The sequence below is a fragment of the Caretta caretta genome, chromosome 8, assembly GCF_965140235.1.
Source record: "Caretta caretta isolate rCarCar2 chromosome 8, rCarCar1.hap1, whole genome shotgun sequence".
Lineage (NCBI taxonomy): Eukaryota > Metazoa > Chordata > Testudines > Cheloniidae > Caretta > Caretta caretta.
Window position 1 is genome coordinate 93918563 of NC_134213.1, and position 72089 is coordinate 93990651.

A 72089-nucleotide genomic window follows, 5' to 3' on the forward strand; every position below is an offset into this window, starting at 1 on the left:
TGCATGACTACTCTTGTAAACCATTATACAGTAAGGGCTTTAAAAGAAAAAAAAGGGGGGGAGGGGGAGAGAAGACTCAGGAGAGTGGAGACCCAAGAACAGATCTTCAGCTGGCGAAAGTCAGCATAGCTCTGCTGAAGACAATGTTGCTATGCTCATTTATCCTGCCTCCACCTTCTAAACAGGTTAATGTTAAGCCCGAAAAAAACAGGGGACATTTCTACATTTCAGCACTACAGATGCACTGCTGTAGCACTTCTGGTGAAGATGCTCTAAGCCCGGGGTTCTCAAACTTCATTGCACCGTGACTCCCTTCTGACAACAAAAATTACTACAGGACTCCAGGATTGGGGACTGAAGCCAGAGCCCACCCGAGCCCCACCACCCTCAGGCTTTGGCTTCAGACCTGGGCCCTAGCAAGTCTAAGCCTGGCCTCGCGACCCCATTAAAATGGGGTCACGACCCACAGTTTGACAACTGCTGCTCTAAGCTAATGGGAGAAAGCTCTCCTGTTGACTTAATTCCTGACTCTGCAAGAGACAGCAGCTATGCCAGTGCGAGAAGCTCTCCTGCCGACATAGTGCTGTCCACACTGGTTCTTTGGTCAGTATAATCTACATTGCTCAGGGGTGTGAATAATCCACACCCTTGTGTGACATAAGTTATACTGAAATAACGTGTAGTGCAGACATAGCCTCACGGATCCTGATCCAAAGTCCTATGATTAAGACCAAAGTCAGCACTGCAAATAGGGGGAAGGAGCAATGCTGTTCCCCACCACATATGCCTGCCAAGGGGCCCCCATTAGCACACACAGCTACTGCTGTGTCTTTCTATATTGCCTGCACAAGTTCAATTTGTTTTTAGAGCTCCTGTCCACCAGGATACCTGGAAGGAAAGACATGTCCCAACTATAAGAATTTAGTGTAATCCAATACATCAAACAGAGAAGCAAGGAGCTGTGAACTCAATCCCTAAATTAGGTACCTGTCTTTTATATCATATATAGACATTTGGGCATGCACACACACAAAATGTACTAGTTAATGCATTGTTCTATTTTAATTAGTCTCCGATTATTATTTTTTGGCTTCTTCTTCTGCTCTCCCTTTAAGTTCTGGTAATAATATTTAAGCATTTAAAAGGAAGAACCTTTCATTGCCAGGGATATTTAACCAATTTGGTTCAATCAACAACTGATTGCCGAAGAGGTTACAATATAAGTACTGAGCACTTACTCATAACGCCTTTTAAGTACAGACAATTTCAGAGAGGCCTTTACACATCTGGGCAGGATCTGCAAAGAGTGGAGTGGTTGAGATTTGTAAGTGATGCCTCTTTTCCACAGTAGGTGGATCCGTGTATGCTAGTGCGTTAATCTGCTGTCTTTTGGGAACGTTTCCAGTCAGTCATTCTACCCTCTTTTGCTCTGCTTGGTGTTGTTTCAGAAACTGAAACTAACTGGGCCCATCATTAAGTAACTGAACAGGAAGGAATCTGGGGCTTACCATATATGGGCTGTGAAGGGGTGGAGCAACATGTTAAACTAACAGTACATTAATAGGGATCTATGTTGGACCAATCTGAACACTATTTCTTCATTTGATTATGAGGAGACATGAAATATAAGGCCCCAGTGCTGATGATTAGCAAGAAAGTGGTCTTCCTTAAAAATAGATGCAAATGTTCAAGCACTGTGCGCTGAACAGCACAGGAATAGAATATAAAGAACTTCGAATGAAGCTCTGCTTCAAAATTTGCCCTTCCCTCCACTGGCCAACGATCTGTATTTTAATGTCTAGAATGCTGCAACCCCTGTTTTTTCCTCATGGGGCTATCTGCATTTCTTAATTACACACCCACAAAGTTTTAATATTATTAATCTGATGGGATGTTTAATCAGATGAGTAGATGGTGACTTGTTTACTAATTAAAAATCTAATGCTTCCAAACCTAATCATATCAATTTCACTGTACACACAAATTGACTAAAGAAAATAAAAATATTCCCTTGGACCATAGAAATTTACTGACAGGCAACATATGAAAAATGCTGCCTGAGAACATATTAGAGTTGGATTCAAGGCTAAAATTTTGACATAGGGTGTTGACAATTTGCATTTTAACAGTTATAACGCTTTAACTTTTGGAATCTCAAAGTCTACCATCATTGAATAACTATTGTCTGATCCCCGACAATTTCCCACAACTGAGAAAAACTTTAATTGGTAAAAATAAAAATAATTAAAAAAAAAAAAAAGCTTAAAAACAAAACCACCAATATTGCCATGAACATTTTTAAATGAATTCTGCCAGCTCTAGTTATCACTACTTTTCATAGTAATCAAATTAAAAAACTAAAACCCCAGATGAAAGCATATAAATAAAATACTAAGTTGCAAACAAAGGGCATAACTCAAGGGGTATTTTATGCATGGAGTAGCTGCAGAATCAGACCCAAAGAAATGGGATAGAATTCAATAGCAAATTTAATATCTGTGGGTCAAAACTTCAAGTCCTTACTCATTCATGACTGACGTCAGACTGATGAAAACTGAGTGCAAGGCTTAGGAAATGCTGTTGGGCTTCTCAATGTTTGACCTACATTCAATATACACCAGAGTAACTCCTTGGGGCGGGGGGGGGGGAGGGGGGGAGGAGGGGAAGGGAAAAAAAATCAGTGAACCAGCGTAAGACAAGCATAAGTGAAATCTGCTTCAAACCCCCAGGTAAGGTCCTCAGGATTTGGCCTCATTACTCTTCTAATAATAATGTTTTAATGTTCACTAATCAAATTAATAGGAACTGAAACGGGATTTCCAACTGCCCGGCAAAAAACATAAACTAGAAACGGTTCATGTATTGACATTATGAAATATCCAAACAAGACATTTTATTACCACCAAACAAAATACAACAGCTGGAAAAATAAACCTCAAGTTGTCCTTGAGAGTCAGGTTACAGCCCTGTTAAATGAAATGGTGGAAAACAAACTGAAACAGCAAGGTTTAGAATCCCCCTGAAAACTGGACATGCAGGCCCTAATGATTCAGATCAATACGTGCTGTTTGGTTTGGTGGATGAACAGATAAGGAGTCAGAAGGTGGGAAAGGGGCCTCACAAAAAGCAGAGCTGTGTTGTAAAACTTGTCAGTCCAACAAACTGTGGGGAAAAAAATATTGTTAGCAGAGCTTCAGGCCTCTTGTGCTTTGCCAAGCTGTGTTTGCTGAACTTCAGAGGAAAACAGGAGTACAGATGTTAATATTAACATAAGGGCTCCCCAGCTGGGGCGGGGGGGAGAATATAGCGGATGTCCAAAAAAAAGTTACTCCTATCATTATAAGCCTTTCCAGTTCTATTTAAAGATGGCAACAGAGCCAACAGGAGAAGCCGTGCTTTGCAGCTCTGCATAACCACCACAAGATAAGGGTAGTACCAGGTGTCAGCTAGCCCTGCAAAGTCACTGAAATGTCAAGGATTGTTTTTCCTCTACTCCCTCTCTCTTGCCTCTGACTGGGAACTGCCAGTGTTTATTTAAAAGATATCCCTCGTATTTGGCAAGAATGCCAACAGGGCAGACATTAATGGATTATTATTTGGAGCTGGAAGTCTGCCAAGGTGATAAGGATAGCCTGCCTACCCAAAGGCCCAAAGCCTTACCATTAACAGTGGGAGTCAGAGATGGAATTGTCATGCCAGACTGTTGCGATAGTTAGTTGGACGGGGACTTTAAAAAGAGCGCCCTCCAATCTATATTTGATCTGACCTATTTAAAAACAAACACATGCACACTTCAGGGGGTTAGAAAACAAAACACAGATTTAGGGATTCAAAGGAAGGCATCCCAGCTTTGCTTTTCAATTGGCCATAATGAAAGGCTAATCCATTTGCAAGACCAAGGCCCAATTCTCCTCTCTTACAGCTGAGAAAGGGAACAATCCAAAACCTAATGAAATCAGTGTGAGTGTTTCCAGTGGCTTTGGATTGAGCCCAAGTTGGGAATACCTTAATTGAAGTCAATAGAATTACACTAGGATAAAACCAGTGCAGGCTAGAGGCAAATGAGGCTCGCTGTGTATTATTAACTTGTGTTCCTTCAAATGCAACAGTGAAACAACAACGATAAAAATAATATATCCATTTTCCATCACTGACATCTAGGAAGGGCATTTCTTATCCTTTGTTTAGCTACACTCACAACTGAAATGGTTAACATTTGAATAACTTGAGGAGAGTAGGTAGAGGAATGTGATGTCTTCTGTCAGAGATCTAGTTAGATTAACATTGTTTACTATTAATCTTCTCTGCAAAGCCCGTCTTTCCCGACCAAAAAAAATACCCAACCAACCTTACCAGCCTCTCCCTGCCCTGGTTATCATGTGTTCTGGGACTCAACCTTTTCTGTGCTCATCAGACTGCATCCCCTGTAATTAAAGGCGCTTATAATACAATTTAGCAAAAGCAAGAGCTCTGCTGTGACTGAAAGCCTTAAAGGTTCGGGGGAATTTTCTAAGTAGTAATTTCATCTGTTTAGAGCTGGGGGGAAAAGAAATATTGTGATCATTTGAGAGGTTGGTTTGCCATTAATGAAACTGAAATAAATAGACCTGCTTCTGCTAGCTCTCATGAACAGATGTAAAGAAATATTACCCAGCCAGGCTGCCTGCAATACCTTCTTAAGGAACAAAAGGTAATTAAAAACTTGTCAGTCCAACAAACTGTGGGAAAAGAATATTGTTGGCAAAGCACAAGAGGCATGAAGCTCTGCTAAGCTGAATTAGTGAATACCTTTTCCTCTTCCAATTTTTTCCCCTCTTACCCGAGCTACGCCTGAAAACAAAGCTACCGGTTCACATATGCTTAAGTTTGGGGGAGTTCAGATCCAGTTCCAAACAGGGTAGGTGGCCTCGACCCCTCTTGTGGGCTGAATCAAAAACCTGGATCAGAACACTCTGAACTGGGGTGGGAGTTCAGAGCCAAATTCAAAAACTTTGTGACTCAAAGGCTCATGGCTACATTTTTCCTAAAGAAGTTCACCATCTAGCAAATGGTCCCATTTTCCTACCCATTCATGTTTCATGGTGCTTTTGCTCAACTGCTTCTCAAGTCTTTAAGCCTGGCTATTCTCTGAGAAGTAACAATGAAAACAAACATCTGGCGTTCCATAGGCATTCCCAGTATCTAGACATCTGTATGAAAAGTGTTGAGTTTACAAGTCAAGAGAGGTTTTTTCTAACTGAAAACATGGAATCTGGAAATCAGCCTGGATTGTCTCTCTGTCTTTGATATTCACCGGTATTACAAAGCCATAATACTGATTCCATAGCTAGGGTTGCAAGAGTTTCCATAGTGAAGTGGATTTGAACCATTCAGCCCCCAACTTTCTGAAAAATAAGCATTTCAGGAAAGAAGGAGCTAATGTGTAGTCTCTTGCAAAGGAAGATTTATTTTTAGACATTTGAGGTTAAGCACACAAGGTATTTGAGCTATGGATCAGGAATAAACAGTGGATTTGCTGCTTTTTACAAACTTTCTCCCAGCTTTAGGCCAATGCCTAACAGACTGCTTGCTTTACAAACTTCAGATTTGTTTGAGACACTGGCCCTCAATGAGAGCCTTTGCCTAAGACGTTTGGGATTACTGAGACCGAATGGGGCATTGTTGAGCTGTTAAGGGTCAAATTGCTAAATTCTTGGGTGTATTTTAACTTGGGTGTGAAGTCTCATGGCAATTAAGAGGAACACGGAGATCATTCAGCGCCTCCAAGTCCTAGGAGGCCATAGCTATGGATTACATTTACTAGGATTTATGTATATAGCCTGAGAAAGTAATAGCTATAAGGCATGGGGTTTATAATCTCTGGTGGAATAAGCAGAAGAGTTTTTAAGTCCCAAGAGAAAAACCAGCTATAGCTCAGCACAGTGAAAAACTGCAAGGAGGACAAATTAAGTCTTGTAACACCAATTTAGTATTGTTTCTTCATCCTTCATCTATCTAGTCGCTATTCAGTGTTTCTAGTCGCTAGTCAGGCAGTGTTTTGAGGCAGCAGTTTTGTCACTCTAAGTAGCCAGTTCAATTAAGTGACATCTTGCTTGTCACAGCTGACTCCTAGCACTTGAGTGGGTGCATGAAGGAAGGACTAATGCAGGCTGTGCCGCAATCAACATGCAGTAAGGTGCCTGTCCCTCACCCACTCCTGTACTCTCTCCTTTCTTTTACTGCATGATGACGTGTCTGATCCACTCTGCAAGATATTTCTCCCAGGATCTTTCCTCGGTTGTTTTTCCAAGAGGTGTCTTTCTGCCCACATGTGTATCCTCCTCCTCCTCCTCTCTGCTACATTTTCTTCCCAAGCAACAGATTGCTGTGCTGTTGTCCTTTTGATCTAATGAGAGAAAAACTCCCACAACAATGATGTGCATGTGTTTCGTTCCTTGCTGTCTGGCAACAGAGCCCGGGGGCAGGTCCCTCTCCCTGGTTCGGACTTCTCCTTTATTGCAGCTGGGCTTCTTGGTTTTTAAGCTTGGCTTTGCTCCAAGGCTGCACCATTTCCCTTGTGCTCATTTCGGCAACCTTTGTGGTCCCCATTGAGTATATTCTTCCCCTCCTTTCTGTTGGTTGCTCCTTGTCTCCAAGGGTAAGTTCATAGGGCAGAATGGATCACCGGCCTCATGTATAGAGCCCTAAACATGGTGCCCAGGATGTGGCAGTGACTGAGGAAGGGACACATTGCTGTGTTCAAGCAATGAGCCAAAGGGTTCTTTGAAGTCAGCAGCAAAACTCCATTTGCCTTCAGGAGAAGAATCAGGTCCATAGGCCTTGCCAAAGCAGAACAGGCTCATGTCCATCAATTCTGGTACCCTGTCTCTGACAGCAGCTGATGCTTAAGAGCAACACCCCTAATCTAATTCTGCAAGTGTAGGAGATTTCTTCCTTACCCTAGCTAGTAATCATGAAGCATGAGTAGCTCTGAAGCATGAGGACTTAAGGAATAGACCTTAAAATTGAGGTCCTAATCAATGTAAGTGCAGATGATAGTTTGATTGCAAGGCAATTGAAGATGAATTATACTTCTACTGCACCTTCTGTCTGAGGATCTCAAAGTACTGCAAATCCCAACCTTCCTAGGAGATATAGGAGCATTTTAATCACCATATTACAGATGGGGGACAAGAGGCACAGAAAAGGTTGGTGACTTGTCCAAGGAGATACACAGAATATTGGAGGGAGAGCTGGGGATAGAATCCAGATCTCGCAGCTCCCAATCCTGGGCTGCCTTCCCTCCCTAAATTCACTTGGGGCACTAGTTATTCCTCTGAGCCTTTGTGCTTTGGCTCAGTGCAGGTAAGTAGCACTATCCAGCACCACAACATCCTGTCACTGACTCACAGGAGGCAAAACGTGCCTCTCCTCACCAATGAGAGCTGTGCATATTGGGGAAGAGGCTACTGTAAATGCCAGGTCCACCCCTTGCTGCTTTTTCCTTTAAGGAAAGCCTTTTTGGAAACTTTGGTATGTATTTTCTACTTTTCTTCCCTCCAGCCCTTCCACACCGCATGGTCTTTTTCCCCCCTTCCTTATTGTTGCTTTTGCATCAATCCCACTTCTCTCTCCTATGGTCTAAATGCATCCTGCCACAAAAGGCTTTCTGGGTTCTGTGTCCAGCCCTGCCTGTGACTCACTGTGTAACCTTGCACAAGTCACTACTGCTCCCCGTACCTCAGTTTAAATATCAGCTGCCCAGCTCACAGGAGTCTTGAAAGGTTTGCTATTATTAGGGTTAGATTGGGCCTCGCTCCCCGAATACAAGGGCTGGCCAAGGCTAATGTCAGCTATGCTGCCTGTCCAGAAGGAGGGGAGAGGGTGAGGCTGTAACAGCTCCTCTGCTCCAGCCAGAAGAGTTGGCCGGGCACAGTGGGGTGTGTGTACTGTATTGTGTGTAACATGGGCCATTCTTACTCATGCTTCCTCTTCCCCTTAGATAGGCATAATGACTCTTGCAGCTCCCACCATGTGGGCTGTGGTGGTTGGGGAAGTGCCTCTGCTGGCAGGAGCTGGAGAATCATTCCTAAGACCTTCATTCTTGTCACACTCAGGGTTTATCTACACTGCAGCTGGGAAGTGTGATTCCCAGCACAAATAGACTCACATGAGCTCTGCTTGAGCTAGCATGCTAAAAAGAGCAGTGTGGACAAGGCAGGGTGGCTCAGGCTGTGTCACTGTCCATGCAGCAACGTCCATACTGCTATGAGCTTGTGCCCATCCGTCTACCGGCGCTGGGAATCATACCTCCCAACCAGTGTAAACAAGTCCTTCTGTAGCACTTGTGAGGGTAAGGTATCACAAAGAGAAGATCCTCTTTTCCATCCTCAGAGGTTTCTGAATCTCCGGGCCCATTCATAGCAAGCTGGACTACAAAAGTCTATTGAAAAAAAAAAATACACCATCACACGGAGACCCAACACATACTAAAGTTGCTCTCATGTACCTCATTAAATGGAAAAAACATGAAATAAAGTTCCTACAGCTCAGTTAGGTCAAATAAGGGATTTCATTCGTTCATCTATATAGTTTGCTTTCTCATGAAAGAAAATCTATTCCTGCCAATACAAAAAACAAAAACAAAAACAAAAAAACACGCATGGGGAGCAAGAGAGAGGGGCTTAATAAATCTCTCAATTTATTACCAGAAGGCTGGATTGGCAGGCCTTGCTGATGTAGCTACCTCAAGCGTCATCCAACCTGGTTATCCCCCAGCTGCAGGAATAACAGAGTACTTGAAAGGTAATATTTTTGCTATTAGTGAAGAAAGGAAAAAATGTGATCTTTGCTGCAGCTTTGGGAATAATTTTTCCAGAGCTACATAGAATGAGCCCGAGTGAATACTGCTATTTTTGGCAACTGCCCTCCTGCTTAGCTCACATCAATAATTTTAATGCTTTATTTGTGGTTTGGGTTATAAGCAATGGTGAAAGCTTAGAGAAGGGGAGGAAAAAAAGCCCACAAATTGGCTAAATAATCCAGAATACATGACATTCATAAAAACACACTAAAGTTTTCAGAAATCTTAGAGGCCATACATGCTCATAAAGCTGAGCTATGAAGCATTTTTTTTTTTTTACATATTAAAACATCACTGAACAATTTTTCATGAGGTTTTAATTGGACCTTTAAGGGTTCAATGGTTAAGACAGACACTCATATGCATTCTCTGAAGCCCAAGTGTTGCACCAGAGCGCAATGTCTTGTAATTTCATAAGTATAGAGGAGCTCAATTTTTGCTTCTGCAGTGTGTTGGTAGTGTTCTTCTACAGTTTATTATGTGTATTACGGTAGCACCTAGGAGCCCCAGTCATAGATCACGACCCCACTGTTCTAGGTGTGGTACAAGCACAGAGCAAGAGATACCCTTGCCCCAAAGAGCTTACCAGTTAATAAGGGCTATTCAGCTACAGTTAGCACAGCTAAAGTTCTCCCTCACTCCTCTGTACTTTTTAGGGTCATATTCTGTTCTTGTGACATGAAGGAAGACCTAGGGCTGGTCTGAAAATTACGTCTCCTGCCCCATTACAAGTATTTCATCCTCCTAGGACACTTTTTGCAAAAATTTTCCATTTGGTCAGAAACCCAGTTTTCCATTGGAAAAAAAAGTTTTAAGGGGAAGTTTGTGACCATCCCCAAGAAAAAACCTTTAAATGTATAACCAAGAAGAGAATCTGGCTCCTAATGGCCCCAGTCCAGCAAAACACTTAATATTAAGAACACACTTACGCATGAGTAGTCAATTGAAGTCAATGAGACTATTCGTATGCTTACAGTTAAGCACATGCTAAGTGTTTGGGCGGATGGGGGCCAATATTAGTAGGAATGGCAGTTGGGACCAGTCCCACCCTCATTGAAGTCAAATGACAGAGCGTCCATCCGTTTGCAGCGACAGAGAATCAGGCCTATGGCCATGAGGCAACAGGTAAATATCAGCAATGAAAACTGCATCGGTATCGCTCCAGGACCAGTGGAGACAAATTAGGAAAAGTGCTAAATGAGCAGGCTCAGCCCCAAGGGAAAATTGCATTTTTCGCTGCTCTGCAGCAAACCCCTCTGGCTTTTTCCGGAAGCTAAATAGGCAGGTTCTGGTGGGAGGGGGGAATTCTCTAGCCCTCTTCAGACACAAAAGTAAAGGGGAAGTATCCTAGTATTCTGCCCACTCAACACACACGCACACATTAGTTGCGTCAGTCTGAGGTTTAAACATCTTGGTTAAGTGACTTTAGTGATTTTTTTTTTAAAAAAAGCTTCTTTAGAAAGCGAGGGGGTCACAAAGCAAACTGCATGGTGTTTATAACCCAGTGTACTGGCTGCAGTTAGAAGATGGGGATTTGATTCCTGGGGCACTGGTTTAAATGCAAATGCATTGGCTGGAATACAGTCATGCTGGTTTCAGAGTCAGAGTCCATAATTTTAGTTAATGGTGGAACTATGAGACTGGGGAGCACTTGGCGGCCACACTTCCTTGTTTTAAAAGGCAGAAGTTGCGGCAAGTTGGCCAGTCAGGAGAGAGTCTAGCAAGGGCTTGGAGAAGCCAATGGAGAATGAAACCAGCAGGCAGCGAGAAAAGCAGGCTATGCGGCAGTAGTAATAATGAATTGTTTTAATTTGGCATGCGTGACTGTTTACTGCACAAGTTATGAGCCCATATCTTAAACTGGAGAGGGACTGGAGTTTTTAAAGGTGCCTGGCTCACAACGAGAGAGGGATCTTAAAGTGTACTGCTGCACTGCTGTATTTTTAAACGGTCAGGGATGCCTAGGCTGTTCAAAGAGGTTTAGACAGGCACCCTGTAGAAGGGTGGAATCACCACTGGCATACCCTCTCGTTGCTGGGGCTGGTGCATCTCTTATGTCTGGAGCTCTCTGCTGATGGCCACTCCAGCCCTCTGGTGAGCTCTCTGTTTTCAGGACTCAGCCCTTTGGCCGGGTCCAGCTTAGTGCTACCCCTTCCAAAGTAAGAGGAAGTCCAATGAATAATTCCAAGACTCTGTGTGAGGTCTCTGACCCCCAACTCTGGACCCAGCAGTCCTTATGTCCTTCTGTCTGGGTCCTAATTCCTCCTTCTCCCCTTACATTGGAGGGCTTTGTGCCACTTTCCCAGTGGCAGGTACAGGAAGCCAGGCCCTCCATCTACACCGGCTGTATACAGTGACCATAGGATGAGCTTCCATGGTCTGCTCCATCATACACCTTGCCCTTGCCCTCCTAGATTCCTTCCTACTGTTAGCCTTTCTTCAGGCCTTTTCCTCAGTCCCTTGCTGCAATCTTTGTAACAGTCAGCATCTCCTAGGGCTTCATCCCAGAGGTCCAGGTCCTGCTAGTGTCACAGTCAGCCACAGGAGCTTCCTCCAATCTTCCAGGAATCTCCATTTTCTAGTGCAAAGAGAGCAACTGCAGAGTTCTTCCCTCTCTCCCTGCAGCCTCCCTGTCTAAACACTGCTTAGACTTTACTGTCACTGCCTCAGGACTACCCACCTCTGGCCTCAGGCATCTCTCTGCCCTTAGCCAAAGAGAGGAAACTACCAACTACTATTTTCAGGGGTCTTTTGCCTGGCCTTTTCCCATTACGCGGTGCTCCCTCCTTTGTGAAGGCCCAGCTCCTTGCCACCTGGGTTTGATCACCAATTATTCCTAACTCCCCTTCAGGTGCCACCCAGTGGCCTAATTAGGCTCAAACTCCTGTTAAACCCTGGCTTCTGAATCCCACCACACTCCCTTCTTTTTAAGCATCTCTATAAAACAAACAGATAAAAAGGTAGCATATTTTAATTAATAAATCTAAAGTAAGCAAACCAGTGCCTAATCAGGTTTGCTGTATCATTACACTGAAAAATAATACCCTGTGTGGAATAGCAGATGTACTTTAGAGAGAATGTCATTTAACATCCAGACTGGATTTACCACAGAGTTACTCCAGTGTAACTCCACGAGTGGCTTTACAACAGCATGTGGAGTAACAAAGTACTTAATCCAGCCACAGGTGGAGAGGAATCTGCCTCAAGCTGATTAGGGACTGTGAGGTAAAATGCAGCCTCCATCATGGAAGGGCTGGGTTTTGAGAGAACAAAAGAGGTGTCTTCTATAAAAGGGGGCAGTAGCTTGATTATATGCTCCTTTAGGATAGGACACATGCTAGGATTTGACCCACAGACAACCTTTAGCTGGGAGAGAGATTTAATTCTGCCATGTCCTATTTTCAGTTACCTAAAACAGAACTTTACAGCTAAGCCAAGGATTGGGATAGCAAAGCTTTTAGGACTATTCCACCACTCAGGGATATCCCAACTTTTCTGGAATTTGAAAATGACTTTTAGAGCTGGTTGAAATTAAAAAGCTTAAGATTTGAACAATTCTTGACTATATCATAGTTGGTTTAAAACAATACTGGTGGGTGAGGAGGTGTTCATTGTGGAGAAATGAAGAAAAGTTCAACTGGAATTTTAAATAAAATAAAATACTCAGACAACCCTATGGGTTTTACCCCACCTCCTAGGTGCTTCATTAACTAACATTTCATTGCTTCAGGATCCTTATATGAAAGATGCTACCTAGAGTAATGCATTATTATAAAGTCCACCTCAGAAGAGCAACAGGATTTGATGCACAGTGGGTCTGATTCACCATGGCGTTCAACTAAGTCAGGGAAGTTACTCCTAGTTCTACTTAGTGCAACACTATGGTGAGACTCAGAAGATTTCTGAGGACCAGAATCACTGGTCTATTTGCGGTCTCCTCATCTGTTAGATCTTTCGGTGAACTATTCCAGTAGCTTCCTGGCATTTAAACAGTTCAACTGTTGTGACTTTGGTCTGCAGGTGAAAACAAGGGTGCAGACCAAGACGGACAATACCATCATTTGAAATTTTAGAAAGCTACTCCTGTCGTGTTTAGTCGCTTTTCCCCTCACCTACAACTGTATAGACAAATGAGACACCTCAGGTAAAAATTACCTGGCAGAGTTCAAAAATCCCTCCACACCGGTAATAAATAGATGGCTCATGTTATTGTAGTAAGATAAAAATAACTTTTGGCCAAGTTTTCAGTGTTTCCTTTTCATCTCTGAATTGACTGTGTTGGGTTCAAGGTGAAATCATTCGGCAAGTTGCCAGTTTAAAAAATAAAGAAATAAATAAATCCCTATTTCCCCATAGATTTTTTTTTTTAAAGTAAAAGACACTTTACGCTTTAAATTTGGGACATTCCTGAAATCTCATACTTGTCATTTAGACTGGGGAACAAAGTGCTGAAGTAATTAATTTCTTTTTCTTTTGGTAAATGTAAACCCAAGCATTGTTTAGAAAGCTGAGAGGAGTGTCCCACCCTTTCAAGTCGGAGTAGGAGTACACTAGAGCTACACAAAGCATTCATTCAATGACCAGGAGTGGCCTGATTGACAGAAGCACTTTCCAAAATATTCTTGTCTGGAATTTTGGTGGAAGGTGTTACGTAGCTCCAAATATTTGTTGCTTTGTTTCCATGGTAACAGCTGCACAGTGGTTTAATAATGAAACAACATCGATACTCAATGTTTGAGAGAGCTCTGTGAATTCAAGTTCAAGTTAAAAATTTATTTTTCCATTGCGGGTGGGGGTAGAAACCCAACTACTAAGTCTTTTAAGTCCTAAAGAGAAAAGATTAAAGCCAGACTTTGATAGCTTCAGAAAACCCCATTGAAAAGTAGTATGAAGCAACTAACCAGTGAATTAAATACATGTTAAAAGGTATTTGAGAGACCTGATAGCATTCCAGAGCACATTCTTAATATCTGTAATTGCTCAACAGCCCTTCCCTTTTATTAGGGAGAGATTATTGTAATCAAGTAGACAGGCATCATGAAACACAGGACTAGAGTCAGGAGGCCCAAGTACTAATTTTAGTTGCAGCAATGACTCAGCGTGTACCTATGCAAGTTACTTTGACTCTTTGTGCCTTAGGGCTTGTCTACACTTACCCAAGGATCGATGCTGTGCCAATCGATGCATTGGTGGTCGATTTAGCAGGTCTAGTGAAGACCTGCTAAACCAACCACCGATCTCGCTCTCATGTCAACTTCTGTACTCCACCTGATCAAGAAGAATAAGGGGAGTCGACGGGAGAGCATCTCCCGTTGACATCGCGTAGTGTGGACCCTGCAGTAAGCAGATCGAAGCTACATTGATTTGAGTTATGCTATTCAACTTTTCCCTTTAGTGTAGACAAAGCCTTAGTTTACCCATATAGAAAAATGGGGGAAATGATACTCACCTCATTGGAGAGTCTGGAGATTAAGATGCTTTTGAAAATTTGACCCTTAATCTATTAAAGTTGGGAAATATTTGAGACCCTTGAACTGAAAGTGCCTGGAAAGATTTTCAAAGGCAAAAAGAACACCAAATATCTACTGACTTGCAATGGGATTTGATGGTCTAATTTCCCTTTCTCCTTCTGAAAGTCTATGCTACATGTGACTATTATTACTACTACAATCAAAACTCGTCAGTCATGGCCAGAATAGCCACTGTGCCAGGACTAAACCCAATAGGGTCTAAGACAACTCTCAGCTCCAGTCAGTACTAATCCAGACCATTGGAAAAAGCAATAGCAACGGATAAGATTTTGCTTATGTAACCACTGTGACAGCGTCTAAACCAGGAGTGTCAAACATGTGACCCATGGGCCAGATCTGGCTCCCAGGACCCTTTCACCAGCCCACAGCTCCTTTTGCCGTATTCAAAGCCATCCATCCTGAAAGGTCCTATTTGCAGCTAGTGCAAGGAGACTACAGGAGGCTTCCATGGGCAGAACTGAGAGGGAGGCTCACACCAGATAGGTCTTTATTATTCAAGGGTTGTAGAAAAAAAAAAAAGACAAATTTCAGAGAGGTTGGGGGAATACCCATGAAGAGAAACAAACAGAGCAGTAAATTAATGGATGGAGGGGACAGGAGGTTTCCTAAATGCATTTATTTATTTAGGAAGGAAAATAAATAAATAAATAAATAAATAAATAGAAAATAAAAATCTTTGCCTCTAAATGAAATCCTTCACTTTCTGAAAGAGAGACTCATTCTGCAATCAGGGAGGAGGCAAAATTTTGCCTCTTGCTCAGGAACATCTTACTCTCCAGCACAGATCAATCAACATGGTAATTTGGCCCTCACCACAGAACCTCCCTACTGGCAGCTGTGTAAGTCACAAATTCTCTGGCAAGAGTGCAGTGATCTCTGCCTCAAGCCTACGTGACCAGACATGAAACATGAGTATCTGGACCTTGTACATCCTTTACATTGAATCTTGACTAACGGACTCTTGCATACTTTGTATTATCCGTGTGTGATCCTTTCCCTTGTTATGTGTGCAGCACCTTATCACCAAACGCAGAAAACCCAGGAAGAAATCCATGTTTCTTGAACTTAAATACTTAACTGTGTGCGTGGTGATGCAAGGCCTGATCCAGCTCCCACTGCAGTCAGTGGAGAGACTCCCATGGACTTCAATGGGAGTTGGGTCAGGCCCACAGAGCTCAATACAGTGCATGTGCAGGAATCTAGGATTAAATTCTCCTGGGTAGTCCAGTGCTTTATAAATACCCAGTACATCATCTATAGCTTTCGCTAGTCTCCAGGGGCTGCTCTTTAGCTCTCAGCCATTAGAAAGAGAGGTTTGGGCAATCTGGGTCAGGATAGGGGCAGCTTTTTCTCATAGCATGGCCCAAACTTTGACATCATGTGATTTGGAGGCAGCCAAATAAAGGTAGGCATAGGTGACAGCTTATCAGAAAATCTCCATGCAAAGAACAGTGGGGTACTATGGGCATAAGGGATAGAAAGTGTAAAGTGAAGTGTGTCAGATATTTGGCTCTCAGGTTTGCCAGTGCAGGCAGGAAGCCTATCATGGTGACTGGGTGTTTTTAAAATGCCATGGTCAGGCCAGGGTATCTGGGCAATGACCGATATGTTGTTTTCATTGCTGTAGGGGTACAGAGAGCAGGGACATGATGGCTGTATTTGGAGTGGGAGGCTGGGTCTGGCCACAGCATGGAGGTTGCCAAGCAAAGCATCTAGGTAGTACAGGTGTCTTCCTCCTCCTCTCTACCTGTGACTAGGGAATAGAGCACGAAAACAGGCGTGCTGGGTGTACTTCTGCAGCGGCACATACAGACACCAACAAGGGATGGTGAGACACAGCAGCTCCCAGCACAACCCTTTGTACTCCAGGTCATTACTTGGAGTCGCTTCTCTGGCTCAGCTGCACACTCTGCTACCATGGCATTCAATGTAGGACAGGCAGCTGGGTGAGCAGACACTGCCTACTTTCCAGCCAGGACTGTTAGTGACATTGCATTCCATTTGCAGGTGTATTGTAATCTCGACTTGTCTGCTAGCAAACTACTGCGCTTTGTTTGTTTGTTCTTTTTTAAAGTGTTTGTATTTTCTCTTGTGTTACTAATGATTTGACCAAAGAGGAAAATAAGGTACAGAGACATATGGGGGGAAAACCACTCCCAAAGTGCATTTCTCAAGCCACACATTTAGTTTAATTAAGGTCTGCTTACTGAAAGACAGATTAAAGATCTGCTTCCAAAAGACACTGTGAGGCCCCCCTCCCCACCATTTACTGCTTATGAAATCCAAGATATTTACATATGTGGGGTTAATTGCCCTCTTCACTCAGTGTGTAACTCTCATGACACTGAATATACGCAGCCCATGAGTAAAGAACACTGCAGAGCAGCATGACACAAAGGAGGAAGTGCCTCCGACTGTCAGGGTAAGAATGGCTTTTGCAATTTTTCAGGGATTTCACATTCATGGGGAAGTTTTACCCACAGGGCCACAAGGTACTATTCCACTATCCCGACCTTCATACATGCAATTAGAGTAGAACATTGGAGTCAAGATCCATTGAGTGCATCTTTATTTTTAAAACAGTCACAGCGAACATGTAATGGTATTCTAGACCAGGACGAGTCTTACTCCAAAGTTTCTGGGACCAACAGAGCCGTATTATTCATATTCAAGTTATAGCCCTGAAAATATGGGATTTTAGCATACCATTTAGAGGTTTCTAGAAGTAGAACATAGAAGTAGAAGTAGAAGAAGACAAAAACACACCAAATAGAGTGGTTCCCAATGACAAAAGAGTTTTATTTAGAAAGGAAGAGACCTGTAAAAGAGGCTTCTTCATATATAGGCTTAGTGGTCAGAGCAGATGGTTAGGAGTCATGCTCCATCACTGACTTTGACTAAGTCACATAGCAAGTCATTAACCTTTCTGCCCTTCAGGGGGAGACGAGAATATTGCAGAGGAGTACGACGTGCATACCGTGGTGCCCACAGTCACGTGCATAGTGTGCACCACTGCTGGCATCGAGAAGAAGCAGCACTGTCTGCCCCACTTCCCACTCAGGTTTGGCCCCGCTGACCAGCTGTCATGACAGGGGAGCCACAGAGCCAAAACTGAGTGAGGGATGTTGCAACTTCCATTAACGGGGAAGGGTGTGGTTGTCACAGTGCTACTCGCTTAATGTTGGCTTCATGGCCCCTCCATCATGATGGAGGAGTTGCAGGGCCAAGCCTGAGTGGGGACTGGCAGGGCCAGCACTGCTCCTCCTAGCCAATGCTGAGGGCCAGCTCCTGCACCAAGGCCTCACCCTACCTCCAGCAGCCTGTGTCCTCTCTCAGGGACAGGGAGTGAGCAGGACAGACTGGAAGGCGGGAGCTGAGCAAGGCACAAACTCAGCAGGTGAGGAGCTGGAGCCAGCAGCAGGGATGGCTCCATAGGCATTGATGGTATGTACCCTCAGAAAAAAATTCTAGGGGTGCCCCTGCATACATGGGAGGACAACACACCAACAGATTGACAGAGTAAGAAGTGCATTTGAAGTTTTTTGTACGTCTTATTTGCATGGAAGTTCTGCCCTCAGATCCACACAGCAAGATCTTTGCTCCAGTCCCCTCTTTTGCCAGACAGTTATAGTAATAAAGAAATGCTAAATAATTAGTCTTCTCCCCCCCGCATAGCATACTGTGAGGCTCCAAAAATGTGTTGCTTTGAGATCCTCAGTTGAAAGGTGCTATTCAAGTGCAAAGCATGACAGATTTCTAGTGGTTTCTGATATCCTGAAAACATGTTATTCTTACTCTGTGGCTGGCAGAGAAAGGAAGTGTTAAATCTTGGACCGATATCAATTTGGCTGAAAATATCAGCTAGAGACATCTTCTGATTATTTATTCCACTTCCCCATGTCTAGGTAGCCCCAGAGGAGCTGTAACGATGACAATCACTGTGAAAAAACCTGAAGATAGTTGGTTACCGCGCAGAATTTGTTCTACTGTGACTAAAAGCATCCAGGAGTTTGTCCCCCACTTTCTGATTAACAAATTCCAGGCACAAGCAAGTCTCTGTTCATTAGAAAAGAGCCTCTTGCGTTAAATCACCACTTCTGCATGGAAACATTTGAAGGAGGAGGAAGAGCAGAAGGTGGAAGAAAATAGGTGATTCCTTTATTTCCTCAGAGGTCCTCAAACTCTCTGGTGACTGTTGGAGTCAAGTTAATAGTGTGTACAAACAATGCAGACGAGGCCTTTTATCAATTGTAGGCTCGTCGCTCTTGAAGACTTCAAGCTCTCTCCTTAAATTAAAAGGGCCTTTCTGATTTGAGAAATGCACTCTCCTAGCATGCTGGCTGGAGTCCGAGTTAGGTAGTGTCACTTGGGGTCGCTCCATTCAAGTCAATTACATCACTTCTAGGACCAATGTAAGCAAGATCAGAATCGGACCCTGTGTATCTTCAAACATCGACATATTCCCCAAAGGTGCACAACTTCCCCAGAGGCATTTCTAGATAAATTGGTTTGTGTATCTCAGATTAGAACAGAGACCTTTGGAGTCTATTGTTCACAGATGTACTTGGAGATTTACATATAAAGTATGGTTATAAACATAAAGGAATAGTATACGAGTTTAAATGCTGATGGACTTTGGAATGAGCAACACTTTGTATTATTGTCATACCTATAAGCCCTTGTCACAAACCATTGTGCTAGGCGCTGTGTAAACACAGACCAAAAAGAATAGTCCCTAAGAAAGCAGTAAAGAAAGTGAGACACTGACTAGTATACTCGTTACTGTAACCATCCTTTTAAAGAGATGAGCTAACATAGAAAAGTTGTATATTAATAGGTATAGAAGTATGACATGAGTAAGCATCTGTCTCACAAACAAAGCAGGACTGCGGCTTAAATGTGCAATACCTTACCTCCCATTTCTCCAAGATAATGGCATCACGTTGTGTGCTGAGTGCATGGCTACCTGCTTCTGAGAGAGTCACCACCTATTCTCTGTCATGAACATGGGTGTAACCCCAGTGAAGTCAATGAGGCTGCACACCACTATAAATGAAGGGAGAATTTGAGCCATATTCTTTTGCCTTTAAGTGGGAAATTTCACTCAGTGTGCCACAAGCCCATATCAGAGTCTGTTCACAACACATTATTGGCATACAGTCAATAGGATTGCTTGCTGATGAGTGTGTAAAAATAACACTCGGCTGTTATTACCCTAATTAGCTTAGATTAAACGGATAGCTTCCAGATAGTGAGTTTTAAAAGTACTAATAGAAACAAGACACTGTGTGTAAATAATCACATATTCTACTCTTAGGTAAAGTGGAAGCAAATGAGATTTTGAGGCACAGTCCCAGCTTGATAGTTATTTATGACACAGGACACATAGCCAAAGGTTTTTGCCTGCTCAAACCTATTTATGATTCTCTTATTTTTAAAATTATGATACAGCTTAATTATGACAGTGGCTAGTTACAGGGAGACAGCATCATTTTTAAGTGCCCATCCTACACTAGTGTCAAACCATATGGGAATGGATCAAGAAATCTGGGTTCTACTGAAGTCAGTGGTTAGACTCCCATTGACTTCAATGCAACCCGCATTTCACCCTGCAAATCTTATTGTTATAAGGACTACAACTTTATTCTGGCTAGACTCACTGCCTCTCACCTTCCTCTACTTTTGTTTGAAGCCAAACACATCACCTCCCCCCATTAATTCCATCCATTGGCTTCCTATCCCCTATTGCCCCACAGTCAAGCTTCTTATCAAAGACCGAATATCATCCTGCCCTTTGTGCATCTCATACTCCAGCTCACACTGTCTGCATTGCCAATGCTTTATGCTGTGCCTTCTTCCTTCAAGCCTGTAATTTAATTACTTATATGGCTCCCATTACCATAATATCTGAGCACCTCAGCCTTTCATGTATTTATCTTTGTAACACCCCCCATGAGGGGGGTAAGTGCTATTACCCCCATTTTACAGATGGGGACCTGAGACACAAGGAGACTTAAGTGGCTTGTAAAAGATTACACAGGAAGTCTGTAAGGCAGCAAGGACCTGAAGTTGTCCTCCCCAAATCCCAGGCTAGTGACCTAGACACTGGACTCCTCACTAAGCCTACCACACCAAGTATTCCTACAAAGTCTCCCACTCACTACTGAATAGGCCTGGCCTGACCCTGCTTAGCTTCACAGATCAGATATGATTAAGACTGTTCAGGGTGGTACAGTCATATGACTCACTATCTGAAGCAAACGCCTCTTCTTTCTTCTCATTGCTTAGTGAGTCCCCACATCCTCATGGGTGTCTGTGACGAAGTGGGACTGTTCTTAATGTTCTCTCTGAATACTGGGTGGGTGCCTCAGTTTCCCCTATGCATTTCTTAAGTATCTAGGTGGTGGGATAAGGGTGTGTGGTTGTTGCAGAGCCCTAGAGGGCCAGTGTGATGGTGTCTGCACAGAGAATGGCAAACACCCTGTCTCCTGGCAAACTGATGGCCTGGGCCCCTCCTCTGCAAGGTGCCAACTGAAGGTGTTGGAGAACAAAGATATCAGGTGGCCTCCTGGCCTGGGAAAGAGATAAAGGCCAGAGGAGGGGCAGGAGAGTTTCAGTTTGGAGCTGGCTGGGAAAATGGAGGGAGGTCCAGATGGGACTCTGGCCTCCCTGCCCCACAAGACGGACCTGACTGAGGGGTCCTGTTCCCTGTACCTACAAGCTCTGTTTTAGACCGTGTTCCTCTCATCTAATAAACCTTCTGTTTTACTGGCTGGCTGAGAGTCATGTCTGACTGTGGAATTGGGGTGCAAGACCCACTGGCTTCCGCAGGAGCCCTGTCTATGTGGACTCGCTGTGGGAAGCCCACGGTGTGGAAGGGGATGCCGAATGCTCCAAGGTCAGACTCAGGAAGATCGAAGCTGTGTAAGCTTCTTGCCCTGAAGACAGTCTGCTCACAGAGAGGAGGCTCCTCCAGAGTCCTGACTGGCTTTGTATGGAGTAGTTCCAGAGCACCGCCCGGTGACTCTCTGACAGTGTCTCAGCAGACTTGCTCCTCATCGGCATCCCTGTAAGCTACGTCAGGACCTGATTCAAAACGGATTGAAGTCAGTGAGATTCTTCTGATGGAGTTCATTCAGCTTTGGAACAGGGCTTCAGACTGTAAACTCTTGGGAACGGGTGAAGCTGCAAGGAAATATATGGCACTATATAAGAGTTTTGTAATAATACATATTTTCTGAAACCTTCTGGTGTTTACGTTTCCATTACCAAAGTTTACTGAAACTAGCGGTTTGATCAGAACACACCTGAGTGCTAAGTGGAAGGATGCAGTAATGTGGAAGGTAAACCTTCTGTTCTAAATGCATTCTAAAGGAAATCCTGTGATCTTGCAAATAAGTTTTCAATCTAGATGCACTTTTTGCTTATGCCAGGTATGTCCAGAATTACAATGCTTTTTGTTTTATGGTGACTGATGCTCCCTACTTACTAAGTGCTGTAAACTCCCTGTATTTCATTATATTTTTGCATATTAATATATTTCTACTATGTTTACTACTTAAATGCATTATTTCAAAACAGTATCTATGTTTATATTTACTGTACGTGATACAAACTTTAGATACACACACCAGAACCACTTCACCAGTAACCAAAGTGCAGCCACCTCTGAGGTAGAACTTAGTAGCTGATGAATAGCCTACAGTAACATTATGCAAAAGTGTAGGGAGGGAAGGGAAGAGTACCATATCCAGTTAATACTACAAATATGCAAGATGACTTTAATACCCACATTGTAATCTAGCAGTGCTCTGGGGCCAATATCCTCATTCTTGCCAAAAGTGCCAGGAGCTCTTTAATGATCTAATGAACAGATAATCATAAGGATTCCTTCTGGCCGTAAAAAAAAAAAAAACAAAAAAAAAAACAAAAACTATGAATCTGTGACCATTCATGGCAAGGCCCTGTTTTAGATAGAACTAAGAGAGGGCGCCTCTAGCAGGGCAGCACTAGCATCCAGTACAGTCCAGTACAGACTTCGAGAGAAGAGTTCTGCCTAATGAATCCCTCGCACCACCTTCTGCTGCACCCTGGGTTGTGTTTAGCAGCCTCCCTTTGACTAGTGGCCAGGCCGAGACCTGCTTTCCTTCTGAGATCTGCAGAGATCACACCCTGAGCTGGCGTGGCTACCAACTATAAGTGCAAGCATCATTCAGACACCAGCAGATTCTTAAAACGTGGCTTGCTTGCTTCTTTTGTTTTGGAGTCATGAAGCCAACATATATAACACCCTTCCTAAGCTGCTCCTCCTAACTATTTATATCAGTGCCAAACTGTAAAGGATCCACTTCCACTGCAAACTATGGAACTGGCCTGCTATCTACCCTCAACAGTCCAGTCCGTAGCACCCTGCTACCACCATTAGGAGCTACTGATGCCATTTTTTTTCTCCCTCCAAGGAGGTTAGATTCTGCTCTTGGGTTACCTGATGTAATAGAGATCAGGATTTGGCTGCTAGACTCATCTCTGCATAATTCACAACCTCCAGTGAAGCAGGGAACAGCACTGAGCAATTGCTCCTCATCTAGGGTGACCAGATGTCCCGATTTTATAGGGACAATCCCAATATTTGAGGCTTTGTCTTATATAAGTGCCTATTATCCCCCACCCCCATCCTGATTTTTCACACTTGCTGTCTGGTCACCCTATCCTCATCACCTAGCTCCTAGCCTGAACCCTACAAATGCTACCAGCTGGGTCCCTGAGTTGGCATATATTATGGGGTACTGTTTTCTTCACTAATTGAAGGCACACAAGATCATCTCAGTGCTTTTTACAGTGTAGAAACATCTTTAAAATGTAAATGCAAGTCTGCAATGTGCTAATTAATAAAGTTCATAAAAATGACATCAACTCCATTAGGTCAGGATGAAGGGCAACCAAGCCATGCCACAGAAGGCTGCACAGAGAAATCACAGACAGACAGGCAATCTCAATTAAGTTGTCCTCCCTTCCCATTCTCCTCTGAATTACTTCTCTAAAGCCCCTTAATTATCCAAACTCAATTAGTCTTACAGTATTTGAAGCTTCCTGTTCAGACTAATTTCTCTCTCTTTCCTCATTTGGAGTATTTGACTTATATTAAAGATCATTTAGTGTCCATGGTGGAGAGAACGTTACAAAGACTGTGATAAAGCTCTTCTTTATCCTACTGCTGTCTGACCAGATCAGGCATTAAGTCTACGCATTTCTACCCAGACAGAATATCAGTATGTTTAGTGCAAGTTTCTTTTATATCTACACCAAATATTTGTATTGCCAGTAGTGACTATCACGCTACTGTCCTTTAGAGCTATTTTTCAGCCCTGAAGATTTCCATATGTCCTTTCCAAACCGTATTCTTTTTTATTGTTCCTGGGAATCAAAACAAGAACATAGTGTTAGAGAATTCCTACCAACGAGAACATTCGTGGCAAAGCAGATAGTAAGCAAAGACAATAGCAGGAAGCAGTTAAAAGCTTCCCTTTCATCTCAGTGATGCGGCTCCACGGGCAGACTGAACTCGCACATTTTTCAGTCAAAGGGAATGTAACTCAAGGATTGCAATGAAGCTCATAAATTATTCAAGCCCCTATTGGTTTTAGTCCCCACTGTTAAAGAGGCCAGCCTCAAGGTATTTCTCACCGCATTTTTTTCCCCAGTTTCTCTACTGCAGCCCAACGAAAGCTTGGAAAGTACATCTGTGTCAGTCTGAAGTGCATTTTCTTCCAGGAAGTACATGTGCAAACAGGGCCTCTTCAGACTGTGCTGCCAAACTTGCAACCCAGGGGATCGAGAGCATGAGGGCCGCACCTGTTATGGTTATTACCTGCAGCAGCACTCCTGTGCTGTGTAGAGGCCCTGATGAGATCATCGTGCTAGGTGCTGTACACGCACATCGTAAAAGACATGGCTGAGAGAAACGCTCTCTCACCTTCATGGGAAAGCTGCACTGGTTTAATTTAAATTGTTTTTTAGTTATACCAGTGCAGATCCTTGTGCAGACATTTTCTTTGATTGAAAAGTGGTTTTTTTTCAGTTGAATGTAAACCGATCCTAATTGACTTAAGTGAAACTGAAATAAGCATGTTTTGAACACATAGGAATTTGCACTGGTTAATATCACACTTTACATTAAAACGGTGCAACTTTCTCATGCAGATAAACCCTCATGGATAGGGAACTGAGACACAGAGAGATTAAGTGACTTGCCCAAGATTAAATAGAAAGTCTATGGCATAGCCAGGAACCAAACTCAAAGCTCTGAATCCCAGTCCAGTGCATTAACCACAAAGCTCTCCTCCCTCTCCATTAGTTTTCTTGCTTTTCACGTTCCAATTGCCTTGTGGCATGAATAAAATCTGCTTCACGATCGAGAACTCTACAGGGAACCTAGAGGTCTCCTCCTTTGCCTGGGGTAGGATGGCAAGTTCACATGCTTCCTGTTTAAGAAGAAACTTCCACCTCTAACTCCCCCATTTTGGTCATTAGTTATTTCACCCAGTGCCCACAGCCACACACATCCCTTAAAGCAAGAGGAACGAATAGTTCACATAGCAGAGCTACAGGAAAATGACCCATACCATGTCTGCAAGGCCCAAGATTCAGCAAGCTTTTGCTTGAACAGGCTGTGCAGGTTTGTTATGGTGAGGTGGCTTATGCATCCTTATCTCCCTTCTTTTCTTTCATGCTTTGATCAACAGTGAAGTAATTCATGTTGATGTGTGCTTTGTGTGGGTTCACAGTTCATTGATACGAATGGGGCACGTCACACCCCAGACCCAGGCAGACATCACTTCATCAGCTAGGCTTCCTTCACAGTTTGAAGGTTATTTCTGTAATTAAGAGAACTAGACTCTTTTTAAGGGAAGCTTTACCTTTGGAAGCACAAGGTGATACCCTCAAACCACACAAAAACACAGTTCGCCAAGACACTGGAAGCCAGTCTAATTGGTCTCCTACCATTAATTCTGAAGTTACCACTGTGACACGGGCAGACAAGGTGGCAGCTCATGCTAAGGCCCCTCGGCCTCACTGAACACTAGTTTCCAGCTATGAGTTAGTCAATCTGGCTCACCGGTGTGTTAGTATTTAGGTATTAGAGTTATAGACAGGTGTTTAGCATTTGGACTTTATGAAATGCTTTTGAGTTGCTGCATGCATTAATCTCACTTATATCATCTGTATCTTCCCCCTCCCTACCCAACACCCATGAAGAGTGGATGTGCTTAAACCCTCATCCCATCACAGTTTGATCTCTGGGGGAAGAGAATGAAAATCCCTGACTAGACAAATCCGTATGACTATGCTGCTTGGAATTTGGAGAGGGCAATATTTCTAAGCGTAAGCAAGGGATCTCCAAACTGCTTAGCTTGGGTCTGCCCTAAAGGTTATAGAGAGCTTGTACATTACAGTAGCTTCTATTACTTTTTGAAATCTGAGACTGTAACTCATTTCTGCATGTATGTTTACCTGCTTTAACTTGTAAATAACTCATTTCTTCTTCCTAAGTAATAAACGTTTAGTTAGCTTAAGATAGGATTAGCTACAGGTGTTGTCCTTGGTGAGCCATCTAAGGTACAATTGACTGGTAAGTGACTGGTCCTGTGGTACTAGGATTAACCTGAATATTGTTGTGATTTTTGGTGTAAGGGACCATCTATCACAGAGGCAGGCTAGCCTGCATGACAAGATAGACCGGAGTACATAAAAGGACTGCCTGACTCCCAGGCTGTCATAGGGTTTGAAGCATTCACACTTGATATTTAGCTGGTGAAATTTATTTCTAGACCACACAGACAATTTGGAGTTTGTGCCCTGGTTTGAAACAATCTGGCCTGAGGTTGGCACCCATATTCATGAATCATTCCAGACAGCTTGACAACCAGATGAGTGTTTTATCAGGCAGTTTCTACAGCGTCAGGTTGATGGAACTTAAGGTCAGCTCTTGTAAGCATCACACAAATGTACTTCTACTAAAATACTCACTTTTATAGACCATGCATGAACAACAGTAAGTACTGGCATGGAATGATTATTCACCATACACCATTTTAACACTACCTCCGGGAGCGGGGGGGCAAGAACACTTTTGCCAAGACTCCAATGCAAACCCCTTACCTTTACCAAAGAAAGGCCCTTTACTAAGTATTTATATGGCTCTAATTCATAGATCACCAAGGACTTTACAAAGGCAGCTGAGAATCATTGTCCCTTTTATGCCCATAGGGAAACAGAAGTTACGTGACTTACCCAAGATCAGGTAGTGTCAGAGCTGTGCATAGAACCTCTTCCATCCAACTCCCAATCAGGAAATTCTAGCCAGCAGACTATGATACTGCCATCCTGTAACATTGATTCAGAACACAAAGTCCTCAATTTTTAAGGTCTCTGTTGAAAGACCTATATGCAGTAAACTGAAGGGAAGTAGTTTTTCTTTTTTCTCTCTCTCTCTTGTCTCTTTGAATCAGCGCTTCTAAGAAATTTAGAGAGTTTACAGACTTGATACTTGATCTTCCAAGCACCCCTCAAGCTAGAAGCTGATTTGTGACCCAGGAAATCATTTATGTTGGTCATAGGTGAAAGACATTTGGTAGTGAAGGCTAAGCCACTCATCCAGCTATGCCCTTGAACTAATAATTAGCAACACTTTTCACCTGCCAAAGTCACTGGTCAATCTAAGGCAGAAATTCTTTCCTTGTTGCTATTCTCTTCAGAAGTTAAAGGGATGTGCAGCCAATCCCATGCTTACTAGGATGGAGAAAGCAAAGTGGGGAAATTGGGCAATGTCACAGGCTTGCCTCATACTTGTGTCCACACTTTCGGAAGAACCTAATGCCTGTGTTAGTTGTGCTTGGTCACCCAACTGAGAAGCTGGGGTTTTGTTTCATCTGAAGACCTGATTTTAGAGGACCAATAGCAATAGAATGAAGAAGGGAAGGTTCAGTTTAGAGCTTATCAACCTTCAGAGTGCCCTTAAGTGGACCACATCCTGCTATAAATTTTTGTACAAAACTCCTGCTGACTTAGAGGGGTTTCTCAGTGCAGAATGATGGCAGGATGTGGTCTAAGAGCTCTCTCTTATAATAGGGTTTTCCACTGAGATCAATGGACATTGGTCCTAATTTAATTGCCAAAACTTGACTCCCAGCTATGAAAAGACACATTGTTTTCCTGCAGACTGCAGTAGGAAATATGTTTTTGCCTTTGCCAGAATGAAATTTGGCAAAGGAGGACACCAAAAATGTCTGAAATTAATCAAGAGAGTATCTTCAGCTTGTATGTCTCAAAAAACCCTTCATTAATATTGATCTTTGGGGGAAAAAATGTGGAAAGCACTAATGCACCCAAATTTAATGTTTAGTAAAAAAAGGGTTTCCTCATCTGAACTCCATTATAAAGCGCTCACATTTTAGGCATGAGTGCTGAGCACCCCCTGGAGTCTCTGGGAACTGCAGGTACTCAGCACCTTTGAAAATAAAGCTACTTATTTTGGTGCTAAAGACCCAAATCCTGTTGTCCTTCCTTCTGGAGATCACTGGAGCCTAGAGGTAGTATTCAAGAGCTTCTTTGTAGGCACTGAGGGTTGAAAACGGTGCTCTTAGTGTTTTGTTCTTTATGCTGATTCAGCATTGACTGTGATTTTTAAATTTGTGATCCTGCAGTTACTTTAAAGTGCTCTACGATAACAATGACCTACCAGTGGAATCAGCATTTCAGAGGTTAAAAACAGCACTTTCTAAAGAGGAAGTAGGTTTGTTTTCTGACTTATTTTTCTGGAAAATGTTAAAACAATAAAAATAAGCGGGCGAGTGCAAGTTTGTAAAGGAGCAAATTTCCTGCCTGCAGTGACACTGATAAATTTCAATCAGAGAGACAGGGGGACCCTCTTCCTGGAAAGCCAGACAGGATAGAATTGATTTGAGACATCTTCATCACCAGAACAGCTGGTATTGGCTAATCACCAGAAAACAGAGCCATTAGCCTACAGGAAATGGAGAAAAGGGAGAAAGTCTGAATCAAACTTTCAGGCTCCACATGTGTAAAAGGAAAAAAAAGAAAACACACACACAGAGAGACACACACCCCTTCCTGCAGACAAACAAATGCCAGAGGAAGTACCAGTGCCCTGAGTAATCAAAGAGACTGAAAACACTGCAGCCTCTTGTGCCAGCAGCAGCCAGAAGCCAGCACCCATTTATCAGTGACTGACTGCCTGACACAGCCACTGCCGGATGGACTGTACAGCTCAGTATGAATCACAGGGGAAAGGATTCCTTCAGTCCCGGAGGAACTGGTACAACACCCGGGGCTGCCTACATTTTTTTTTTTTTTTAAATATCCTCGACTTTTAGAAAGCAGCAATTTCCTTCCTGGTGTGTTCTGTGGGCGGGCGACAGGCAGATGACTATCCACTGATTGCATGGTGCATATGTGAGGGAGGGCACGAATACAATGTTAGTGAGAGAGGGGTCAGACTGAAAGCCCCTGAAAAGCAACTAGTGGCAGAGCAAATTTCCCCCCTGTTGCCCTGCCTATGGGACTGATTCATCACTGCCCTCCAGTGCCTTTGTGCCGGCTAGACTCATGCAAATGAGCCACGGAACAGGCTCAACTCCCCCTCGGGTATATCCCCAGGGCATGGAGGCTCTATGTCTAGGCACAGTAGCCAGCTGTGTGCCACCCCTGCAGCAAGCCCAGAGGCAGGGGCCATTGCAGGGTGGGGTGGAGTCAGAGACCAGGCATGGCCCTGGTGTTCTTACATCCCTGCAAAGCCCAATAGGGGCCACTACTTTAGGGGTGCAAGTGAGAGCAGCCCTAGTCTGTGCTTGGGCTGCACTGGCTCCACCAGTCCCTGAATGGAAAGTGGAAATCCTTGCACCACAGCCCGGGGCTGAATCTGGCCCCATGTGTTTAAATGCAGACTTACAGAGACCACCTGAATAGGGGGCAAGAGGAGGATTTAGTTTCATTCCCTATTCAGACCTTGGCCCTTCTTCAGAGAGTGACTAGTGCTCCAGACCAGCCCTTTTTAATAGGAAAGGCTCAACTGACCGCACATTACCAACCTCAGTAATTACTTTGGATTTACAGTTGGCTTACAGTTGCCCATGTAGAGCAGAACCAGCGTGGGGATGGGAGGAGACAAAATGGCCACTCACACTTGAGTTGAGCTAAAGAGTCCTGAACCTGCTCTTGTCCCCGAGAGTCTCAGCATGTCCCCTAAGATAGCACACCAGGGAAGGAACACATTTTGTGCAGTGTTTTTCACAACAGCTCTCTCCCAGACTGCTTTGGCGCGCTACAGTAGTAAAGAGAAAGAGATTAAAAGTGAAGCCAGGAGAAAATAAAGTTATAATGAGATCGGATCTGATCCAATACCATGCTATCAACAGGAGCCTTTCCATTGACTGTCTCAGTTTGGACCAGATACATATGGTACATCTACCCTGCAGCTGGAGCGCGCTCCCCAGAGTGGGGAGCCAGAAACCCACTAGCTTGAGCCAGCGCACTAAAAAGAGCTGTATAGCCAGGGGTAGCATAGGCATCAGTACAAACCTGCCCAGACCCCCAGCTACACCGCTGTCTATAGCTTGCTGGCTCAAGCAGAGCTAGTGCTAATCTGTCTACCCACGCTCCAGCCCCAGCGTAGACGTACCCATCGTCCGTCAGGCAAGGCTGCTCCAAACGATAGGAGCTGCAGAAGAGAAACTTCTCACACGAAGGCTGGCAGAAGTATGTGTCAGGGTAGTAGAGATGAGGCTGGCCCTAGAGCAGCAGAAGGGACACTGTCCGTGAAGTCTGCATCAGCAAGTCCCTGGAGTGTTTTAAAAACAGGAATCATAGAAACGTAGGGCTGGAAGGAACCTTGAGCTGTCACCTGTTCCAGCCCCATGCTCTGAGGCAGGACCACATATACCTAGACTATCCCTGACAGACATTTGTCTAACCCAGGGGGCTGGAACAATTTGTATAGTGGGGGTGCTGAGAGCCACTGAACCAAACTGTAAACCCTGGATACGATGGAAACCACTTCAAGCCGGGGGAGCGACAGCACCCCCCGCACCACTAGTTCCAGCACCTATGGTCTAACCTCTTCGTTAAAGCCTCTAATGAGGATTCCACATCTTCCCTGCAAAGCCTAGTCCAGAGCAAAACTATCCTTAGCGTTAGAAAGCCTTTCCTAATATCTGGCCAAAATCTCCACTGCTGCAGATTAAACTGACCACTTCTTCTCCTACCTTCAGTGGACATGGAGAACAATTGATCACTGTTTATAATAGCCCTTAACATAAAGGAGACTGTTACCAGGTTCCCTCTCACTCTTCTTCAAGATTAAACATGGCAAAAAAATTTAACCTTTCCTCCCAGGTCAGGTTTTCTAAACCTTTTATCAGTTTTGTAATGCTCCCTTGGACTCTCTTTGATTTGTCCACCTCTTTTCAAAGGACACTGTTGAAGCCTCACCAGTGCCAAGCAGAGCAGGACAATTACCTCCCATGTCTTACATATGACATATCTGTTAATAACCCCCAGAATGATATTAGCCTTTTTTGCAACTGCATCACATTGTTGGCTCATATTCAGTTTGTGATCCACTATAGAATCATAGGTTTCAGAGTAACAGCCATGTTAGTCTGTATTCGCAAAAAGAAAAGGAGGACTTGTTGCACCTTAGAGACTAACCAATTTATTTGAGCATGAGAATCATAGACTTTGAGGTCAGAAGGGACCATTATGATCATCTATTCTGATCTCCTGCACAACGCAGGCCACGGAATCTCACCCACCAACTCCTGTAACAAACCCCTAACTTATGTCTGAGCTACTGAAGTCCTCAAATCGTGGTTTAAAGACTCCAAGGTGCAGAGAATCCTCCAGCAAGTGACCCGTGCCCCATGCTGCAGAGGAAGGCGAACCCTCCCCCACCCCCACCCGGGCCTCCGCCAATCTTTCCTGGAGGAAAATTCCTTCCCGACCCCAAATATAACCCCCTGATCCTTTTCAGCAGTGCTACTGCCCAGCCAGCTATTCCCCATTTTGTAGTTGTCCATTCGATATTTTTTTCCCATGCAAAGTGTAAATACTATGCACTTGTCTCTACTGAATTTCATCTTGTTGGTTTCAGACCAATTCTCTAATTTGTCAAAGTTGTTTTGAATTCTAATCCTGTCCTTCAAAGGATCGCTACCTTGGTGTCATCCTTTATAAGCATACCCTCCACTCCATTATAACATTTGTGGATGACACCGAGCTGGGAGGGGTTGCAAGCACTTTGAAGGACAGGATTAGAATTCAGAATGACCTTGACAAAGGAAAATCAGTTTTTGAATCAGACCCTGGGGTTGATGATCATGTTGATGCAGGCCCGCATCTCTGAATGGCTAGAATGAAGGCAGTGCTGTTTGGAAATTGGTACGCGTCGCTAGGAGGCTATGGAGAAGGGAATCACAATAACGAACATGAGAGGAGATGAAGGTAAGGGTGGCAGGTTTAGTAGAGGCAATGCTGAAGCAGTGACTCGCAAGCGGTGTTGGCTCCCTTGAAATCAATGGCATTCACCCAGGCAGTGTTGTTGGGAATGCAACAGGCAGATTTGCAGATGTGGGAGGGTGAAGAAGGAATTCAGGGTTAAAGGTGGTACTAACTTTAAAAGCAGTGGAGACAAACCAGAAAGCTGAGTTGGTAAGTGCAGGGTGAGAAAACTGGGTTGGGCTTGAAGATGTTCCATTTGCCCAAGAGAAGAATGGTTAGGGGTTATTGATTGCACTATATGTCCACAGGTGAATTACTGTTTTGTGGGGCACTGGGCCAGACCAAGTGGGGGCCCCTCCCCACCCATTCTGCCTCCAGACCCACCCTGCCATCCACCTCCCTCCCCTCCCTAGTCCTGCCAGGGAAATGGGGTCGCAGCGCGGGGGCTTACTCCACTCCGCCCACCTGCTGCTCCTGCTGGGGAGTGGGGTCAGGGCATGGGGTCTTCCCCTGTTCCCCGGCAGGAGCGCCAGGCAGGCAGGCAGAGTGGGTCGGGGCACAGGACGCCCATTTTTCCGGGGCCCCCCAATTGGCCATGGCCCCTGGGCACGGCCCTGTTGGCCCAGTGAGTAATCCACCACTGTATATCGCACCCAGCCAGTGTTTAAAGGCAGTGCACAACATAAACCCCACATACAATATCTAATTAGAAACTATTAGAAAAAGAAATAATTTCATTCTCTCTTTAAAAATACCAAAGGGCAAATTCTGCTCTCAAATACATGCAAGCAGCGCCAAGGGGGCAAAATTTGGCCCCGGAGGAGTGAGGAGTACAAAGTTCAAAGAAGAGGGCATTCCACCAGCTTGGCTGCAGCTGTGAAAAGGCCTTATGTAGGGAAACTGTACAGTGCGCACTCTGGGCCAGATCCTCACCTGCTATAATTTACACTCACTGAGGTTCTGGCCCTGTGCATTTACAGTAGAAATACTGACACACTCTAATGATAGTGGTGAAATTAGGAAAAACTTTAGGAAAAACTCTATTAGGAAAAACTTTTTCACTAAGAGGGTGGTGAAACACTGGAATGCGTTACCTAGGGAGGTGGTAGAATCTCCTTCCTTAGAGGTTTTTAAGGTCAGGCTTGACAAAGCCCTGGCTGGGATGATTTAACTGGGAATTGGTCCTGCTTTGAGCAGGGGGTTGGACTAGATGACCTTCTGGGGTCCCTTCCAACCCTTATATTCTATGATTCTATGATTCTATGGTGCACCTGGGCACTGCAGAAATCATACATTCGGCGAGAATGCTCTCGTCCTACAGTGTTGCTGGCATTGCTCAGCCTTTGGTAACATCACCTAATATTCTAAGACTGCCAGGAGAGGAAGTCAGTTTGTTTTTCTCACCGCTCACCCAATGACACTGTTTCCAACTCAGTCTGCTGTTTGTACTTGCCTTTATCACATAAAACAAGCCCAGCCACAGCAGTGGGTTAATATACTCTGTTTGGGATGTCTGAAACAACAAGCGCTAGTTATGAAGTCCCACATTTGGTCATGATCTTCCCCTGGTGTTTGCCTATTGAGTTGTGAATACTGATAAACTTCCTGGTCTGGCCCATTCATCCCTGATAAACTATGGCTCCTGCTTCAAGTGACTGTGTGTCAGTTGTGGGCAAGGGAGAGTACTTGGGGAATTGCTCATTGCTAACAGAAAGATAGTTTGCAAATGACTGGTACGTTCCCAGAGAAATGTGTCTCCAGTGGCTACAAGGTTTGCATTGCTTCATTGTACTGTTACAACAGGTGTTTCATTTCCACTAGCTGGTTTTGATTTTGGTGGCATGAGATTGTACCACATCCTTTTGGGGAGGTTACATTTCATTCTTCCTGCCCAGATTCTCTTACAATATTGGTTGATCAGGTATCCATCAGTCACTCATCAATAAGAAGAAACTGAAAGGGACAATTCAAATTTAAAGAACTAAATAAATCAAAGTAAAACATTTCCTTTGCCTTTATATTTCTGCTGCCTCTGAAAAATCATGACTGAGACCTATCTCAATAGATATGTAACTGTACAATAATATTGTGTCAACAATTCTTATCCTGTGTCTGTGGTTTGCATAGTATAATACTCATATCCTCAAAAGTATCATTTAACTTTAGCTCCACATCCTAAAATGATTCAGCCTTTGAAAAGAAGAAGTTTTGGTCCAAGTTCATCAGACGTTTCAAAACTTCACACAAGAGTCCTGGCAACTACAACAAAACCACAGCATAGTCGCTTTACGTGCTACTTCTCAGGCTTGTAAGACCCAGCGCTTTCAATGGACCACCACTTCAAACCTTGACATTGCTGACTGGCTTAATTTGTCTCCCTTATCACATGGCAAGTTCTGAAGCTTCAGCTGTGTAGTGGCATTTGCTCCTGGTAGGGTAAAGAAAAAAAGAAAGAAAAAAAAAACCAAAACAGAGCAAGAAAGCAGAAAGGAGCATGAGGTTCTAATTGTCTGAAAACCAGAAACATCTGTTGGAGTCATGAACAGTTGATTAGTGGAGTTCATTTCTAGGGTACAGCTTTCAGTGGATCAGCTCTTCTATCGGAGCACTTCACTCGTCTTGGCAGTTACTGGGGATATTAAAACGGGTTAAACTGACCAGGCAGGAGAAGCATGCCACTCCTCTTTTTCCTATGAATTTGCTAGCTAGATAATTTGTAGTTGATAGTTAATATAAAAATTAAAAATAGGTTTTGTAGGGATTTTTGTGTTTAGGCAGGTAGTTTAGTCCACCCTATTGTGCAATTCTAACCTGATTTTATCATGGCAGATCTGGTTTAAATATATAGGGATTAAAGGTGTGTGTGCCTTATGGCAATTAGATGTTCATGAAGGACAAACATGCAAGATGTCCTAGATCCCTAAGAGAATGGCACCTCCTGAGGGGTTCTCATTATGCCCTGGCTTTATCCCTTTGATTCACCTTGAGCAGAAGCCTCAGCTTCCTCTCCTTTATATAAGGACAGGCTTACCAGCCCAGGCAAGTGATACTAGATCAATCTCATCTGCTCTGAAGGAACCAGTTCCACCTTGGCCCAGGACCTGGAAGCTCCATCAGCCCCTAGCATTCCCTCCCACCCTCCCCAATGCCATGTGTGACTCCCTTCTTAAAGTACCCCTGCCCCTTACCTATCTTTTACAAGTTGGAGTGGACAGGTGAGGGAATCATCAGAAGCAACATTGACCTCCTGTTGTTCCATGGAGATGGAGAAAGCTGTGAGCTCTGTCTCTCGGCTCTTGCCATCTGGAAGAAGAGGGGTAATGACAAATACTTAGATTGTACTGCCAATCTCCTAATCCATGACCAAGGGGCTGGGTTACTAGCTGGGGAATAGGGTCTTACAAGAAATATATTCTTGGTGAGCCACAATGACATCAGAAATCTTGGGGATTCGGACACCAGGATTCCCCTTGTCATGGTTTAGCCAGGAGACCTCAAAATAATCTAAACACCTGCCAGCGAGCCATAGTAGAGATCTCTGTCTCCCCTTGACCAGAATATGGAGAAAGACACCACTGCACAGTGGGGAAGAAATGTTGAAGTGGGGACAAGTCTCCATCATTCACCCCAACTCCAGCTGCACCCATGTCCCTTAGCCTCCCCTCAAGTGGTGTTTACAATGATTAAGATACTAGTGTAGATGGGACAAAGCCATTTCTAATGTTGTTACAAGAAGCACTGTAGAGGCCTGGCTGAATTGCATTTTTTATATCACATGATGTGTGTTGAGGGGAAACCAGTGGTGACAACTGTGGTCAGCAACAGATCATTTGCCTAGTGTAGATGGGGCATTAGAAAAAAACAGGTAGACTGTCAATGTAACCAGCATGTTCGTATGAGCAAGCAGTGCCTTTTTGGCCAACTCCATAATCTCTTCCTGGTTTCTGCCTAAGGGGTACATCAGCCATTGGGGGTACAAGAAACAGGATTATTCTCAACAGTGTAACCACTGAATCCCCTTATTGTGATGCACAAACGCTTTGTGAGTAAATTCTACAAGTATCTCCCACCTACAGCATACAATCTTGCTCTTTAAAAGAGAGCCCTTGCCTCGTGTAGCATGTTGTGTCAGGATTGGGGTTTCTGACACTTTAATAAAAGAATCTCCGAACTGCTTTACCACTTTGTTTTTCTTCTTACTATTACAGGGTCAGATTATGGCCCAACTCATGTGGTAGCACAAGGAAGTACGGGTGGCTCTTTCTCCCTTGCTCCAGCTACCCAGATCACAGATGGGGGAAAGAGTGGCATTTGTGCGGCTGCTAAACTCCTATCCCCAGGCAAGTGGGCAGGACAAGGAGTCAACACAGCCCCTCCCCGCAATCTGCTGGTTAGCAAAATTACACTAGCAAGCCACAGGAATTATACTGCACCCTGTATAGGCCTGCCAAGCAGAGGGAAACGAGGAGGCAGATCTCTCAGAGTCACCATCTCCCATTAGGTGTGCTCCAAAAGCAACTCAACAGTGTGCTGCCCCTTGCTCAGCGCAAAGCCAGGACACAGCCCGCTTTTCATTATGGTAACTACAAGGGACAGTGAGTCTTGCTGGGAACATTTTGTAGGGTGCTCCAGGCTCTGATTCTTGTAGGAAGCTGACCATGTTTATAAAATATTTTTTCCTCTCATGAAATATACCATTGCCCTGAAGCCTAGTCACGTTGTTTTAGTACTTGACCATACTTCCTAACTTTTTACAGCACAAACATGGAACCAAATATGGGAAAACACAAGAAAATAGGCAACGGGTCTTGTACTCATGAGCTGACATGTGGAAATGAAGGCTTTTCACTGTAAGTAAACTTCTAGGCCAAGACTTTCAAAAGTAATTGGTGATTTTAGTTCCTCAGTTTTTGGGTGCTCAACCTGAAGAGCCTCAGTTTGGCATGGTCTTTTAAAAAGTGGGCATTCAGCACTTGGCTGCAGGGTTCTGCATGCTGCATCCCTGATCTAGTAAAACACATGCACTTAACATTTGAGTTCAGTGGAACTGCTCATGGGATTAAAGTTAAGCACGTGTTTAAGTGCCTTGCTAGATCAGGGGCAGAGGCCCAGATCCTCAGAGGTATTTAGGCTCCTAACTTCCATAGATCTGGGCCAGAGTGTTCAGCATCTTGCTGGATCAAGCGCTTACTAACAGGGGTCAGCACCACTGTGTTGCGCGATGGACACTTGACAACATTACCGGACTTAGTGACGGACATTGGTGGGGGGCTGAGACAGGGAGTGGGGGTGTGTGTATGGGGGTATGCGCTCCAGGCTGGAAAAGGGGGTGGGGAGGTGAGGGCTCCAGCTGGGGGTGCAAGCTCTGGGGTGGGGCTGGAGATGAGGGGTTTGGGGTGCAGGAGGGAGCTCCAGGCTGGGACTGAGGGGTTTGGAGGGCAGGAGGGAGGATCAGGGCTGGGGCAGGGAAGCAGGGGGGCGGCTCAGGGGTGCAGGCTCTGGGCAGCGCTTACCTCAAGCAGCTCCCAGAAGCAGCGGCATGTCCCTCCTCCAGTGCCTACGCGGAAGCATGGCCAGGTGGTTCTGTGTGCTGCCTTGTCTACAAGCACTCACCCCACAGCTCCCATTGGCTGCAATTCCTGGCCAATGGGCTGGGAGCTGCGGAGTCAGCCCTTGGGGAGGGGGGGACGGAGGCAGCGTGCCTGCAGAGCCGCCTGGCCGCACTTCTGCCAGCAACAGCAGGGACAGGGAGACGCTTGCAGGGAGCCACCCAAGGTGACCATAAGCGCTCCTCACGGTCCTCAAAATTTTTACCATGGACACTTGTGCCCATGTACAGACACGTTGCTGACCCCTGCTTACTAAAGATCAGACCTTTTTAAGGTGACTAAATTTGGACACCCAAAAATTGAGGCACTAATAATCACTAGTCGCTTAAGTAAATCTTAGCCTTACTGTTTATTATCCATTTCTGCTAATATTCCTTATAGGATGGCTCTCTTCAGGGCTAGATGGGATGTTTTATGTATTCAAAAGGAGGGACTTTCACCTAATGAAACAACTCCTGTGGAAATATCAGTGAATATTCTCTATAGGTTACCAGAACTCAACCAATAATAAATGTTTTCCCATTATTAATTCTATCAGTTCCAATTCCCCACCTCCCATGTAAAAAACTCTTCAAAACAAAAATACCACTGTGACTGTTTGTTGATCTCAGGTTCTAGAAATACAAATTTTGTAATAGTTTTGCATTGTATCATTTAATTAATGGCCTGGGCACCTGGAGCCCAGGATAAGTGCTCTTTTATGTTACTTATTTACATCCATATAAATAAACTATTTTTTTCACTTTCAAAAAATGTAGTTTTATATAACTCAAGACCAGATATGCACCAGAGCCAGCCCCAAGAGGCAGGCAAGCAATTCGGTAAAAGCTTTCTAGCCTTTTATAGTAACACTTTCCATAAAAGTCCCATTTACAAATAAATACTTCAAAGACTATGTGCATTGTTTTCACAATACTTGCCTGTTAAACTGATCTGTTGTTGAGCCTGCCTTATCATGTGTTATCACAAAAAAGGTAGTTGAATCTGTTTGCCCCTTAAACAGTAAGGGCCAGATTTCAATACCTTTATTTACGTTATTCCACAACCGATTCCACTGAAATCAAATGGAAGTGATAGGAAAACACAGAGAATTAATATGCGGGAGGGGAGCTAGCAAGGATTTGTGTTAGGTGGTAGAATTTTCAAAAGCTCCTAAGTGACTTAAGGACTACAACTTCTCCTGTGGGACTTGTGCTCCTAAATCATATTAGCCTTGTTTACATGCAAAAGTTGTATTGCTTTAACTATACTGGCATTAAAGCAGTAAAATCCCTTAGTGTGGATGCAGTTATACCAGTAAAAATATGATTATACCAGTAGAGCTTATTCTGGTAAGGGAAGGGGAATAAGCTATACCAGTATAAACAATTTTATACTGATATAACTGTCTACACTAGGGGTTGTACCACACCCCTAACCGACACAGTAACACTGATATAAAAGCTGTGTGTAGGCTAAACCAGTTGTGCTTTTGAAAATCCCTCCCAGAATTGTCAAGTTTAGGCTTAGGGAAACCAGTGGAAAGATACTGCTGATCTTGAGTAAGGGTGTCAGAATCTGGCCCTAAAAAAGAATTTGGGTGGGTGGGAAAGAGGCAAGTCAATATTCAGAAACGGGGATTTCTTCAAAAATGTTGAAAAACCATTAATATCTAAAATATTCCTTACATTTATATGAGATCCTTTGAGCTGGGAAGCACCAAGGTGCTTTTCAAATTAAGGCCTCTGTGTCTGGCAGCTGCTCCACCTGGGTGCACCTCTGTGGCTGTTCAGGGTCCTATGGGGATCTGTGCTGGTGGAGGAAATAGCAGCATGAAACAGCTTGCAGGATCGGCCCACACCTTCACTTTATTCACTGATTGTCTAATCACTTACAGTAGAGGATCGCCAAAACTCTACGTGTAAACTGACTGGCTTCCTTGGAAAGTGACAAGTAAGATCCTGAATTATTGCTTTCCTTGTAAGTAAATGACTGACCTTAGAGGGTTGTATGCTCTGTGGAATTCTGCTCCTGGAGATTAGGGATCTCAGGAACTGCCTTTTTAGGCAGGAGGCTAAACAGAGCTGTGTAACTGCTACCAGCAATAAAACTGACAGTGAGCCTGGGAAGTGGCTCCCTACCCTTATAAGGAGAAAGACAGGTATTTCCTCATGACCATATTTGGTACTGCAGGAAAACATACTATCAAGGTAAAGGAACACCTCCAGAAACAAGGTCAGGATCACACGCATTCCACAGTTTCAAAAGGGAGGCTGTTGCATAATACCAATGCTAATGCACTTTGCATCTCTCTGACACCTTCCATCTGAGAATCTCAAAGCACTTTACAATATTATTGAATTAGGCCCTCACCACCTTTAGGAAGCAGGGAAGTTTAATTAATTAAACGATCATTTTCAAATCTGGAAAAGCAGATGGCTGGTGGGAGAACAGTATGTCATTTTAATGCTACATTTTAAGGCAGTCAAGCCACAATTTTCAAGAGTGGGTGCTGAATGTCAGGCATCTTAATCTATATTTAGCCCAGATTTCCAGAGGCACTGAGCAACTGTAGTTTCCATTGATTTTAACAGGAGCTGCAAGATCCTCATCCAATCAGAAACGCAGGCCATTTATTTCAGCATCTAGCTTTAGCACATATGAAAATCTTGTCCTAACTGCTGTAAAATTAGAGCTGGTTAAGAATAATTATAGTTTGTGGGGGGGAAGTGTTTCCCCTTTGTTCACATTTTTCATGAAATTGTTGATGAAATATTTCAAAATTAAATATTTTCACACATTTTCAAAACACTTCAGCTCCGATCCACCAAGGTACCTAGGTATCTAAACCCTAGACTCAGGCAACCTAATCTTGGCTTTAGGCCCCTAGAGTCCCAGTTTTCAGCTCCACAGTGAGTCATAAGACTTCTGTTGAGACCTGTAGATTTCTGCCTCTGGAAGTTTCTCCCTGTAAGTTTCTGCCTCTGGGCAGAGGCACTGCTGCCTTCCTCTAGGCATCCAGATGTCCAACTCCTGCCCAAGTCCCACAGCAAGTCACAGACAGAGAAGACAGGCATTTGGCTGTCTAAGTAGGGCCCAATCTGACAGGCGTGCTCAGAGACCACCTACCAGATCGGGTGCTGTTCAAAATCGGGGGGGAGGGGGCGGAAAAGGGGGGCACTGCTGACCTTATAGCTTTCATCCCAGTGGTTAGAGCACTTGCCTGAGATGTGGCAAACCCTAGTTCAATTCCCTTCTCTCTGCTAGAAGGGGAGAAAAGATTTGAACACAGGGTCTCCCACCCATCAGGAGGATGCTCTCACTGCTGAGTTATGGGATATGCTGAAGTGGGGCAGTCTCTCCTGATGACACTGTTCCACTGTGAATAAATAACAAAAGAGTGACTGGAAGAGGGGAACTGGACCGTGGATGTCCCCTGTGGATGCCCTAAGCACCAGGCTTCAGAGGGATTCTCTTTTTTTCCCTTCTGTCTCTCTCTCTCTCTGGCCCAATGACTATTTCTCTCCAAGTATTTCTCCATAGTGGAGCAGTCTTTGGGCCAGAGACAGACAGCATGTAAATAACTCTGGTCGTTAGGGCACCCCTATAGGAGACCCATGTTCCAGTCCCCCTCCTCTGTACAGTGCGCAAAGTAGCATAGCTGGGGCTGGTGGCGAGCTGCAAAGTAAAAGCCATGCTGTCTTCATGCTGTTTTTCTTTCATTTTCAATCAGATCCATTAGCTGCGAGGTGTGTGTTTCATTTTTGTTGTTGTGTACACAAGCGCTATCAGAACTTGGAAAAGAAAAGAAAGAAGGAACCCAATGGAGCAGTGTAAAGGTTTTTTAGCTTGCATTTTCTTAGGATGAGTGCATTACTCATAAGGGTCAAAGCCACAAGAGAGTTATGTAGCGCACACCAAACAAGTGTCTAGAACATCCTTATACTACACCATGATGGAGTCACCACCGTGTAAGAAATCTTTTTACAGGAAAACAATTTTAGATACAATGGGCCAGATCCTCAAAGGTATTTAGGCTCTTCACTTCCACTGAAATCACTAGAAGTTAGGTGGAGACTAAATACCTTTGAGGATCTGTCCCCATCTGCTACCAAAACTCTAAAAATCTACTGGTAGTATACCTTGTATCCCTCCACCACCACGGTACTATTCCCTTACTCATACTTCTTTAAAATCTTGAGATCAGCTGTGCAGGCCTTCCAGAGAGGAAAGTACTGTAGCTGCTAAACTAAGATCATATCTGAAAAAGTAAAAGGCCTCTTGCAAGAGCAAGATTCCTAGCTAATGCTCCATGGCACTGCACATGCCTAGTAGAGTTCAGGGATGGGTTCCACTTCCTTGAAACTCTCTACAGTATCAGGAAAATGTATTATATTAGCAAACATATTGTTTAAAACATTAGTTAACCTGTTAAACATGATTTAGCAGCTTGTGTAGATGCAAATCAGTGATGTTAAACAATGATTTAGCTGGTGGTGGCAAAGGTGGATTAGCCATAATTGGCTAACACATTTTTAAATAATCAAGTTTAACATCCTTTTATAACATACTGCATTTTCCCAATATAGCCAAGGCCTAAAACACAGTAAAAGCTTTTAAAAATGACCTAGAATTACTCTTATCTAAAACAATATTACAAATTAAAGGACCAATGAATTGTGAGCTATCAGAATTCTAAATACATGTGTCCTCTCATTGGAAAGGAAAGGGATTCTCAGATTCCCAGTGGGATAAATCCCCCATACTTAGCCCTGAAGGGTCACAAGATATTGGGCCTCAAACTTGTCACTAATTCAGGAATGAAAGTTACCCATCTTGTGCCTCAGACCAGAATGATTTGGGGGGGGAGAATTCCACGTTTGGAGAAAGAAAAACATTTTTGTGATTGTTTTTTTAAAGCTTCTCAAGGGTTTGGAATGCTAGGAGTAGTCTTGGTGGAAATAGATTAGCAGACAGAGTGTAGGCAAGGTGGTCAAAGGTGCATGGTTAGTGCAATTTATCAGATGGATAGCACCGCCATGTATGTGGTACAATTATGTGTCTTATCTTCACGGCCCTACAACCAAAATAAACCACAGGGAAATCTTGGAGTCTGTGATTGTGTTGTCTTAAGTGCACACCCCTTGAGGTGGTGACCTAGAACACCCCCCCACACACACACACACACATCTTTAACTTTATGTAAGACAACATCAAAACAAATGTAAGCTGTATTTTTCCTCTTGGGACTCACACTGAGACCCTTTGATGTCTTGTTCCTAATTGTTTCTTATTATTGTACTCTGGGTTTTCCCTGAGATGGTATGAGTGTCTAAGTTGTCTACAATCTCTTCCATCCAGATGATTCCCAAGGTCTTTAACACAGTGATTGTTTTAATAGAACACAGCAACACTACACCAAAGGATACCTGATACAAACTAAACCAAAAGCGGAATTTAGATGATACATTCTTTCTAGGTTGGAATTTTGGCCAGGATTCAAGAGTTAATACCCCGAGTCTTGTGAAAAGAAATTCTAATGCAGATATTGAAAATGAAAGGGTTTCTTGTAGCTGAGCTCTTTTGAAAATCTGACCACTTATTTAAGTATCTTGGATGCTTTTGAAAATTTGATTGTATCTATATGCTTTCAATTGGATGAAATCCTGGACCCATTGAAGTGAATAGCAGTTTTGCCCTTGACTTCAATGGAGCCAATATTTCACCACTAGTAGGTAGGCACCATATATATAGGTTCTGTATATAATTAATTAAAACCTTCTGTCTGGCTAATTTATTCCCAATTTTTCATTTTAACATTTTAGGAACAATTATTCCATCTTTACATTTCAAAGGTATATATATCCATTCTCTAGGTGTCCCTGTTACTCAAATACTTGTTTACACAGGGGCAGGTTACTTTTTGTAAATGTGTGTTTTTTGTAAATGTTATATAATAACTTAATTAGTAGGCTAGAGTTCAGGTCTTTTTCAGGTCAATAAAGGCCCAGATCCACAAAAGTATTTAGGCTCCAGACTTCCACTGAGTGCACTGAAAGTTGGAGCTTAAGTACTATGGTGGATCTGGGCCAAAATGCCTAAATTTTAAGTACACACTATATCTAAACCTGTGTAACTGGAACACCAAGAAAACAAACCGCTGTCCTATATTTGGGCAGCTATTGGTGTCATGCAGTTCTAGACTTAATGTACATCTATCAATTAAGCTTTACCAAGGCTGTTGATGTTCCTTTCTATTGTTCTCAGCAGTGCACTGCCCAGCTGCTGTGCATGGAGGAAAGGGGAACTCCCATAAGAATTGGAAACACCCTCATTTGGCTTGGAAGACACCCGCCTAAGAAAGTGCTCAATGTGTATAAAAACAACACGAGAGGAAGAGCAAATCTATACACCCAATAAGAGGGAGGGCACAGCAGAGAAAATAAAAAATCTTACAAAACAAACAAGTTAAATACATTGTTTTTCATCTGAATGCTAAAATAAGTCTGAGAACAGCTCAGCCTGAGGGAAAAAAGTTAAACTTTGACGATAACTTTTCTGCTGTCTTTATACCACCTGTTGCGGGGACAACACTCAACAGAAAGCCACAGGGGATTTTGGTACTCACCGAAATACACTTTACTTTCACTTGCATCATAAAGACTTTTAAAGGTGTCTTGCCCCTGGCTAGATCCCCCACCTAACGCTACAAAAAACCCTATGCACAGGTCACCAAAAGGCTCCTTTTCTGATGGGACACTGTTCACTTCAAAGATTATTATATGTTTACCCACGTCTGTTCACTCATGTCACTACAGCCCCTGCTTAGGGGACAGGAATGCAAAACCAGAGCTGCCTGAAGACAGAGATGGATGGTGGGGAAGATATTTCTCCCCCCTAGAACTTTAACCCTTTGATGACTGCTGAGACACATGTCTCTTTCTGGCGTTGGGCTGTTTGGTGGGAGCCCGGAAAGTGGCACCGTTCCAAGGGGACCTGGGCTTGTTTTCCAGACTCTCTGGACGTTCAGTAACCCAGCCGGTCACCCCTTCCCCGAGACGGGCATTGTTCTGCCAGCGCAGAGCCGTGTTTACAGTACGTGCCGTGGTGCAGCGAGGCTGGGCTGTCGCAATCCGGCGCAGCAGGACAGAACGTGAACGCGGGCAGGCTGCTCCCACGCCCTGCGCTTTGCAGGCTTGCCATGAACGCTTCGTGCGAAGTGAAGGGCTGCCGCGTTATTGACACCGCACAACGTCTTGAGAAGGGCCTTTGTTCGGCTGAACCGCGGAGCGATTTGCTGCTGCCTCTGGTCAAGGTGTGTTAGGAGCAACTTCAGCACGCAGATGAACGAGAAAAGTAGTGAAATTCACTCCATGGGCTGTCCAATGGCCCAATAATTCAACGGGGGCCAGATCCTCTGTTGGGGGAAACCGGAGTAGCGCCGTGGATTTCAATGACTGCCACTGAGAGCTGCTGATTTACACCAGCTGCGGATCTGCCCCATGGCTTGTTAAAACGTTATTATTATATGTATTTAGGGAGCATCCAGAGGCTGACATGAGGAACAATCTTAGATGCTATCAGTATGCTAAAGCTCCGCTGTACAGATATATGGGAAACATGGCCTCTGCCCTGAGGTGCTTACACCTAAGTTGCTGTGCTTCTCATGGTATCTTGCGGTTAAGGAATGGGAGTAGGCATTATGATTATTGAATTCTTTTAACAGTTGCCAAGAAACTGTCTGTGTGTGACTTTGGTCAGGATTCAGCTTCTCTATGCATCAGTTTCCCCATCTGTGAACTTGAGATAATACTTCCCGACCTCTTTGGCAGGAGAAATTCATTAACCTCTGCAAAGCATCTTGCCATTCTCTCATGGAAGATGCTACATGAGTGCAAAGGATTATTATTCGGCAACACACATTAATACAAATAGAAAATGCTCAAACTAATAAAGTGCCCAAGGTAGAAGGCAAATTTCTGGGAATTACATTTTGCAGGAAGTGACAGCACAGCCCACCACTCCTGTCTTCTCCTGTAAATGACTCTGAAACCTCCACTCTGTGATCACTCCTATGTACTTTATTTGTTTCTCATCATCCTCCACTCTGTCACAGTTCCATGCAGTAATTCTTATTTACAGCGTCATACAATCATAAGAAAGAAAAGAGATTGAGATTTGCCTTTCCTTCCCGTTCTCTGCTTCTACTCTTGCAGTTAACAAGCTAATTCATTCCTTAGCTCTCCCCAGTCCAGGCTCATCTAGTAACTAGTCATTCCTTTCCTCAATCAGGCCCTGCGGGGGAAACGGGGGGGGTAATTAGATGTACAGCGACCAAAGTGCTGGTCCACCTTATGGGTCTCAGAACTCTGTCACAAGGAACCATCATAGAAATGTAGGACTGGAAGGGATGGGGTCTCAAGCCCCCTGTGCTGAGGCAGGGCCACATATTCCTAGCCCATCCCTGACAGGTCTTCGGCTAACCTGTTCTTAAAAACCTCCAATGATAAGGATTCCACTGAAGGACTGGAAATTGTAAATGACACTGGTCTGAGATCCAAGCACTTGCTGTATTCAGTCTTGAATAAGTGCCAAAAAAAAAAAAAAAAAAAAAAGGAATGCAAGATTGAAGGATAAACAAACACATTATGATATCCTGCAATCCCATGGGACTAGAAGCAAAGGTTTTATACCACTGAGAAGCCAGGTATGCCATTTCCATAGTGGTATAGAGCAGTGGTTCTCAAGCTTTTTAATAATGTGAACCCCCTTCCTCCAGTCTGAATTCCATACCTTCCCTGTGGCAACTGGAGTCAATCTTTAGGCATTTCTATACTACTAATAATACCTAGCTGCTATATAGCACTTTTCATCCATAGATCTCAAAGTACTTCACAAATGATGTCAGTAACACTCGCCGCATTTCACAGCTAGGGAAACTGAGGCATGGAGTTAGGAAGTGACTTGACCAAGGTCACCCAGCAAGTCATTGACAGAACTGAGAATAGAACCCAGAGCTTCTAAGTCCTGTCCCATACTCTAGCTTCAATTCTACTCACCCACTTTAGTGGGGTGAGTACTTATTTTTAGACAGATGAGTAAAATAAAATTACTTTATTCATTACCATCACTTTTGAATAGGTAGGTGAGCAGATTTTTGCATGGCCTTCTGAATTTTCATGGCTGTTTTGAAAGGTTAGATATAGATATACATCTTCACATCCCCCTAACTGATACAGTGACAGATGGTCTATAAATCAATACAATAAATCAAAGATCAGATTTATTATTAATTATTATTATTTTTTATTATCGGCTGTGGCTGAATTTGGTGCTTTCACTGAAATGACCCTGTATCTTTGACCTAGATGGCTACTTGAAGCACCTGGCAACAAGTTGTAAACATCCATACCCTGAACATTTATGCCTGAGCTTGCTAACTTGCCAACTACGCACCTTTTCCTATACTGCAATGGTTCTGGAGAAGGGAAAAACATTAGCCCAACACGTGCCAAAGGGAACAAAGCTAGGTCACATCATTAGCTGTTACCACATTCATGTTTACGCTCTCTCATATGGCTTAGCTGGATCTATGGCCAACTTCTGGCTGAATCAAAGTCTCACCAAATATGTGCACATTGCAGATGGTACCCATATCTCTGCATTCTGTGCAGCCTTTTTCAGAATGTTTCTTTCCAGTTATACTCCCAAAAATATAGAACAGCTGAATCTCAAATAGCATCTATCACAGCCTTCAGCTTGTGCACCGTTAGCTTTGTCCTTTCATCCTAAAGTACACTTGATCTCATATTGATGTTCCTGATCTACTAAAAATGTATTTTTAATATATTTTGTGCATTCCCAAAGGACTGGGTAAACAAAGTGTCCTCTCAATCTGACCAGGGCATTGGCCAAAGGCACTGCTAGTTGTTTGTGCTGCACTTCCTCTAGCATCTAAGTACACTGCCCACCATTTTGTACCTGATATATAATCCGTAAGATCCCAAAGTGATGCCAATACCCATGCTCAGTCTACAGTATTGTCTGTCCCTGCATCTTCTCTGAAATATCACCCGATCCACTCCACGCCCTCCTCTTTCTTAGCCATTCAGTAACTTCTATATCTCCTTCAAACTGACCTCAGAAAAAAATTACTGTGCTACGAAGACTGAAATTTCCCATATGTACTACGTGGGCAGCCACCATGTAAGGTTCCCTACAGAGCTCTGCCAATTTGCCCCATCTCCAGGGCGATTCTAGAAGGCTTACTATCTCTACCAGGTGGCTCCTTTGCTGATGGCCAACAACAGTGCCAGCTGTGAGTAAGGGTTCTGTGGTGTGGACACCAATTCTTTAAAAGCTAGATTGATACCACCAAGTCATTTCATACAGGACACTTTACAACTGTCAGATGGTAATGAATAGTGATTTTCAGTAACAACCTGGGTCCCGATTCGAACCCATAACCTACTGATGAAAGGCTCCAAAACTCATTACAAATTCCCTGCACAGTCCTTTACACTTGTAGCTCACGAAAGCTTATGCTCAAATAAATTGGTTAGTCTCTAAGGTGCCACAAGTACTCCTTTTTTTTTTGGTCTCACACAGAGTCACTTCCTTTCCTGTGCCATCTTTCCTCTTTGCCAGGAGCCCTGCTGCTCCAACAGCTGCTGATACAGTGTGAGGCTCCAGCTTTGATAGGAAGCCAGGTTGTTTATTAATTAAAAATACAAGCATCCCAGAGCCTTTCTGGGGTCATAATCAAATGGCTTTGAAAAGGAAGGCTATGTTATCAAGGGCTCTGAATTGTTAACCCTTGTTAATCAGAAGTTTGCAGTCATATCAGATAAATAAAATCAATAGTGTTTGTGGTCATTACTTATGGAGAAAACGTGCCATTGAAACATACTTTCTGGAAATGTTAACAAGCCAGACCTTGAAACACAACGGCACTTATGAACCTTGGTGCTCCACAATGGAAATGGAATTCAGTCAAGCCTGAATAACGTTTCCAGAGTTGCTCTTTTTCCTCAAGCCTGTTAAATATCTTTCAAGGTTGTGTATTCATCTGGTCCCCACCCCAACTGTATTTGTATATTTTTATTTGTATGTTATGAATAATAGATTTTTTTTCATGCTGCCTGCCCGCTAGGCTGGAAACAGCCTTCTGTTTCCCATATGTCACACATCCTCCCACTCTTCCTTTATATCTCACCTTTAAACCCGCTTCTTTCTCTGGACTCCCATTGCTGATCAACTTCTATTCTGCCAGCCTTACTTTCTGTAGTGCCTCTATCCCCAATTATAAGCTTTACAGCCCAGCAACTTTGTCCAGCTGTGTGTTTCATAAACTACCATGCACACCTCTGGTGCTACAGAAATAATAAACAAGAGACAGACTAAAGCCATGATATTCAGATCTGGAATACCCTAAACATTTGGGGGAGTTAAGATCCAGGATTTTGGCTCATCCCCATCTCTAATAATTCACAATAGCAGTTAATTTTCACCAAGCCAGTATATCAATGAAAGTATATTGTGCAATAACTATAGTTAGTTGAATAATAATAATAATTAATAATAAATTGATTGACAACAATATTTCCCAACATATATTTGGTGATTATTCAATCATCTATAGAGCTAGATTGGAAGGGGGAAAATACTAGTGAATAATGTTATGTAATAGCTGATGGGGAAAATCACCAACTGTTTGTGAATACTATTATTTGATCAGCTCTAGAGATGACCATGGCAATCCTCTCCTTCTAATTGTTAAATATAAATACTACAGGTTCCAATTACTTGTACAAAATATTTGAAAAAAACCCTGAAGTGCAAATGAGCAAATAAACATTGTTTCCAATGTTTTTTCCTGTACTTCTACATCTCCCCTCAGTACAGTCTATGTCACTTGCCTTACCATGATTGGTGCCCAGTGTTGCTGTCCTGGCCCAGGGGTAACCCAACGGGTCTTGAAAAGTCTCCCAACTTTTCCCCTCCTCCATCATTCACAACCTTGTCTCCCTCACCCATCATTTCCCTCCATTCCATCAATACATAATTTGGAGGAAATTCAGTGATTCGTTCAAATGATGTGTCTGGGGCGGGGGGGGGGGGGGGAGGGGGCAGACTAAAGGGATTGATAAGAAGCAAGATTAAAAGGGATAAATATGTATATCTTGGCTAAGTGATGACTAAGAGGGGATGGAGGAGAAAGACATGATAACCATTTACAAGTGTTTGCAGTGTTGTAAATGTGTTGGTCCCAGGATATTAGAGAGACAAGGTGGGTGAAGTAACATCTTTTATTGGACCAATTGCTGTTGGTGAGAGACGAGCTTTTGAGCTCACACTGAGCTCTTCTTCTGTCTCACCAAAAGAGATGGTCTCTCTCACCAACAGAAGTCGGTCCAAAAAAAAGATATGACCTCACTCTTGTCGCTCTAATCTACAAGTGTTTGTAATTCTGATAAACCACAGTTTTATAGGCCCTTTTCAAATGCAAAGACCAGGAAGAGCATTCTGTTCCTGCTTTATAGGCAACCTGACTTCAGCCATCAGCCCCAGTCTCTCACTCCTCAAGTTGAGGTACAGTTTGAGAAGATCCAGTGTTTCCCAATCTTACCCTTCCTGAAGGATGGTAGTGGTGAACAAAGCCTCAAGGTTAAAGATATGAGGCAAGGAAAAAAAAAATTCTCAAAGCTCCTGTAGTAATGTGGAAAGAGGTGGGTGAAAAATAAGAGAGACACTTGAATGTAGGTTTTTTATTTTACGCATGTTACAAGGAGGTATTTTATTTCCACAAGTATTGTTTCCCTTGCACCTGGAGTTCAGACTACTATTTATGCCTTTTCAAATGGTCATCAAAATAAACCCAAAACTCAGGAGGTGGCTGGCAATTAAGAAGAAATCACACAGTATTTCAACTGAATTCTTAATGATTCAATCTATGCTTTATATTTAAGTTTTCAAAGCACCTGACTCGTTCTGCGAGTGTTGCCAAAAAAAAGGTGCTCACTGTAAATGTGAAAACACAGTCACTGACCCATTAATTCCTCAAGACCAAATACAATTCATATGGATATTGTGTGTCTGAAAAATGTTAATTTGTCCCGGAAAAGGCCATTTAATTATTCAGATCATCTGATCGCTTCATGCAACCCTGTATTGATTGATTAGAGAACGCTATAAATCAAAATCTGCAGAAAAGGACCTAGGGGTTACAGCGGATGAGAAGCTGGATATGAGTCAACAGTGTGCCCTTGTTGCCAAGAAGGCCAATGGCATTTTGGGATGTATAGGTAGGGGTATTGCCAGCAGATCGAGGGACGTGATCGTTCCCCTCTATTCGACATTGGTGAGGCCTCATCTGGAGTACTGTGTCCAGTTTTGGGACCCACACTACAAGAAGGATGTGGAAAAATTGGAAAACGTCCAGCGGAGGGCAACAAAAATTATTAGGGAACTGGAACACATGACTTATGAGGAGAGGCTGAGGGAACTGGGATTGTTTAGTCTGTGGAAGAGAAGAATGAGGGGGGATTTGATAGGTTGGATATTAGGAAAAACTTTTTCACTAGGAGGGTGGTGAAACACTGGAATGGGTTACCTAGGGAGGTGGTGGAATCTCCTTCCTTAGATATTTTTAAGGTCAGGCTTGACAAAGCCCTGGCTGGGATGATTTAGTTGGGGCTTGGTCCTGCTTTGAGCAGGGGGTTGGACTAGATGACCTCCTGAGGTCCCTTTCAACCCTAATATTCTATGATTCTATGAAAATCTGTATTACCATTGGTCAAAGCATCTGCCTGTCACATCAATGGAAATATATAGTTAATTTCCAGTTCCTACCCACAAGTAAGTTTATTCAGGCATGTAAATGGATCTCATCTACAAATGGCACAGTGTTTTTTCATCTCACAACACTATTTACTTTAGGAGATCAGGAAAGGGGGGGAGCCGGGGCTAAAGTAATAGCTGATTCAGGGATCTATTCACCCAAAATCCCCAGCTCTGTGGATGCTGGCCATGAAGACTCAAAATCTCTGCACCAATGGGGCCTAATTCTGATTCAGATTTTCTGAGGGGATGTCTACCCTGCAGCAGGGCGTGTGCCTCCCAGCCCAGGTAAACAGACATGTGCAAGCTCTGCTCAAGCTAGTGCACTAAAAATAAGTGTGGACGTTGTGGCACAGGCAGAGGGTTGGGCTAGCCACTGAAGTATGGACCCACAAGGATGGATGGATTTCTATTTGGGTGGCTAATCTGTGCTAACATCTGTGCCACACCATTCACACTGCTATTTTTAGTACACTAGCTTGAGCAGAGCTAATATGTGTCTGTCTACCAGGGCAGGGAGGTAGGGTCCCAGCTAAAGTGCAGACAGACTCTGAGTTCTATGGTACTGAATGAATCTCAGTTGGTCAGCTGGGTGCTAAGCCAAGATTCCCAATCTTCCACTGAGCAGAGAGCCACCACTCATTTCAGATGAATGATATACAGGCAACAAGCAGGAAGAAACAAACAGAACAAGGAAATAAAGTCAATTTTTCTTTGGTTTCAAAGCTGTGCAGGTATACTTGGCATTTTTATGACCAGCTTAACTGCGTGTTGCTCAACTGACCAAATAGCCTCTAAATGAGTATCAGTTAACATAATTAGTGTTTGATGGGTGTCCGCCCTCACAGTAGGCCATGGTAGCAACTTGTTCCCAGCAAAACTGGAATGACCACTTTGACCTATGGTTCTGAAACTCCACCGTTGTGACTGGAAGGAAGTCAAAGCCTGCCTGGCAGCAAAGTAGGTGAAAAAAAAAAGAAAAGAAAAAACCCTACACAACAGTAAACTAGCAACCCACTCTAACACTCACTAAGTCAATGGAAAACTCATATTGATAACAGGCAGCTGGATCAGACCCCAATGGAGCAGTAATCTGTTTTTCAGTTCATACAAATAAAATTGGCTAAATAGAGTCCTGAATAGTACACTGACCATATTCTTGAATTACATCTTAAATTGGCTTTGTAATGTTAGCAGCAAAAATAGAGTTAGGTAGATAAAAATAGTGCTCCCGGACAAATTAAAGATTGTTGCGATCTTATTTAACACTCTTAAGATTTAGAGCTTAGCTACCTGAGGAAATTGACCAGAATAGCTATTGTACTATAGCTCCCCATGTAGACACTCTTATTCCAGAGTAGAAGTGCCTTTAGCCCAAATCCTTAGAGGTATTTAGGTGCCTAACTCCCATTAATTTCAATGGGAATTAGGCACCTAAAAACCTTTGAGGATATGGGCCTCTCTCTGGTTTAGTTTAATAATGGATTAAACTAACCCAGAAAAGGTGTTCTTATTCTGGAATAAGAGTGTCCACAGAGGGAATTATTTCAGAATAGCTACAGCGCTTTAAATTCACACTCTACCCTTTTTCCAGAATAATTTCCCACAGTAGACAAACCTTTAAAGAACTTGATAATTTTGCACATTGACACATCAGAATACAAAAATGGCACAAGAGATGATAGTAAGTAAAATTAAAGATTTCCCATTGTTGAATAGACAAATGAAAAACTGAAATGTATCTTTATGGAATACAATTTTATTTGTCTTGAGTGTAGTTTTTGATGAGGCAGGGAAAGGCTAAAAAATAAGTTAAAAAATGAATGTGTCTAGCATTGAACAGGCTGATCTTGGATTTAGAGACTAATTTATATGTAATGATATTACTGATTTTTTAAACTATTTAACAGTTGGAGTTCTAGTTGTGTGCTACACAGCATTTAAGCAAAAACAATGAGGAGTCCTTGTGATACAGACTAACACGGCTACCACTCTGAAACCTGTCATCACAGAATTTAAGTTTTCTGGAACATAGGCATATCTTGGTTACATGTACTGTGGCAATACGTAGAGAATCTTCACATAGTAGGCTATATGTTCAGGAGTGAATTTAAAATTTCACACCATAAACTATTACTCCAGATGCTACAAAGACTGCCCATGTTATTTGTACACCAGTTACTTTCCAAAAACAGCAGCATTGGATCTTTTGCAAGTTAATATACTGCTCAAATTCAAGTGGAAGGCACGTGAAAAAAAAAATTCAAACTGAAAAAAGAAACTGGGAGATCATTTAGAAAAATAGTGGGATATGACATTTACCTCTGCTTAGGATTTGTATTTCTTTTTAAAAAATCCCATTTGGAAATGGAAGGAGTTTTTATGTTTAGAACAAAAAAATATTACTGGAATGCTTCACTTTTTAAAGTACTTGTTCAAATCCATGAATAATTTGCAGTTTTACATATAATAAGAGGCGATTTAACATAGTGGCCCAAATTCTCTTCTGGAGTAAATTGGCAAAGTTCCATAGAGCTGTGACAATTTACATCAACAGATAATTTGGCTACGTAACTTTTTTAACTGGTTTCAGAGTAACAGCCGTGTTAGTCTGTATTCGCAAAAAGAAAAGGAGTACTTGTGGCACCTTAGAGACTAACCAATTTATTGGAGCATGAGCTTTCGTGAGCTACAGCTCACTTCATCGGATGCACAGTTCCACAGTGTGCATCCGATGAAGTGAGCTGTAGCTCAGGAAAGCTCATGCTCAAATAAATTGGTTAGTCTCTACGGTGCCACAAGTACTCCTTTTCTTTTTTAACTGCTTTACTTGCTAGGAGCCTAAGAAATGTGGATCTGTTATGCACAATATAATACAGCAGCCTCCTTCCCTTCCTGTCCTGGACTTGAGCGCTGTATGTTGTTAAGCAGCTGTTCCCTTCCACCTCCGAGGTGGTGGCATGCCAGCGGTGCCCCTCCAATACTGAGCACTTTTATTTCCGAAGAGCGTGACACAGAGTAACAAATGAATCCCCCCCCCCCCCCCCCCCGCACTGGCGAGACTGGCAGAGCGGACAGAGCCATGTTTTCATGGCAACATCAGCACCTGCACAGAGCGGCAGACCTTGGGGGCTGGGAAAGCTCCGTGTGAACGCGACACTCTCTCGGGTTTCTCGGAGAGCTGGTGCAGAAGGGAGGCCAGGGCAGGGAGCACCTGGCAGAGCCCGGCGGGCAGGAAGGCGGGGAGAGGCACTGGCACGTCCGCCCCCCACCCCCGGGGCTCACGCCTGCCAGCGAGGCACGTCTCTCGCTCGCTCGCACAAGGAGAGGGAATCACGTGGAGTCAGCCCCGGCCCCGCTCCGCAGTTCCCAGGCGGGAGCGGCCAGGATTTGAACGCGGGAGCGAGTCAGGGGCGTGAGCGCATCGCCCCGAGCCGGGCCCGCCGGGATACCCGGCGGGAGCTTCGGAGGCTGCCTTCCCGCTCAGCCCCCCCCCAGCCGGGGGTCGCCTCCCCTCCCCAGGAGCGGCCGGGACGGCGGCTGCCGCTCCTCCCCCGCGGCGCCCCGCGCATAGCTCCGCAGCCCCCCCCCCCCCGGCAGCAGCAGCGGGGGCGGGGGATCAGGAATCACGTGCGGCTCAGGTTCCTCCCCCCCCCGCCGCTGTTTTCTGCCGACCGGCGGCTGCGCCCACTGAGGCGATCGGACCACCTTAAGGACCGTACCACCCCAGAAGGGGGGGGGCTCAGAAAGCAGCCTAAAGACAGGCCGAGCAGGCAGCCCAGGATTAACCAAATCCCCTGCCAACAGATTTAACCGTGAAGGCTCAAGCAGCAGGATTGACTAAAACCCCATTAGCCACCCAGTGCCCAAAGGAGCGTCTCCCTCTGTGGACCTGCCCCCACCCCCCCTTCCGTCCACCACTTGGTGCCTTCCTATTAAGGAGGCTCCCCCTTCCAGCCCAGCTCTTCCAACCCCACCAGAGCGCTTCAGCGGGTAACCAGAGATTCAAAAACAATACGTCAGCCCACAATGCCCCGCGCTGAGAACAAGCATTACCTCATCCCACAGTGCCCTGCGAGGCGCTGAGAAGCTTCTAGGGGTGGGGTGACCATGGCGACCGGCTCCTTTGCAACAGGCCGGGCCCGCGGCCCGCCGCCCCCTGGGGAGGCTGCCGCAGCCAATGGGAAGGCCGCGGGGTGACATCATGGGCTATTTTTGGTGGGTTACTGCTCGCTGATAAGTGTTGGGCTGCACGCCGGGAAAGGGCTCAGAGTGTGCAGCGGGCTCCGGGGCAGCGGCAGCGGCGGGCCTGCTCTGGCAGCGCGGAGAGCAGCTCCCGAGCGCGGCTGGGCGATTACCCGGGACAAGGCGTCTCGCGTTGCGGCGGCTCCCGGCGGGGACCAGGCCCGCTCGGACCCCGAGCCGCGGCGGACGAGGGCTGAGAGCCGGGAGCGTCTCCGCAGCTGGCGGAGTCCAGGCAGCGCGAGCGGAGGGGAAAATACTTGGGACAACTTCTGCGCCGGGGGGTCCGGCGCCGCGGGGTCCGGGGCTGCCAGCCGGAGGAGGCGGCGGGGAAGCGCTCAGGCAAGTGGCCGGGCTCTGCAGCGCGCTCCCCCAGACAGCCCCGCCGTAGCAGAAGGGGACAGAAAAGTGACCGGATTTCTGACCCTCCCGCCGAGCGATAAGGAGGCGAAGCTGCCCAGTCGGACACTTACTCCGGAGTGAAACCGTAAAGGAAGAGACTGGATTCCTCCCCCGTTCCCCAGTCTCACTCGAGAGAGAGATCCCAGAACCTGGCACCAGGACTGCTGCGACTCCATTCTCAGGCTGACTCTTTTTGGGGTTTGAAAAAGTTCAGCCCTGATGCGCTGAAGAAACGGGGGAAAGACACTCAAGCCACTTGCACGGTGGCCAAAAAAGTAAGGCGTTCGTTCATCCTGATTGTTTGTTTTAAAAGGCTTTTTCATTGGTGAAAGAGTTACACTAGCAGTAGTTTAAAGTGAAGGTGAACTTTCTTTGAACGGGACTTAGAAAACAAACGCGTTTGTCACTGTTTAATTCTTATTGCTTTAGAGACAGTTTTGTGGACTGTGTTCTATGACTGCAAAGATGGAACCTACATTCTATGATGATGCCCTAAATGCTACCTTTGTACAGCCAGAAAGTGGTGGTTATGGATATAATAATCCTAAAGTCCTGAAGCAGAATATGACTCTAAATCTGGCTGATCCTTCAAGCAATCTCAAGCCCCACCTGAGGAACAAGAATGCTGATATTCTTACCTCTCCAGATGTTGGTCTCCTCAAGCTGGCATCTCCTGAACTGGAAAGGCTCATCATCCAGTCCAGCAATGGCTTGATCACCACCACTCCTACCCCAACACAGTTTCTCTGTCCCAAAAATGTTACTGATGAGCAAGAAGGGTTTGCTGAAGGCTTTGTGAGGGCACTGGCAGAGCTACACAACCAGAATACGATGCCCAGTGTTACATCTGCTGCCCAACCTGTTAATGGTGGTATGACACCTGTTTCTTCTATGGCTGGCAACAATGGTTTCAACACCACTTTGCACAGTGAGCCTCCAGTGTATGCCAATCTCAGCAACTTTAACCCCAGTGCACTCAGCACAGCACCTAACTACAATGCAAACAACATGGGCTATCCACCTCAGCATCACATTAATCCTCAGATGCCAGTGCAGCATCCCAGACTGCAAGCTTTGAAAGAGGAGCCCCAGACTGTACCTGAAATGCCAGGAGAGACTCCTCCACTGTCCCCTATTGATATGGAGTCACAGGAGAGGATCAAGGCTGAGAGGAAGCGCATGAGAAACAGAATTGCAGCCTCCAAATGCCGGAAAAGGAAGTTGGAAAGGATTGCCAGATTGGAAGAAAAAGTGAAAACTTTGAAAGCCCAGAACTCAGAACTGGCATCCACTGCCAACATGCTCAGAGAACAGGTTGCACAGCTTAAGCAGAAGGTCATGAACCATGTCAACAGTGGATGCCAGCTAATGCTAACACAACAGTTGCAAACATTTTGAAGAGACTGACTTGGGAAAAAAAGAACTATGATGTTGTGGTAGAGCAACAGAAAAAACAAACGCATAACAAGTGGCAGATACATAAAGCTAATGGTAAAGGCTGAGAGGCATTGAGTCCTGCTTGCACCCCACAAAGCACATGTGTGGAAAGACTGGCGAGCCTTCAGTTGAGCTAGTGGCAAAGCAGCACCGCTCTTGAGAAGTGCTGTTCCTGCTCAGATGATACATCAGATCTTTGTTTAATAGTGACCAAGACCTGCATGGACCTAACATTCGATGATCATTCAGTATTAAAGGTTAAACTGCAATAGAGACTGTAGGTTGCTTTCTGTAATACCCTTAAAGAAAACAAATGGGAGGGAGGTTTGTGGGAGGCTGATAAAAATGGAACTATACTGCCTGCCTTCAAGTAAATCGTGTATGTACATTTTTTTTATTTTATGAAAGCTGATTAATGTCAATAAACTACTTCATGACTTTGTAAATTATTTTTATGTTTGTGTTCTGTCCAGTAATGTTTGTAAATGAGGGTTTTTTGAGCACTCTGAATTTACCGTTTGTAATAAAGTATATAATTTTTTTTATGTTTGTTTCTGAAAAAGTCCAGAAAGGTTCTATTATATATAAGAAAATTATAAAAGTATTAAATGCATTTATTCCCCCTCCCCTCTCTTTTTGCCAGTACCTACATCAGGACTCTACCACATACACCAAACTCTAAATGGTAGAGTGTATGTTAATTTTACACTGTAACAAGAAGACATGTCCTGGAGAATGTGTCAGAAGGGAAAAGATAAAACACACCCTGTAACATAAACAGAAGTAGTTTATGCATTTGAAATGTTTTATGGATTTAATTCAGATTGGATTGCCTACCATAATCCAATAGCACAATGTAGACAGTAGCTTTAAAAATTTGAGGAGTTTGCCATTGTACCAAATTGCCCTGTGCTAGAATAGTCTGAACTGTAACTGTCTATTTAATATTAGATACTTATTAAAATAATATCCCCAACAACATTTTTAAGGTAGGTCACTTCACAAACAATGTATCCTTCATATGGGTGCCTTCATTACTGTCTAATTATTCCTAGATAAGAGGTGGTCTTTGTTCATGAATATTTGTTGTCACAATAAAATCATTCTATAAGCCCTTTTCATATCTTGAATTCCTTTCCCTTTTAGACATTTTTGCTGACTAAAATTTAGTGACCAATATGAAAATTGGAGAAATTTAACATAATGGGGGAACTTAAGTAGCTATAGCTATAAATTGAAAATTAGGATGTAAATAAAAAGACATTCAGTAAGGACAAAAAGGGAAATGGACAATTTACCTGTCATTTTTGGTTTACATTTAAAAAACGGAAGTATGAGAATACTTTTGATAATAGAATGAGAACATAAGCAGTAGCTGAGAAGTCACTTAACTCATCTGAAATAAACCCATGTTTATGGTAAATAATATAATTTATGATTTCAGGATTTTCAGCTTACTGGCTCTGTATCCAATTAAACGGTCTGGTTTATAGAAATGTATTCAGAGTGATTTTAAAACCAGATATCTCAGAGATAACAGATACTATGAAAAGATAGGCAGAAAGTGTAATTCACTAATTACAGACATTATAGGTCTGGTACCAAATGATTAATATTTTTATAGTAGCTTGAAAGTTTTGTCTTTAGTTAAAATACAAATAAGTGAGTACAACACGAAATAAGGTGACAGTCGTGCTTAACATCTCAGAATAAAACTACATAATACACACTGGTATTAAGTGTTAGTGAAACTTTGACGCACACACAAACTTTTTGCTACTACTTGAGCTCAAGATATATTTCCCTGTATAGCATACATACATATTTCCTTTGAAAGGGGATCCTTTGCTCATGTTATAGATCCTTGGGTATCAAATCATATGCATGATGGATTGTTTCAAGTTATAATACTATAGTAAATTTTTTCCTTGTTATACACATGTTGGTAGCTGGAGTTATTAGTAGCAAATAGAAAGTAAAGCTATCAGATACATAAAATTGTAACAAACACTTACCAAACAAAGGGTTACCGGGAGAATGCTGTAGTTTGCCAAGAGTACATTTTGCTGATGTCAGCAACCCGGAAGGTAAGTTGATTTTGACCATATGTAGGAATAGAAAGCAGAAGGATAATACACAGCATTGCTGGGTGTGACTTTGCAGGGACTTAACAAGTGCCAACTAGCAAAATAAGCAGGGTAAGAAGATTAATTACCTGCAAAGGTACAGGTTTAACTCTTGACAGTGGAGATCCTACTAATGAGGCTTTTAGTTAACCATGCAAGGTTCTTCTCCCTCGCCCGAACAAATATTTCCAAAATTCTATTTTAATTAGACACAGCTGCATGATATACTGCCCCACCCATTCATCATAATCCACACACTTAACGTTACAGTTATAGTGTGTTCCATCTCATAAATGACATTTGATAACACAGGAAAAAGCTTGATTAGTAGTAACAAAACCAGGAATATGTCCAGGGTTGGATAGTTGTTCACTAGCTCCTGTGAAATGAGTTGCTTGTCTCAGTCCAGTTTGCGACACACAAGTGTGTACATCACAAAATCCTTTATTGCAATTGGCACAAGAGGCCGAGATCCTCAAAGGCATTTAGACTCCAAGTTTCCATTGATTTCCACAAATCCTTTGAGGACCTGGGCCTAACAGCCATCCTAGTAGGCAGTCTCAAGGGGGACCAAGGGAAGAATAGGGGTTGAACAGTGTATTAAACTCTCCCCTTGGTGGCTGGAGGTCAGTGTTGAGACACCAGGCCACTACAGGTAGGGCAAGCTTACAGGGTACGCAGAGGAAGTGTCTGTTTTGAGAAGAGTCTCTAGTAGTGCCAGTCTGTCACTCCATTGATTCACTTCTGCTGAATTTCAGTCTAATCATGCTTTCTAGGTCACTCAGTGATCCCGAGGCACAAGAATAAGGGGAGACTTGAAGGAAAAATGCAGCAATTCAATATTTGCTTAAATGTTGAGATTACATATTGTCTAATGCATACTATTTCTTGCTCATATAAGAGATAGTCCGTTCTCTGTGGTTTAGAGAGAAACTTTTTATTGCCCCAGCTGTACTCGCAAGGGAATATTTTGCAAACAACAGCATTGTGGACATGTATTTTACTTGGCAGTGAGCGTTGTCAGCAGATTCAGGAAGTGAAGTCAGAAAAAAGGCAGGGTTTCAAAGAGAGCAGGCTACATAGAAGTGCCCAGGCAGTGAGCATTCTAATCAGAACAGTGTGTTTGTGTTACAGAAATATTGATTAGCGTTTGAGTCTATAGTATATTAAAAAATAACCCCACACACCACTATTTCCCATATGGGTAGAAAAAGTGAGCCACAACAGGTCTTTGATCATGATTATTCACTGAATAATTTTCAGCCCAAAGGATAACTGCTTGCCACTATAAAAAGGAAAACCAGTCAATATCTATTTTATTCTGCTTTGTAAAGGAAATTCTGCCTGTCATTTTTATTCTCAGACAGCAGTAATAGTAACTAACAGATTCCTCCATCCTTGAATCTCTGCTCTTTATGTGTGATTAGGTTTGGAAAATGCTGATCTCAAATCACAGCACCATTAAGCCACCATAACTCACTAGGTAGCATACACCTACCCACTACTGAGGTACAATGGCCAGTAGGTGCCTCAAGTCACCTTCTCCATTCTCCATGAAAATAAAAACAAACCATCTCCAACTCTGTGATCTATTTTGCCCTATGGGCAAGGGTAGGATCTATCCTACCCTCTGGGCAAAGGGAGAATCTATTATAATTACCTTTGAGAAAAACCAATAGGATTTTCTATGATGCTCATCACTGTAGTATCTGAGCACTGCACCTGCATTAATAAATGTATTCTCCCAACAGCCCTGCAAGGTAGGCAATCCTTATTATCTCTCTGATTGCTGGGCAGAGAAGGCACAGAGGGATTAGGGGACTTGTCCTAGCTTACACAGGAAGTTTGTGGCAAAGCTTGGAGGACAACCCAAATCTGTAAGTTTAGTTCAGTGCCTCGGCTACAATATTTTCCCAAAGCTAGATAATATGATAGATTTCCCCACACCTGAAAAAACTAGAACAGTTGCAGCAGTGTGTCCAAAGTTGTTAAATCACAAATAAAATGGTTACAAACATAAGGAGTAAACAAAAATCCAATGTAACAAGGAGAATTTTTTTAAACATACACACCAACATATTACAGTGTACAGTCTACCTCAAAGTCTAACACAGAAACATTACGGGGTCGGGGGGGTGGGGGGGAGAAGAGAAGAGGGACACTAATCACCCTGCATTGGAAAAGCCTTTCAAAATGTAGGCATTTGTCTAAGGGACCAGGGCATAGGCAGTCTGGTTTAGCAGTCACAGCTGGGCTGGGTTCCAAAAGTCAAGGACAGCCACAAGGCTATAATCAGCAAGCAGGGATCAGAGCAATCACTAGAGCCAGAACTGATAGGCAAGAATCAGGCTGGGGTCAGAGACTGGAGATCAGCAGGCAAGGCAAGACCAATGCTAATGTCACTGCAGGCCAGATGTCTGTGTTATTGCCCAAACTTCCTGGTCCACTGTGATGGTGTGAACAGACCCTGCACTGAATGGGCACAGCTGCAATGAAAACAGGAAGCCATGTACCCTCACCTATGCTGGGCATACTCCCAGTGAAGGGAGCATTCAAAAGAGAGCAGCTCAGCTGAATCTCAGTGGATGGAGCAGGAGAGCAGCTGGGTGCACAAGCCTCTTGCAGAGAAGCTGCCAGGGCTCCAAGCAGCCAGGACTCCAAGCAGCCAGGATCTGGCCTTACAGCCAAGCTGCTACAGACCCTTCAACTGCAGGGAGCCCGGGGGATGAGTCGCTGCCAGAATGGGAAGGTGCTCCAGAGATGGACCTGAGAGGATGTCAAGCAGGATCCCAAGGCAGACCCATGGTGCTGATGGTGCTGATGGAAGCTGGGGGATAGGAAGTGACCCAGGGAACTGGAGTCAGGGTGCCAGTCCCTAAGTCACGTGTATGGACTATTGCTTTTAAGAGTCCTGGGTTGGAACCCCTGTAGAGCAGGGTTGGCCTGGGTTCCTGTTCCTATGCCCCCCTCAGCCGGTAACTGCTAGGAAAGGGAATCCTGGACTCTCACCACTGGGTGACATAGTCCAGAGTATTACCACTAGGTAGTACTGCTGACCTTGGACACACAACACCTCCTGACATCCACCCTCCAGGGTTAAATATTGACCAGGGTCCAATTACAAGGCTGCTGGCACTCTGGACCTTTTGGGTGGTACTTCCTACGGTGCCAAATCTCCCAGTGATCCTTGGATTCAGCTCTGCCTGACTTCCTAGTGGCGACGTGGAACCATCAGCTGTGTCAGATACTGCAAGCTCATGTTCTAGTCCCACAGATCCCTACAATATGCGGTAGCAAGAGATATTTGACCCCAGATTCCATCTCCTGTACTTGGATGGACACTTAATGGTTAAGTTGAACACCATGATGATGGTAGCAGGATCACAGAGCAACCCTTTGCAACCCATGACGTTGTGCTCAGCAACCCACCCAAGACGTGGTGATATCCCAGCTCTGCTCATGTCTGTTGCTGAAACAAACACTATACAATACTCCTATGTGCAAAACTTGTGCTTATGACAAAGAAAATTAGTAGCGAGTAATCATGTAATTGTGGTTAAGCACCTACAAAGACATAAGCAGTTTTAAAGTGGTTTTCCACAGCAGATCCTCTCTTGTGATTTTGCATATCATTGTTTATTGTTTCTTCACTGAAATACACTACAGTCTCAATTCAGAAGGTCACATTAGATGTTCATATTTTTTCTGCCTCAACTGTGACACACCAACAGTGGCTAGTTAGGGAAGAAGGGAAAAACCTAATTCAGAAAGGGGGATGTTACTAACTTCTCTGGGGTCTTGAGGCAAAGCCTAGAAGGTTGGGATCTGGCAGGTTCCTGTATTGATGTAGTCCACACATCTGTGAAGAACCTGGAAATTAATTTCATGGACAAAATTGAAGTGGAAGGAGAAAATGTCTTAAACTTCCTAAAAAAATTGTATTTTGAGCCTTGTATTCATCAGACAATACTTAGCATAGCTAAGTGACACAACACACAGTAACAGCTCCTACCAGAAATTTCTCCAAACTGGGGACACTCACCATGCTACTCCTTTTAATCTGGTATGTTGTTAGACCTGGGTTTTGAAATGCTCAGACAGCAGGGAAGATATGAGTACCTAGTGAGATTGGAGATAATTCCAGCAGATGGCACTAAAAAGCAGCTACTGTCATTGAAGGATGCAGGTTTTAAAAGAAAATAAATGCCTTTGAAAACAGATTTTGCTCAGGTCAGGAAAGTCAGGAAAGAACAGGGTCAATCTACAGGAGGGACCACATATCAGGAGCCTGGGAGCATTTTTTCCAGGAAATGCATGTGGCTGGTACAAATATACAGATTTTTTTAAAAAAGCAAAAGCTGCCTTGTGATTCTGAAACCAACCACTGCAGTGGACAGGAAGTTCCTGCAGAGATTTCAAAGGGCATCACATTTCCATGCTTTCAAAAGAGCTGGGTGAATAATTCAAAGAACAAACACAAATTTAGTCCATATTAAGAGATTAATAATATTCTAAACAGTAGCAGGAGTCCTGTATGGGACAAGTTCAACAAGCTATTCACGAAGCCCTGTTTGAAACCTTGGGAAACTGGAGATGATTTTATGTACCTGAAATTTGTTTCAATTGTGTCTGAACTTGACACTTTAAAATTACTGTATTTAAAAGAAGTGATCTGGCTGCCCTTGTGGAGCAAATTCACAAGTGGGGCCTGTCAGTTTTGACAAGAACTCAGTATTTTGTCCTGACTCTTCTTAATTCTGATTCCTAATATTTCTAGATTCCAAGTATTATACATCTTCCTGAGCCTCCTACTTTCTTCATCTTCTATAACAAAGACAGCAATATAGCTATTGAGTATTTTAGCCTTCTCCATGTCCTACTCTGTTATTTACGTTATCTCCTCTTTACCAGAAGCCCTGCACCACCTTTGACGTTCCTTTTGTCCCTGATGTATTTGTAAAACTCTCAGCCAGTTCTTCATTCTGCCCATTCAAGTCCCTAATTTTACATATGTAGGACCCACTCCTTTAATCAGATCTGTGTGGTTGAATCTTTATGCCCACAGAGTCTCACTGGAATAGGTCTTCACACAGGCACCAGAGTTCACCTAGACAGACCCAGTTGCAGGATCGGGGCCATAGTTCCCAATTATCCTCATATACTCATGCCTTAAACTAGAGGTGCGAAATAGATGTAAAATTTGGACTGGAATTTCAAGCTTCCTCCCCCAGGACAGGCCCCACAGTGTAGATGCACAAACAACAACAACAAAATGAAGTGGGGAAAGGGAGATTTAAAAATTCAAACCTGAACTTGTTGTGAATTTATTCCACCCTCCATGACACGTATTTTTATTTCTGTAGTTCTCTGCAGTGTTAAAAGTCCAGCTGCCACAATATCCTGCTAAGCTGTGAGAACCAGAAGGTGGAAGTAACCGGTCCGCTTTCATTGAAGCTAAAACTAAAACTCAAAAGAGTAAAAAAGCCACATAAATACTGCGAAGTAAGTAGAGCTGCTCAAAATTGTTTGGCTGAAAATTTTTCGAGAAAAATAAGTTGTGTTGTTTTTAAATGTTTGACTATATTTTCTGATTTTTTTAACAGGAATATTCAAAATAAAATATTGTTTTGATTGAAAATGGCAAAGTTTTCATGTCAAAAGGTTATGAACTGAATATTTTCAGAATTTTGCTCAGCAAAAATCTTCAATATTTTGACTTTTTGTCCTATTTTGGGATGAGAACAAATGTTGAAATAGCAGAATTTCATATGGGGTAGAAATTCCATTTTTCAGAACAGCTCAAAAAAGAATGAATAGAATGCCTGAAGAAGAAAGACTGGTTACTTACCTATCGAGGTTCTATGAGATGTAATTCATGTGGCTCCCACCACCTGTCCTCCAATCCTGCTTTTTCTGAGTCTCCCTTATCTAGGATTCTGAATGTCCAAGGGAATTGGGGACAGTTGTGGCCACTCTGCACTTTATGGTCTCAGGATGGGGGATGTGAGAACACAGATGTGCTCCAACAGACACTGTCATTCAAAAGACTTCAATCTCATGTGCATGAAGCACATGCACACCTAAAGTAGGATCCACACAGACACATACTCAAAGAAGAAACGGGAGATTCAAAAAAGTTTCAACTACCTCAGAAGTTACTGAGATTTTTCTTTAAATATGTCCCACTACTGTCAACATTGGTGCCTAATGTTATTCATCCAACTCAAAGTGGCCTGATTTTAAGAGATGCTGAGCACTCACAAATCCCAGCAGCTCAAGGCCTGTGAAAATCAGGCCACTTCAATTTAGATGTCTAACTTTGGCTTTAGGAGCCTAACTTTAGACACCCAATTTGAAAATCTGGCCATGATATTTAGTTTGAGAAAGTAAAAGCTACTAATAGCTCTTATGTAAATGAAGCCTTAATACTTTCAAGAGGTTGACCTACTGACTAGCTAACTGGACAAAAGAGATGCTTCCTTCTGTTAATACAGATATACTCTGCAAAAGTCTGCCCTGTTGTAAATTTTACTTATGGGCCAATTTGTTCATGCAACATTTTACTCTGATGAATCATGAACAGAAATCATGGCTTCTTCCACTGGTGTATAAAAATATGAAGTAAATACCAGAAGCTGCCTGCTTAAATCTCCTTATAAAAAAGCATTAAAAACTAATTTTATTAATTATTATTAATACTCCGATAGTGCCTACAGGAGCCAATCAAGATTCGGTCCCTATCACTTCAGGTTAATCAACAAGTGCCTGAATTAACTGAAATTGCCAATGAGGAGAGGGGAGGAGGGAAACTAAGACAAAATATCTTGTTTTTTCTAGTTTGAGTCCTTCACCCTGTCCTGCAGATTGTCTGTCCTCTCTGCTTCCTGACACAAGCAGATGAAAGTAGAAAGAAAACATATTTAGAAATAATATTTATCAAAGTGTACTCTTCATATAAGATTGCATACAAGCTGTGCAAAGGTATTACTGTAAGAGGGTAAATTATTAAGAATGACTGCGATACAAGAGTTCACAGCTAGTCTGTAATAGCAAAGTCAGTAACAATTGATAGCCATTAAACTGAGCATTAGATTTCCAATCAATACATATTTCCCAGAGGAAAGAAAATAGCTGAGTTTGGTGGACTTTGACAGTTCCCTCCAGAGATTGGAGAAGGCTTCTTTCCATTATATTTCCCTCCATACTACACCTTCTTGCCCTAAATCAGAGAAGAAGGAGGTAGCAAATCTATGTCCAGCTTCTCACTACATCCACTTTTTAGGGCTGTGACCTGTTAAAAACTGAGCTCTTCCTCGATATGGAGATCTCTGGGAGTTGATGAGACAGCTTCTAACTGTCTGATTCTCTCTACTACACTAGAGACTTTGGGGTTTCTCTAATAACATGATCCCCGACCAGCAGAATGCATACCTGAAGTTAACTACGTTTAGGAAAGCACATTGATTTCAAGCCATAACTACTCTTCTGCATCCTCCCAACTTGGCATGCAATGAATCCTTTTACTTTTATAGGTTTCAGAGTAACAGCCGTGTTAGTCTGTATTCGCAAAAAGAAAAGGAGTACTTGTGGCACCTTAGAGACTAACCAATTTATTTGAGCATAAGCTTTCGTGAGCTACAGCTCACTTCATCGGATGCATACTGTGGAAAGAAAGATCTTTTTATACACACAAAGCATGAAAAAATACCTCCCCCACCCCACTCTCCTGCTGGTAATAGCTTATCTAACGTGATCAAATCCGGGGGAGGTAGGGGGGGAGAGAAAACCTGGATTTGTGCTGGAAATGGCCCAACTTGATTATCATACACATTGTAAGGAGAGTTATCACTTTAGATAAGCTATTACCAGCAGGAGAGTGGGGTGGGGGGAGGTATTTTTTCATGCTTTGTGTGTATAAAAAGATCTTCTACACTTTCCACAGTATGCATCCGATGAAGTGAGCTGTAGCTCACGAAAGCTTATGCTCAAATAAATTGGTTAGTCTCTAAGGTGCCACAAGTACTCCTTTTCTTTTTACTTTTATGTTAATTATTTTTTAAAATGTCAACACACTTAAATGAGGTCCAAATTTTCAAGCCTAGGTGCCTAAAATTAGGCTCCTAAATAAAGGTAACATGAGGTGCTGAGCAACTCCAGTTCCTATCAAAATGAACGGGCACGCTGGAAATCAGGCTATTGATAGGTATTAGAAAGAAAACATGTTTAAAAATACTTTCATCTGCTTTTGTCAAGAAGCAGAGAGCACACCATTTTAAGAGCAGGGAGAAGGATGCAAACAAGAACAAAATATTTTGACAAGTGTATTTTTGTCTCTTATGAGGAATTTGGATAGCCTCAAATGAAGGTCTTTTTTTCCCCAAGAAAGCTACACCAGTTTAACCGTTTAAAATTATTTTTAAACTGATTTATTTAAACTGGTTAAAGCTGCTGTGTGGACACTATTATTTTGCTTTTAGAATGGCTTATTTCATTGTAACTTAAACCCGATCCCAATTGACTTCAGCTAAACCAAAAAAATTACTCTGAAAATGAAGTGAGTGTCCACACATTTGTGTGTCGATTTAAATAAATCTGTTTAAATTCAGGCCGTAGGTTAAACCTCTGAAACTTTCCCAAGTAGAGGCCTACAAAACTGTGGTCTGATTGTTCAAATACTGAGCACCCTCAACTCCCATTAACTTCAGTGGAATTGTGGCGCTCAGTCAATGTGAAAAAGGCTGTTTTATCTGGGTGACAACTTTAGGCACCTAACTTTGAAAGTATTTCTTGCAAGAGCAGGGGTGCCGGAACCATTTTTATAGTGGGGTGCTGATAATGGATGTGACGCTGTATGGAATTGTGAGACACTTTATATGATTATGAATACCAATATTATAAAATTACAATGAATCGTGCAGATATGCCGTGTAAGGTGTCAGTAAACATGTTAGGATTTGCCAAGTATGATAATCTTGTTTATATGTTCGTATCACCTTTGTATTATGAGTTATAGATATGTAGGGTATATTTGTATTTCCAAACTTGTGCTGTGTTTCTGGGTGATACCCCCCAGACAGATTGGCATCAGCCCTGCCTAGCCTGTTCAATGGCCCATCAAGGTCATCAGTGGGACAAGGAAGCCACGGAAAGGAGCCAGGGGATACACCTTATGAGTCAGCAAGACTTGGGGGGGCATACCTATGGACAAAACTCAGAGGCTTTTTCATGCCAGGTGCTGTGAAGCTTGTATCTGGGACAAAGGAAGTACAAGCCACATGGCAAAAGAATATAAAAGGGGCTGCATCTTCTCCATTGTGTCTTCATTTCTGCTTCTTACCTCTGGAGCAACTTTTCTGCAAACTGAAGCTCTGAACAAAGGACTGAATGACCCATCCAAGCTGTGGATGTGTTCCAGAAGGACTTTCAAGTCAGCAAGCTCACCAATACTGCTAAGAACCTGATATGTGGACTTTGAAGTCTCTGTATGTATCTGATTGCTTTGCCATTTAACAACTCTCTTCTTGTTCTTTTTTCTTTATCATACACCTTTAGTTTTAGACACTAAAGGATTGGATAGCACTTTGGGTAAGATCCAAACCAATATTGACTTGATAACATGGCTGACCTTTTAGCGTCAGAACATTTTGTATAGTGAGCAGAGTTATTAAATAACTTCTTACTGTAGTGGACCTATGTGCTGACTGGGAGCCAGAGAACTGGAATGCAATAAAGGGGGACATGTGATTTCTTTTTTTAGCTTCTTAATAACCAGTGTGTGGGATCAGAAGCACAGTTTGTGATTGGTGAGTTTAACTTCAGTGTTGACCACCAGTTTTGGGAGTATCTGCTCTCCCTTTTGCAGCCTGCTCTGACCGTGGCATTTTCAGTGAGGACTGCCCCAGGTACAGCGGGTCAATGGAAACCATGTATTTGGTGTTTGTTATTACTACTTCAAGACAGGGGTTGCAGCAGTACCCCCAGTTCCAGCACCAGTGTGCAAGAAAGGGTTTTATTATTCAAAATCTGCCACATGGAAATCCCTGTGCATACTCCTGATGTTGACATTTATGTCTGTTTTGAATTTACTTCCAAAATATACCAGCAAACAGAAAATTAGCTTCAAGAACTTCCCTTGGTGTTCTCTGTTTAGTGTGCTTTCATTCCTACGTGCAGAACTGCAGAGATGTGTTTCATCCAACCATTCCACTCCCTGGTTCTGAAACACTTCCTTTGTGTGTGCCTATCTGATAAAGTATGTGCAAAAGATCAGAAGGCCACTGCACACCACAGGCATCTATGTCTGGGATGTGTGTTTAAAAAGGTGCAATAGAAACAGCCTCTTTGGCACATGAAGCACAAAATACAATTTAGAAATTATTTCTTACCAAAATACAAAAGAGGTGACTAATTTGTCTAGATTTTGTAAATCAAGCGTATGTTAGAATGTTGAACTCACAGGAACTCAAATATCACCATGTTAACCCTAAAAATACAATCGTGAATTGAGGTCTGATCCAAAGCTTATTGATTTCATTGGACTTTGAATCAGACTGTAGATGGCTTAGGACCCAAATCCGCAAACAGGATCAGGCCCTTAATGCATACAAATGGTAGATAATACTCCAGCTAACTTCAGTAGAATTTCTCAACCAAAGGATGTTGATTCAGAGCTCTCTCTCGAACGAAAATGAAACAGGCACTGACATCCTATAAGGGAGGAAAGCCTAGTAACAACAAAATCCTGTTTCTCCTTGTGTTTTATTTCCCAGCACCAACACTGAAATGATAATCAATCAGGAACCAAAGCAACCAGCCTAGCTCAACCAGATATTTTTGTCAGTATATTGTGCTGTAATTCTCATTAAATAGGTGAATGAACAGCTAGGGTCCAATAGAGTAATTGTATTAGAAATCTAGTTTAAAAGCTGTTTTCACAGCGCTACTTGCTTGGATTCGTTTTAATCCTCTTTAGCCATCAACCTCCTCCTTGCTAAGTTCTTGAAACAAAACAGTGTAATTTCTTTTTGAGATACCAAAGTGACAGTGTCATAAGGGACTGTTTTAATGTTTCTGTTAGCTATTATTTTGGTTGGATGCAGTGTTCACACAAATAGCAATTATTTACTATTAACAGGACCAGTTATTTTTTAGATCAAATTGAGGTGTATTATAAGGGGACTTTATAGCTCAAGGAAAGTAAGATCATTTGAAGCTACCCTTTCTGTGTTATACACAGTTGCACTTACAATCCCATCACACACTAGCAACACCAACACTTAAGCTGGAGAAAGGCATTACCTGATTTTCTATCTACTATAGTATTCCAGTCTCCTGAGACTGGGGACTGTGTGTTTTGGCAGGTTCACCATATACTACATCTCAAGGACTAAACTGTCAAGAGTTCTTAGGTCACAGTCTGGCCTGGGGAGTAGGGGAAGTAAAATACCAGAGGAGGAGCTGCAGAAGCTAATGCCTTCAGGAACAGGGGGAGCAGAGCCACTGTATTACCATTTCAGAGTGTGCAGTGTGCCCTCCCATCAAGTGGGGTCACCTCTGTGGTCTGTGTGGAAAGCATTGTACTAACAAACAATCTCATCTTCTCTCCATCTTTCTTGTCACACACGGGCATGAGGAAGAAGAGGGCTCCTTGCATAGGGTTGCCAACTTTCTAATTGCACAAAACCAAACACCTGTGTCCCACTCTTCCCTGAGGCCCCGCCCCTTCTCAGAGGCCCCACCCCCACTCACTCTATTCCCCCTCCCACCATCACTTGCTCTCCCCCACCCTCACTCACTTTCATTGGGCTGGGATGCAGAAGGGGGTGAGGGCTCCATCTGGGGGTGCAGGGTCAGGGGTGGGGCCAGAAATCAGAGGGTCAGGGTGCAGGAGGGGGCTCCAGGCTGAGGCAGGGATTTGGGGTGCAGGAGGCGGTGTGGGGTGCAGGCTTCAGGAGGGGGCTCAGGGCTGGGGTGCAGGCTCTGGGAGGGAGTTAGGGTGCAGAAGAGGGTCAGGGCTGGGGCAGAGGGTTGGGGTGCAGGAGAGGGTGCAGGGCTGGGGCAGGGGTGTAGGCTCCAGCCAGGCGGCACTTACCTCAGGCAGCTCCCCGTCAGCAATGCAGCTCCCTGCCTGCCCTGGCTCTGGGCAGCTCCCGGAAGCAGCTGGCATGTCCCTGCAGGCGGAGGGGCTAGGGGTTCTGCACGATGCCCACAAGCGCCGCCCCCGCAGCTCCCATTGGCCACAGTTCCTGGCCAATGGGAACTGCAGAGCCAGTGCTGGGGGTGGATGTGGTGCAAGGAGCTTCCCTGATTGGCCCTCCACCTTGAGGTCACAGCAACATGACGGCCACTTCCAGGAGCTGTACAGAGCCAGGGAGCTGCCTTACACCCGCTGCACCACCGACTGGACTTTTAACGGCCCGGTCAGCAGTGCTGGCAGGAGCTGATAGGATCCCTTTTAGATCGGACATTCCGGTCAAAAACCAGATGCCTGGCAATCCTATCCTTGAAACCTCTCCTTGCCTTGCACACCTGAGCCCAAAGTTTTAATGTCCTAATTCAATTTCAACAT

The 72089-nt window shown here is 43.5% G+C and overlaps 1 protein-coding gene and 1 long non-coding RNA gene across 2 annotated transcripts; one reads left to right on the forward strand and one right to left on the reverse strand.

Annotated features, from left to right (window-relative positions):
• Positions 1-16991: 16991 nt before the first annotated feature.
• LOC125641434 (uncharacterized) lies at positions 16992-39261 on the reverse strand. The gene is made up of 4 exons (XR_007358058.2): positions 39164-39261; positions 35076-35190; positions 26665-26757; positions 16992-21558 (listed from the first exon to the last, which is right to left on the reverse strand). It is a non-coding gene; the product is annotated as an uncharacterized LOC125641434 (long non-coding RNA).
• Positions 39262-55435: 16174 nt separating this feature from the next.
• Positions 55436-58514, forward strand: JUN (Jun proto-oncogene, AP-1 transcription factor subunit). Its single transcript, XM_075131804.1, has one exon. It carries the CDS (start codon positions 56412-56414, stop codon positions 57354-57356), a length of 945 nt encoding a protein of 314 aa, XP_074987905.1. The 5' UTR covers positions 55436-56411; the 3' UTR covers positions 57357-58514.
• Positions 58515-72089: the final 13575 nt, after the last annotated feature.

What these genes read in the sequence shown, in the direction of transcription:
- JUN (XM_075131804.1), top strand. Translation starts at nt 56,412, where the DNA reads ATGACTGCAAAGATGGAACCTACATTCTATGATGATGCCCTAAATGCT.